Raw genomic sequence first — 72,089 nt, 5'->3', positions numbered from 1 at the left:
TTATCCAAGGAGTTCGAGGAAGTAAAGGCAGAAAGAGCTGACCTAAAAGATAAGTCAAGCAAATCAAGCTGCATGCAGCAAAAAGAGCTTGATGGTCTTAAGGTCAAGCTAAGTCTGCTGGCTACTGAAAACGACACCTTGAAAAGAGTATTCCAAGCTACCTTGATTGAGAATAAAAAACTACTTGAAACCATTAAGGCTTGGAATAAATCTTCGGTAACCATTGACAAGATTCAAGAAATCCAAAGACCGGTACATGATAAAATCGGTCTAGGGTTTGGAACAAATGAACAGTCTATGGAATCCTGTATTCAGTCAAGCCTGGACAAAGGCAATCTTAACAAAATAAGATTTGTCAGGTCCAGCACGATATATGAACACGATAAGTGCAGCTTTGACAAAAATCAGAAAGTATCGAACGAACGAAGCTCTAAGCATAGAGGGCTGGGATATGTGGATCCCCAGACCTCTAATCAAAGAGGAACTTGGATCAAACCAAAACCTAATGAAAGAAGAAAGGGAAACCAATCTAATTTCAAAAGGCCATGGAATGAGTCTAACTACTCTAAGAAAAGATGGTCAAAGGAGAAGCCTTACCAGTACTTTAATTGCAGGCCAGTTCAAAAGAGGTACAGGCTAACTGATGAAAATAAAAAAGGCAAGCAGCACACAGCAACCTCACAAGCACACACATTTACTGCCTATCGACCGCACAGATTTCTGGACACACACACGGGCAAACCTGTAAGGGTGTTCCAGGTGTGGGTCCCGAAAGGGCTAATCCGACCTGGACCCTACTAGATATGGGTACCAAAAGTTCTTCACTCTTTGCAGGTACTAAAAGTCCAAACGGGCGAGAAAACCACTTCTATCAAGGACACTACCTGGTATTTAGATAGCGGTTGCTCACGACACATGACAGGGAATCCAGAACTTCTAACAGAAGTGGTGTTGTGCAAAGGACCAAAGATCAGCTTTGGAGACAACTCCAAAGGTAAAACCGTGGGTAAGGGTAAGATCATCCATGGTAACATCATTATTAAAGATGTGTTACTTGTTGACAAACTATGCTATAATTTGATAAGTATTAGTCAACTATGTGACAATGATCATTCGGTCGAGTTTCACAAACACACTTGCCTCATAAAAAATGACAAAGGTGAGACTCTTATGACCGGTGTACGAGACCTAAACACCTACAAGGTAAACTGGTCTTGCTCACATAGTTCTTCACCTACTTGTCTTACTGCTCATCATGATAAACATTGGTTGTGGCATAAGCGGTTAAATCATCTAAATTTTAAGTCCATTTTTAACTTGAGGAAGCATGATTTGGTTTCTGGTCTGCCCGAAGGAGATTTTATAAAAGACAAAGTTTGTCCTGCTTGTCAACTAGGAAAGCAGGTGAGAGCAACTTTTAAAAATAAAGGGTGTATGTCTTCTTCCAAATGTTTAGACTTACTTCACATGGACCTATTTGGTCCTATACCAGTAAGAAGCATAGGGGGAATGAGATATGCTCTTGTTGTTATAGATGACTTTTCTCGATTTACTTGGGTCATCTTTCTCTCTTCAAAAGATCAAACTGCACCTCACCTGATTAAGCTTTTTAAACGCTTGCAAAATGAACAATCTACTGTGATAGATAGAATCAGGAGTGATAGAGGGACTGAATTTCTAAACACCACTCTTATGACTTATCTAGATGATCAGGGAATCAAGCATGAGTTGTCAGCTGCTAGATCCCCACAGCAAAATGGGGTGGCTGAAAGAAGGAACCGTACTTTAAAAGAAGCAGCCAGAACTATGATTGCTGATTCAAATGTTTCTCAAAGACTTTGGGCAGAAGCAGTTAACACAGCTTGCTATACTCAAAACAGATCTATGATTAATAAACGATTTAACAAAACTCCATATGAGATCTGGAATGGCACAAAACCTGATATTTCTTATTTCAAAATTTTTGGGTGCAAATGCTTTATCCACAACAATGGCAAAAACCATTTGACAGCCTTCGATGCCAAAGCAGACGAAGGAACTTTTATTGGTTACTCAGCCGTTAGCAGAGCTTATCGAGTGTTCAATCAAAGATCACTAACGGTCGAGGAAACCATTCATGTTGTTTTTGATGAATCTACTCTATGTACAGAACAAACTCAAGGGAGCATAAATGATCTGAGTCACAGACTGGAAAACACAAATCTACAGGAAGAGAGTGACAGTGATCTATATCCTCCAAAGAAGGATGATCCAGTTCCCTCTACCGGGTGTGATCAAACAAGGCCAGAAGTGGATCCACCGGTTGATAACAATCCTCCAGCCAATGATGATCCAGTAAACGAGGACGTTCATCAACCAATTGATGACAACCCTTTAGGGAATTATTTTAGGTGGAACAAAGATCATCCACCTGGGTTGGTCATAGGTGACCCTTCTGCTCCTCGAAAAACACGTGGTCAAATGATTAATGAATTCTTGCATGCCGCGTTCATATCTCAGGTAGAGCCCAAGAAAATAGATGAAGCTCTATCAGATGCCAGCTGGATTGAAGCTATGCAAGAAGAGTTGAATCAATTCACCCGCAACAATGTTTGGCATCTAGTTCCTCGACCGAAAAATCAAAATGTGATTGGAACTAGATGGGTGTTTCGTAACAAGCTCGATGAACATGGCACTGTTGTGCGTAACAAAGCTCGACTTGTTGCTCAAGGATTCAGACAAGAAGAAGGCATAGACTTTGAGGAATCTTTCGCGCCAGTTGCAAGACTAGAAGCAATCCGCATCTTTCTTGCTTATGCAGCCTTCAAGAATTTTAAAGTTTATCAAATGGATGTGAAGTCTGCATTCCTCAATGGTCTACTTCAAGAAGAGGTGTACGTTGAACAACCACCAGGTTTTGTCAATCCTACTCATCCTCAATATATCTATAAACTTGACAAAGCTCTCTATGGATTAAAACAAGCACCGCGTGCTTGGTATGACACTTTGCTAAAATTTTTACTGGAACATGATTTCCAAATTGGAACGGTCGATAAGACCCTGTTTAAATTTGTAAAAGGTGATCATGTGTTACTAGTACAAATTTATGTTGATGACATTATATTTGGGTCAACTAACCCCAAGTTGTGCTCAAAGTTCTCTAAACTGATGAAGGAGAAGTTTGAAATGAGCATGATGGGCGAGCTAAACTTCTTTCTTGGACTTCAAGTAAAGCAACTTGAAACTGGAATATTCATCAATCAGTCCAAGTATGCCAAGGAATTGGTAAAGAAGTTTGGAATGGAACAATGCTCAACTGTATCTACCCCCATGAGTACATCAATTAAGCTTGATAAAGATGAAGGGGGAATTCCGGTCGAGGTAACCATGTATCGAGGCCTTATTGGTTCACTGCTCTATTTGACTGCCAGTCGACCGGATATCATGTATTCAGTTTGTTTATGTGCTAGATTTCAAGCCGCACCTAAGCAATCTCATTTCATTGCTACCAAACGAATACTTAAATATATTAAAGGAACTACTAATGTGGGTCTTTGGTATCCCAAAGATTCAAATCTTAATCTTATTGGCTATTCAGATGCAGATTATGCAGGTTGTAGAATTGATCGCAAAAGTACAAGTGGCACATGTCAATTCCTTGGAGATAGACTAATTTCGTGGTCAAGTAAGAAGCAGACATCAATTGCTACCTCGACCGCCGAAGCAGAATACCTTGCTGCTGGCAGCTGTTGTGCTCAAATACTCTGGATTCAACAGCAGCTTAATGATTATGGGATTCGGTCGAGTGAAGCTCCAATCTACTGTGACAATACAAGTGCCATAGCCATCACTCACAATCCAGTGATGCACTCTCGGACAAAGCACATTGATGTCAGGCATCACTTTATCCGAGATCATGTCTTAAAGAAGGAAATCAGGCTGGAATACATCTCTACCGATCAGCAAGCAGCAGACATATTCACCAAGCCTCTACCGGACGCTAAGTTTTCATATTTTCGAAATATTCTTGGCTTAGTAGATTTAAGTTAGTATGCATGTGTTTAGGGGGAATGATTGTCAATATGACATTAATAGATTAGCTGTTACGATTGCCATAAATATTGGCATATCATCCGCCTTTAACTTGTCTCTAACAGGCTTCGTACTAGCAGCTTGGTGCTTTGAACCAAATGACATTAATTGAGGCGCCGTGATTATGCACTTCAAAACTTTTTGAATTTCAAAAATACTTTTCATGACGTCACCCTATGGCCCATAGGTTCCTATATATACTTCTTTACACTCGTATATCAATCTTTCACCTTTGCTAAAAGCTTTCATATTGTATTAAACGCTCCATCGAATTACTCTCAAGCTCTTGCTTACTCTTTGCTCGAGTTCTTATCTACAGATATCATGTCGATCCAGAAGACTTGCCTTGCCATCAACTTTGATTCCGTTGTTAAGGCAAACAACGCAGGAATAACTGAGGTCTTCACCATGCTTGAAGCCTCTGGACTAAAGAAATTTCTGGAATGCAGCGCCATCTGCGATTTGCCTATTTTGAAGGAGTTCTTCGCAACCGCTCAAATCGAGCATGGGACTATCAAATGCTTGATTAAGACAGAGGCCTACTCCTTCAATCAGAAGTTCTTCGCCAGCACATTTGATCTGCCCTCCAGGGGTTTGACAAAATGCACGGATCTTCCAGATGGTAACTGCTCTTATTGGTTGAAGGAGTTCTCAACTACTGATGCTCCGATCAAACTGCCGGCCCAGAAGACATCTCTCAAAGCTCCATTCAGACTACTGACTAATATCGTGGCCAAGAATCTTCTGGCCAAGGCTGGATCTTACGACAAGGTGACGCTGGAGAAATTTCAATACATGGCTTGTATTGCCTCCAAGATCAACATAAACTGGTCAGACATTCTGTTCAATATTCTATGTGAAATGATCAGGGGCAAAGGGCAATCCGAGGGATTTTCTTTGCAAATCTGCCACATCTTGGGCGTCCTTGGAGTGGACTTTTCCAAGACTGAGCCTCTGCATCCCACCAAATGGCTCAACAAGTCTACGATTCTCAAATTCCTGAACAAGAAAGAGACTGCGGTCGACACCTTGCCCTCAACCGCAAAGGTTATTGCTATCCCTCAACCGCTTTCAACGGTTTCGGTCGTGGCCAAACCAGTCCATACCAAAAAGTCTGCCAAGCGTCAACTGATCATCGAATCTGACTCTGAAGATGAATCACGTGAGAATGTTCCACTGATTCAAGCCTTCAGCAAATCATCCCCTTCGGTCTCCAAAGCAGCTGTGTCATCCACGCCTGCAGGCGAGAAGAAGAGGCAGCACAAGAAGCTAAAGTCTCTTTCTGGACTTGCTCCTACCCTGCCAACGGTCGAGACTACCACCGTTGTTGCTTCTACTGCTCCTCGTCCTACAAAAGGTGTGATAATCCGGGAAGGTGCCTCATCAGCTCCTGAGGTCACTCTAGCTGATCCCAAAGACAAAGGGAAAGGTGTGATGATCTACACACCCAAGGCTCAACCAGCAGCTACGATAGAACTCAATATGATCATCTCTCACGTGCTCCGTACTGTCAAGCGTCATCTACAACGTTTTGACAGATGGCATCACTCCCGCACTCACTTGACACTCGCTCAAATATTTCCTAAATGGAAATCTCTAAACGTCATTGAGCAGAAGATGCTTCTTTTTGCTGATACTGAAGACATCGTGGAGGCTCTGGGAAGAAGACATCTCATAGACTTGAAGCTTCGAGGAAGCCTGCTATCACTGCTAATTAATGAGCGTGTCAAGAATTTCAAATCCAAGAGTCCTACCGCTGCCGATGACTTTGTGATTTTGACTGGACTACAGGATAGTCTACGTCAAATCACTCAACTACTTCAGCACTTCCAAGCTCTCAACAATGTCAAAACACCAGCTTCAGCAGCCTGTTTACAAGCTTATGTGCTGGAAGCACAAGTGATGATGAAAACCTTTCTCACTCAAGATCAGGGTGAAGAAGACGTCTATGCTCTCCCTTCTTCAGATGGGATTCTGACCGATCTCATCACTGCTGACCTCTTTCAATCATATTCTCTAAGATCGAGTGTAGCAGCATCTTCATCGGTCGATCCCTCCTCAACCGCAGTCCAAGCAGTTACTCAACCGGAAGCAGTTGTGATTGCTCACTCCTCTCCCGTGACGACCGCTCACACTTCTCCCGGTCATTCACAAGATGTTTTAGAAGTGGTTGCACAAGAGATACCTGTCACCTCTGTGACAGAGGCTCCTTGCAGTAGTGAAGCAACAGTGCCCCCAACGGAGATATCAAGCACTATTGTATCACCTGCATCTCCAGAACAGCAAGTGACTGATGCTGATCCAGCACCTCAACCGTCTCCATCTACTGAAAAGTTTATGGAAGATCTCATTATGGATGAACCAAGTGCTGATCCTGGTACTCCACCAACCATATTGGCTGCAGTCGAAACTATTACATCTCCAACTGTACCATTATTGGAAGGTCCATCGGGCAGCTCTCCAGCAAGTTCACCCGCACCACATCATCGTGAGTCTAGCCCGGTTTCACCAAGAAATGACCCAGAAGGGCAAATGCTTCAGACTGATGATTCTTTAATTGAAGCCATGGCCGCAGCTCTAGATCATACCTTGATAAATCGGCTTCATGAGCTCATGCAAACGGTTAGGTCCTTCTCTCAAGACATAACAAACTCATCCTTATCGGTCGATAATTCACGCCAGACGATGATTCGGCATTTCGAGACCGTGTCTCGAGACCTTGCTCGTCTGTCCACAGAGATCACTAATCATCATCGCACTCAAATCAACACGCTCTCTACCGTCTCCGAACAAGTTATCCGATCCGAAAATCGCCTTCATAAGCAGTTGAATGATCGGATGGACACTATGCAAGCCACTCTACTTGCTCAAATCGATGCAAAAATAGACACTATGCAAGCCTGCATTGGCACTCAACTCACTGAGGTCATCCTTCGGCTCAACCAAGGTGATGCCAAAAAGGGGGAAGAAGAGCAACGTAGAGCAGCAGAGGCAAGAAGACGTGAAGAAGAGTCCAGAAGAAAAGAAGAAGCCGACAGAAGAAGAAGAGAAGGCGATAGGTCAGGAGGAGCCAGTTGGTTCAAAAGATGAACAACTTATCTCTTCTTTACTTATCGCAGCCGCATCTTTTTTTTTTCTGTAGGTGTAATAAAAATGCTTATTGTACTTAATGAAATTCATTCTCTCAATGAAGTTCATTTTAATGCTTTCATATTGTTCTTGGAGCACTTAAGTTTTGTCATCACCAAAAAGGGGGAAATTGTTGAATCCGATATTTTGGTGATAACAAACAGCAACTCATTGTATAGGAATGTGCTGCCAACCATTGTATTTCAGGAATCTACTACAACTTCTACCGGAAGCTTGTCAACCGCCTTTGCTCTCGACCGGCTGAAGTCACAAGCCTATCGACTGGCTATCAAAACCAGCAGAGGATAAATCTATCTACCGGAAGCTTGTCAACCGCCTTTATCTCTCGACCGGTTGAAGTCACAAGCTTATCGACTGGTTATTCAAACCAGCAGAGGACAAATATCTCTACCGGTAGAATGCCAACTGCCTATCTAGATATCTCGAGACAAGTACCTGTGACAAGATATTCTTTGCAGGATCCTTTATTAAAAGCAGAACCGGCGTTTCAGAAGATTTGTTGACTCCTGCAAATCAAGACAACAGGTTGTACCAAAATGGCAAAAACACAGAATGACTGCAGATAAAGCATTCGACCGTTTATTCCAGTTTTGGACCCTGGAAGTTGTCTGCAGTGTACGATCCTCATGCAGAATCATCAATGCATTTATGAGCATTAAATGTGCATTCAATGCAGCATCAGAACGTTCAAAATAAAGACGTTGATGATTGACCTATATAAAGGGAAGATTGCTCAAAAAGAAAAAAAAACGTGAACAACAACAAGTGATACGAGACAACGAAGAGAGACAAGCAACTCAGAAAAATTTCAATCACTTGAATAATATCAGAAGTCCTCATCTGATATACTTGAGCACACTTACAAGATCACTCATCTGCTGCTCAAATAAACCCTCGCCTACAGTTCACATATCTGATCGTCAAGGATCATCCTAGGGTTTTCAAGCCTCTCGACCGCTCTGCAGTCTGAGAAGCTCAACTCAACTATACTCAGTGTTGAAGAGACTTGAAGCTGCTCTGAAAGCTTCCACCAGTCTGATAAGAACTGAGAATCTTATCTGTGTAAATCTAGGAGTTTCGGATTAGGCATTGGATAAGTCCTAAGTCTGAAGTGGGTGTATTACAAGACGTTGTAATAACCAAAGTCTTCTAGTGAATTCCTTCCTAAGTGGAAGAAGGGGAGACGTAGAAGGATTAAGCCTTCGAACTTCCATAAAATCGTGCTTTAGCATTTACTGCCATTTATCTTACATCCTGCTCATACATTGCATTATAAACTTTGCATCACTAAAACCTCTGAACTATTTCCGCACTATTTAAGTTGTTCAAAACGTTTTAGAAGTTGAGAAAACTGATTAAGTGAACTAAACCTCACTTGATCATTTTAAAGAAGAAAAAGAAAAGTTTCAGAGTGTATTCACCCCCCCCTCTACCCTCTGAACCGATCCCAACAACAGCTAGTAAACAAAGAAAGCGAAAGAAACAAACACTAAACAATAATCAAAACAACAACCATATTTAACGTAGTAATTCCAATTTCAAAGAACAAAAATACTATTAAGGATACAAAACAACTATTGACAAGCAAGACAACATACAAGACGGAATTGAGGTCAGGAAAAGTTGACTAATAAGAATTCCAATAGCTTCACAAGATTCTTCGATAAGAATTCCAGATGCAGGCTTATCAAATCTTGGACTAATTTAAAGTTTTTCTTGCATTTAATTTAATCTTAATTGGTTTGAATATATACTTAAACGAACTTTCACTTAAACAACCATTATTCTATGAGAAAATTCACATTAGACAAGATTCAAACTTGTTATAAATAAGATAACATGAAAACAACAAGAAAATAGACAGAAACATAAAGATGAATATACTTGTATCCATAAATAGTATGCAAAAGAACGATACGTGATTTATTCTCGATGATGGATCTACGCAACATCCTCTCATGTTGTATGTCGGAGAAGATACATCTGAAGCAAGTTAAAAATATATAATGAATCCCATATTCTGAAACATATGATAGACAGCATAGTGTTTTTTTCTTTGAGCATAGTGAATTTTCAAACACAATACCTAAAATAAATCCTTTCTAGATTAAATAATTGTAACACCCGGTATTTTAAATACGTAAATCCGCATGCATAATTAGGATATTTAATTATTTAAATTTTAGATTTATGGATTAAATAATTATGTGAATTATTTGTGCATGATTTAATTTATTTTTAAGCATTTAACCCATAATTAGTGATTTTTATGATTTTTAGTATTTTAATTATTTTATCGCGTAGACGGGACCGTGGACGGACGAGATGACAACTTTCTAGCCAATTAATTTCATGAGCCTTTTTAGAGCCCTAAAATATTATTTTGAGTTTTATTATCTCAAAATTTTTAGTATTTAATTTTATATAATTTTAGGAGTCCATTTTTATTCAAAATAAGCCAAAATATTGACTTTTTAGTATTTTTAAAATTCCATTAAATTGATATTTCGAGATTTTAATATATCTAAGATATTTATCAGATTTCTTTTCTTAATTAGATTTTTTAGTTATGTATTTTATATATTAAAATCCTTATTAATATATCTAATTTCCTAAAAACCTATTTTAATTAAATTAAAAACTCTAACCTAATCTACCCCAAACCCATCGACCAAAAGCCATCAGCCGCCTCCCTCCCCTCCATTCATCATCTTCATCGGCTTCCCACAAGAAAATCCCCATAGCCTTGGTTGTTCAAGCTCCAAGTTGGTCGTTCGTCGTCCCGAAAACGTTCTACGTACGTGCTCAATCGATTTCTACGGTGAAAGGCATGTTTCTTTCTCAAAAATTTCGTACTATATCAGTGAGTATTAGTGTGGATGTGTATGCATCAGATTCTTTCAAATAATTCTCAGAAAAACGATTTGATTTTGTGGGTTGAAGCTTATGTATTCGTGGTTCATTCATCTCACGTTTTTATCCCTCTTGGATCGGTATTAGCTGCTGGTCAGGTCCAGTAGGTGGTGTAGAAGAGGTCTAGGCTGGAATGGCTCGAGTGGCTCGAGCCAAACAAGCCTAGAACCTTGGAAGAGCAGTTTGGCCGAGGAAGGTGCAGTCTAGGGTTTCGGGAAAAAGGGCTTCGGGTTCGATGGTCCAGGCTGCATGGGGGCTGGGGCTGGGGCTGGGGCTGGGTCAGGTCAGGTCCGCCCAGACGTGGGCTACGTCTGGGCGGCGGCGCTCCGGCCAGGGGCGGCCGGAGCAGGCCGGCAGCAGCCACGGAGTTCTAGGGTTTCAGTTGTGGTCCGGGTCGGGTCTGTGGTCCGGGTCGGGTCAGTAGGGTAGTGGGTCGGGTTAAGTTGGTCCGGGTCCGGGTTCAATGGGCCGGGCTCGAGTCTTTTTATTTTTAAAATATTTTATGAATTAATGGGTTTTTGGGCCAATTAATTTGAAATAAAATTATTTGGACTTCCAAATAATTTTATTTGGGCTTTTAAAATTTTAATTAAGTTAGTCCATTAATTTTATGGGCTTTGGAGCCCATAAAAGTTATTGGGCCAGTCTTTGGGCTTTTGGGCCCATTGGGCCAGTTTAAGTTGTTATTGGGCCTAGAATGTTTTATGGGCTTTAAATTATTTTAATTGGGCTTAGAACAATTTTATTGGGCTTAAGTATGTTATTGGGCCAGATTTAAGTAATTGGGCTTGAGTGTTAGGGCCAGCAGTCCAGGACCATCCATGAGAAATTTGCATGTGTCCTGATTATATATTTAATTATTTTTATGCATTGAAGTTATTTTAATATTTATATGTTAGTAAGAAATTAAATTAAATATATATGAAGGACACACAATTTTATTTAAGTACATGAATTCATGAAATAATTTTATGCATAATTAAATGTTTAAGGTTGAGCAATAATAAAATATTTTTATGTTGGAAGTTGAAGTAGTGTGACAATTTAAGGGGGATTCGTCCCCATATGTGAACTATTGAAGGGCAGTTTACTGCCAATTTAAGAGGTGATTCGTCACCGCCACGTACGTTGGTTTCCACGCTGATCATTATTTAATGTATGATTTAAGGTTACACTACGGATACAACCATGCGATGTTAGAAAATTACTTTGCTCAACAATGTTATGTATTATGTATGTCTATGTTATTTAAGTTAATTTAAGTTATGTTTATGCCACGATATTTTTAAGCATGATCATTCATGTATATGTTATGTATTAATATTTAATTGTTTTAAATTATTTTAAACCCTTGTTATGTTAGCATGTTGGGCCTCTAGGCTCACTACACTGGTATGGTGCAGGTGAGTTCGTAGAGGAGGATGTAGCTCCTACCGGCGGCGAGGACCTATGAGCGGACATGCAGTGACCCCGTGACCGTGATAGATGTCTGAGTCACATTGCATGTTTTAGTTATGTCAGCATGTTACACTTTTTAATTATTTTTCAGTGGTTGTGGTTTTGAATATTTTCAGTGCATGCAAATTTTACATTATTTTTCTTATGCAGTATTTTTAACTAAATATTTGACTCAGATATTTATTTTATTTAAAGAATGAAATTTTTATTTAAGTTATTTAATTATTTAATTATTTTAAATCTTTTTATTCTGTGCATGTATGTATGGGCATATATGTGCATATTTTATTTAGTAAGTATATAAAAAAAAAAAATTCGCATATTTATTTATTTAATAATTATAGAGTTAGGGTCGTTTCAATAATAGTGAGATGTCATCCATGAATTCGCTGAAATACTGCTTTAAGCTTGTAACCCAAGCTTGACGACCAAGAAAAGACCATAAGTTATTCATTAATGGCTAAACCAATTCCAACATCTAAGCATCCAACATCCAAGCATTCATTAATATAGACCAATTCCAACACATCTAAGCATCCAAATTCGAAAATCTAAATTCAATTATTCTGAAAAGTTGAAATTATGCTCCAACAAATTGTGAAAAATATCAAATACCTTCAATCATCTTCAATATAGTATCTACAACCAATAATAATCACATACAAGCCCAATATAATGTAAATGAATTATTTAACTTACTTTGTCACAAATCCATCGTGAATCCTAACACTGGACTTGACTGAGGAAAAAAAAACAAATAGCATTATCTTCATTAAATTTCACTCACTTCAGACACCATAGACAACAGATTGGAAAATCAGTGACAATACAAATTTTATAATTCTCAAGATTTTAGTAAAAGAAATAGAATACATAATCAAAAACCTTTTAAGATGAAGAGGAACTTTGGCAGCTATCCTGAAACCAAAAGAAAAGAAAATCAACATTACTTTTAACATTGAAGTGCACCCACTATTTACATCTCCATGAAGCACAAACTTTAAATTAAAAAAACCCCATAGTATATCATACTACTTAATTCTATCAAAATAGCTAGCTACTTACCAAAAGAAAGACATCATCCCATGTGTTTCCTTTTGGACATCAACCATCTCATCAATATTCAAATATCGAATATCCTATCAATATCCCAAATATCGAATATTTGACTCTAAAAGTTGAATTACCCCAAATTTTCACATCTGACATTTCCAGAAACTTCTCATATATTCTGAAATTTATATATATCAATTCTAACACATCAAAATATCTAAATAATGGTTCAAACAACTCTAAAATTCGAAATACCTAACTTAATAATTCTGGAATTTCGAAATAATTCTCCAATAATATCTAAAAAATAGTCAATACCTTCAATTGACTCCAATACAGTACCTACATCCAATAATAAATCAAATATCAATTATCGAAAGTCAATTGAATCAAAATTCCCAAAATTTGAAACCCTAGATTCGAATTATACCTCCAAAACTTCGAAACAAGTTCCAAACAACATAAATAACCTTTTTCTAAACTAAAGAGCGGTCGGCGACGGCTGCCGGAATCGAGTTTCGGATGACGTGAGAAAACCTTGCAAAATGGGTATCACTAGCTAGATCTCGTCGCGAGGATTCCAAATCTATATTTATTTTCAAAAACTGACCACAAATGAAGGAGATACGAGAAATTGAAGTGACGGAAAAGAATTTTAAAAAAAGAAGAAGAAAAGAAACGCATGGGTGGATCGGAGGAGATGAGATTGAGGGGAGAGAGTGTGGAGAGAGATAGGATATATATATATATATATATATATATATATATATATATATATATATATATATATATATATATAAGTGCCCACCTACCATGTCCACCAATGATGTGACACTATTCTATTGGATGTGATAAATTGTAGGTCCAATAGAATAGTGTCACATCATTGGTGGGCATGGTGGTGGGTATGATAGGTGGGCACTTGAAAGAAACCCTCTATATATATATATATATGCATATTTTATCATAATATAATAATGACAATATAATTAAATATGTGTATTCAAAATATTTTTTGGCCATTAAAACTTAACCCGATTTAAGTTATTTCAATTTTTGTGTGCTCAATTGATCAAATATATATTTTAATATCGTTTATAAATTGACATTTATTAATATGTATTTTGAACACAAAAATAACTATTTGGCTAAATTCTTTTAATTGTAACACTTTAAAATAATTCATTCAGCCACAATTTTGAAAATTGTGGATGTTATAATAATTTAATCAAAAAAATTTTGATTAATACAAAAATTAATTATTTTTATTTAGTAATTATAAAGTAATTTTTATAGTTTGATGATTATTTATTTCGGAAAAAAACTTTCAATTAATACAAAAAATTGTGTTCCAACTCTTTTTTTTAAAAAAAAATTCGGAAAATTATTGGATTTTATTATTTATTAAATATGTATTAATTATTTTTAATTAATGAAGAGACAATTAATAAACAAAAAAAATAACATTGAAATGATTTTGACACTAATTATATACATCTATCTAATCTAAAATTAATTTCAAAATTATGTTCAAATCTTTATATAAAAAAGATTAAAATATATGCATAATTCTAATATTTCATTTCAATTTTTTTATCAATTGTCTCTTCATTATTTATAAATAATTAATACATTTTTAATAAATAATAAAATCAAATAATTTTTCGATTTTTTTTAAAAAAGATCGCGCTGGAGCACAATTTTTTGTGCTCCAGCGCGATTTATAAAGAAAACTTATTGTCCAGGGCTCGCTCGAGCACAATTTTTTGTGCTCGAGCGCGATTTAATAGGAAAATAGTTGTAATTTAGCCACGGATTTAAAAAAACAGTGGCTAAATTTAGCAACGATTTTTTTAAAACTGTGGCTAAATAACCACGGTTTTTAAAAATTGTCGTAATTTAGCCACGGTTTTAAAAACCGTGGTTAGTTTTTAAAACAATTTTAACCACAGTTTGACAAAAACCGTGGCTAATGTTAGCCACGGTTTTTTAAAATCGTGGCTATTTAACCACGGTTTTTAAAAAATCCGTGGTTAGGAAGCAACGGTTGTTAAAACATCGTGGCTAAATGGCCACGGTTTTAAAAACCGTGGTTAAATAGCCACGGTTTTTCTAAATGGCCACGTATTTCATAAACCGTGGCTAAATAGCCTATTTTCTTATAGTGAATATAATTATATATCTGTACCTAGGGGTGAAAACGAGCCGAGCAGCTCGTGAGTAGCTTGGTCAAAGCTTGATTGGAGCTCGACTCGAGATTTAAATCTATGTGTTCGACTAGCTCGCGAGCTACTCGATAAGAGACATATATATAAAATATAATATAAATATATATATATATATATATAAATATAATATATATAATATTATATTTATTTATATTTTCATATATTTTTATTTATATATATATATATATAATTTTCGAGCTCGAGCTTGAGCTCGAGTAACTCAAACTATGGACGAGCTCGAGCTTGTGTACGAAATTTACTATTGGATCGAGCTCGAGCAGTCAAATACGAGCTCGAGTAGTATACTACTCGGGCTCGGCTCGGCTCGATTGCAACTCTATCTGTACCTATCTATTAAGTAAAAAGATCTTAGAGAAACTAACATGGTCTCTTGGTATGACATCCTAATTTTAAATTTCAAATTATTTGAAAAAAAGAGTGGGAAATAACTAATATCTATTAACTTTTAACTACTCCTAATGATTAATATTTTAACCCATGATTCATTTTTTCCCCCATAAATTTTAGATTTTTTTTCGAAATTAATTTTAATTAAAAAAATCAACTTTTTCGTTATACACAATGGATATGTGCAAATACTCTAGTGTGTGTATATATATATACACCGTGGTTTTTTTAAGTATTTATTTATACATAAAATTTTATCAAAAGACTGTCAAAATTCAAAAAATGATAGTTAATGTGTGTATTTCGTTCTTTTCTTCAGTTCTATCAAACCTTTCCTTCAAGAAAATTTTCGAACTTTTGATGAGTGCTATAGAATAAGACTATATGAGGGGGAAAAAAAAGGTACAGTTTTCCATGATATTCGAAAATATCATTTTTCAAGATCTGAGTGGTTTGGAGCTTAGTAAATTCGCATTCATTCTTTGGGCTATTTGGAAGCAAAATAATTCTAAGTTGTGGGGATAATTGCATAGAGACTCCTCATAGAGTGGTGTTTGAAGCAATGGCCTTGCTATTTGATTGGTTATCTTGTAACGACCCACTATATCAAGACGGGTCTTTTCAGCGTGCTTATTGTTCTCACTCACACGCACCCTGAGACTCTCAGGGGGTCACCCATCCTATAATTGCCCCAAGTTAAGCACGCTTAACTTTGGAGTTCTTATGTGATGAGCTCCCGAAAAGAAGATGCACCTTCTTGATATGAATAGTACATATGAAATCTTTTAAGCTCTCCTCAACTATGCAGTCTCATACCTACACAGTCTCAGAATCTCTCTCATTTCGGCACGGGATCGGTTCATTCATGTTTCCCTCCGCCTAAAAGTCTACCAGGAGCCGCTCATTGTCCGTGCAACCTCTTGGCGTTGGCGATCACTCTTTGGCTCCTCAGCCCCGGGCGTCACATATCTGTTTCAAGTAGGATCGAGATTCCTCAAGTGTTAGAACCTAATGGGGGGGGGGGGGGGGATTTAGGTTCTATTGGCAACTTTAGCAATTTAAAGCGATTATGCAAATACGAAAGCGGAAGACTTAAAGCAATCAAAAATAAATGCGGTAAATAAATGCGTAAAAGAAATAAAGCGATAAATGAGATAGGATATGTTTATGGAAGTTCGACGATAAATCGTCTACGTCTCCCCTTCTTGGTTAAGATCGATTAACCAAGGATTCACTAGCACTTCAACTTCTTGGTCTTGATGGCTCCAATGATAGCCGTAAAACTTGACACGATCACCGCGCCGATACAACTCGATACTATTGGCCTTAAGGGCTCCAAGGATAGCCTCAACACAAACACTTGGTTTCACACTCAAGTGATTACAACGATAGCACAACACACTTGGCTTCACACTCAAGTGTTTACAACAATAGCACAACCAACTCACAAACTATTTTTACAAACACTCTCAAATATATCACACAAACACTTTGATAGTGAGAAATTGCTTGTAAAGGAGAGAAGAGATCAGTTGGGATGTCTCCAAATGAACTTGGATGGCCTCTATTTATAGTTGGCAAAGATTTGAATCTGATTTGAATGCTTGGAGCGTGTGTTAAGAAGTCAAAGAGTGACAAAAAGTGTTCGGCGCCGCTGCCTACTTTTTCCCAGCACTGAGCGGATTTTGTGGAAAAATCATATCTTCCAATCTAACCGTTGGATTGATCTGAAATTTGAACTAAAGCTTTAAAACATCTGGATATTCATTCTGAACGGTCATGCCCAGTATTTTTCGGAAGTCGCTTCATCATGTTTTCGAACTTGTTCTATGCAACAAATTTGAAAAATTCATATCTCTCAATCCATCCGTTGGATTGACCTGAAATTTGGACAGAAGCTTTATAACATCATAAGTCTGTATCTGATCGGTGGAGATTGGATTTAGTTTTTTCAAAAATTCCCAGTTATTTTTTGAATTCGAATCTTCATGGTTTCGTTCCTTGCAGAAGTGGGTACTGTGCATCATATATGAAAAAATTCATATCTCTCATTCTAGCCGTTGGATTGCTCTCAAATTTGAACAGTACATGTAACACTTCTTTATCTAGATTATGACCGGTGAAGATCTGATTTAAAGTCATAGAAAATTTCCAGTAATTTTTGGAAGTTGCTGCTCCATACTTTGGCTTCTTCTTGTCTTTTTCTAAATATCTCTTAACAATGTTCCATGACATCCACATAACATTGTGTCCATTATATGAGCAAATTGAGACTTCATAAATACATTGATAGCTTCAAAATAACTTCCAATAATTTATTTGTCAATAAATCTAATCTGCAAAATCTCACTTTAAATAGTTAGTAACAATTAACCGAGTTTTGTAATCATCAAAACATAATATTATGAGACTTGTTAATGCATTAAAAACATTAATCTCATCACACGAGATTTGTATGCGTTTAAGGCGTAACATCAAGCCCCGAAAGTCGTGAACCATACCAGCATCTGGTCTCCTCGCCCCCTTCCTCTCCAGGTGGTCTAAAATGCAATGTCGATGTTGCCTTTTTGGAGGATATCAACTCTGCTGGTGTTGGGATGTGCATGATGAAGAAGGAAAATTCGTAATGGCTAGATCATCGTTGATGAAAGGGCTTAGCAGTGTAAAGGAAGGAGAAGCACTTGGCCTTTTGGAAGCTTTCTCGTGGATTCGTGGCTTAGATCTCCAAAATGTCATGTTCGAGGTGGATGCGCAACAGGTTTATCATGGGTGAAAGATAATGACCCCCGATCTTTCGGAGTTTGGTAGCATCATCAGTCATTGTAAGAATTTATTAGCTTTAAACTCAAGTCTCTCGGTTCACTTTGTTCGTAGACAAGCTAATGACATTGTCCATGTGTTAGCTAGGCACTATCGTTGTTATGCTAGTCCTTGTATTTGGGCAGATACACCAACTTTTTTTGGTGATCTTCTAGGTTTGTAGTACTCTTCTTCCGGTTGAATCAAAAGTTGTTTGTGGTTTCAAAAAAAAAATATAATAATGTTATTATAAAACAAATAATATTAATAAAAATTAATATATATACACACACAAACACAAATATTTTTGTATTGCTATCACATACGCAACACACGTGCTTTGTTGCTAGTATATAATTATCTACAATGTTCATTTAAACATATGCACGTACTTGCACAGTTTGATGGATTATACATACTAGTGTATTGATGCACGCGTTGCATCTTTGTATAATATTTTTGTAATTAATTTGATTTATATTCAAATAAGAGTAATATCATAGTTGTAAAAGTTATAGAGGGTCTAACTTGTATTGAAATGTCAAAATTTAAAAAACAAAACAAAAACAAAAGAAAAAAAAGTGTAATATCTATATCAAATAAAGATAATTTTGATATATATATATATATATATAAAAGATGGATATAAAAATCTTGCTACAGATTTCCTTTTAAAGAGCAAGAAGAGAGAAATAAAATTAAATTCAGGGTGATTACAGTTAAATTTAGATTTTATCCGTTTAAATATACCGCTATCGTTTTTTCTTACTAACATTTCAACTATATGGTTTTCATTTCATTTTTATGTTAGTGGACAATATTTTTGCATTAAAAAGAGAAAAAAAAAAAAAAAAAACATGCTTTTGTTAATGTAACTTATTTGTCTTTTTCATTTTTTTATCATGTTGTCGATCAGTTTCATTTATAGTTAATTAATTTGCACTTTTTTCAATTTAGTCATTTTTCATCACAGTGCAAACGTGACACTGAAAAATAGAGACATAACGACGAATATTGATGATATATCCAATGTCACGTCAATACTCTAACAAAAAAATGACTAAAATAAGAAAGAAAAAAATTACAAATTAGTGGACTAAGACCATAACTAACCAATAAGAAGATCAAAACTGACAAGCGTATAAAGTGCGACGGTTGCACCTAGCTAGCGACTGGCCAAATTCAAAGAGAATACAACACACTTAACTAGCTAGCATCGTTTATCGCAGGACAATGAAATTAATGAAAAGTGAAGAGTAAACAAGTCTGCAGTGTAGGGAATAAATCTAAGAAGACATTTAATGAAGAAGCACCTCCATTCTGGTTGAACCCTTTAAACTTTTAGTCAAAACTTCACACCCTTTGGCTTTCTTACAAGTTCCTAGCTTATTATTATTGTTGCACATTTCTCCCTACTTTTCGGTGGGTAGTTGGCCAGCAGAAAATGTCATAATGAATTCAAAACAAAATCATGATATTTTTCAAATTATTGTCAACGTACGTACCCCATTTTAAAATTTTGATTCACACCATTAGTCCATTCGTCAAATTTTGTAAATAGAGATGAATATATATCGAATTAATTATGAAAAATATATATAAGAATTATCCAATGTTCGATTTTAAAAAATTAACTGAAATTTATAGAACGAAACAGTGTTGTAAGAATTAATGAGTTATTTACACTCAAACCTTCATGAAAATTAAATGGGCGACTTAGGCCCTTGATTTTTTTAAAAAAATTTTGGACGATTTACACTTGTTAATGTGATTTTTTTGAACATGCATCCATGTTGCGGTTAAAAAATCAACATTTGAAGAATGTTATGTTAAATGTACAAAAATAGTCTTTTATTGATATATGATATTTTTCAGATCCACACAGCAAGGTTGAACAAAAAACAACGTTTTTTTTTAGTAAGATACGATGAAATCTTCGAACTAGATTCCAAGGTTTCTTGTATGAGAAATATCAATTCAATATTGAACTTCATGTTGGTTTCTAGTCGTAATACAATCACGTGTTAAGAAATTAATTGTGTTAGTAAAGATAGATCGCGTAAATTTTTATAAAATATTAGTGAAAAATGTATAATGCAAATGTATATGCGCGCTTTGCATGTGTAATTAAAATAGAGGTTTTTTAACATGTAAATTTTTTTTTAAAGCAAAAAATGGGGTGAGTGGGAGGTTTAGTGAGATAGTGGATAAGAAGGGGTAATTACGGAATAAAAATTTTGGTGTTCTCAAATCACCCTTGTAAAAATTATAGTAACCAAATAAATATTTCCTTTTCAAGATTCATTTGTATACATGAAAATAAAGTCTATATGTATTTATTTCTCCAACGTTATTTGTTAATAGGCTTGAAAATTACCCCAAATACACGGAACCAGAAAGAAATTAAATGAGACCCCAAGTCATTAAACAAGGAGGAGCTCTAAAAATTTTTGGCGCACAAAAAGAAATTAAAGTGCCCATTCACATGAACAAAATCGAACTAACTTTAGCCACACTTAAAGGCAATTAAATCCCCGAACGAATGCAGCTCAACAGTACTCACATTAATTACCACCACCGAGATATATATGCCCTCAACTTGCTATATATATAAATTCAAATAAAAACAACAAGAAACTAGAGAAATTAAACTAAACGTAATGGGACCAAACATACTAGTGTCACTATGGTTACTGCTCTTACTAGCCAAGAAGAGCACCAGTGCCAATATCCCGGCGATTATCGTGTTCGGAGACTCATCGGTCGATGCCGGTAACAATAACCAGCTCCCGACGATTGCTCGTAGCAATTTCGAACCGTACGGGCGCGATTTCACGGGTGGACGACCCACCGGAAGGTTCTCGAATGGCCGGATTCCGACTGATTTCATATCCGAGGCGATCGGCCTAAAGACGCTTGTCCCTGCATACCTGGATCCTGCATATAATATCACCGATTTCGCCGTCGGTGTCACATTTGCTTCGGCGGGGACTGGATATGACACTGCTACTTCTGATGTGTTGGTAAGTACATATAATTTTTTCTCACTTCATTGAGATATATACTTTAGAATATCGATCTTGTCCATATTTAGAGGGATAATCAATATTTTTGACATAAAAAATAGGGTAATGCTACATGTTCACTGAGGGTTACACGTTGGGTTACACATTGCACTTGAAATTACATAATTATCCCTACACTTTATTTGGAAAAAATCTTTCAAAAATGCATATAGGATAATTATGTAATTTCAAGTGTAATGTGTAACCCAACGTGTAACCCTCAATGTACATGTAGCATTACCCTAAAAAATATACTTTCACGGGTCAGATCAAATAAGAGATCTGTCTCAATTCTCATACGAGTTTTTGTACGTGCCAACATTGTCATCCTAGAACGTACACTTGATTAAATTTTCAGGGTGTGATACCATTGTGGAAGGAATTGGAATACTACAAAGAATACCAAACGAAACTAAAAGCCTATCTCGGAGACGAGAAAGCCAACCAAACCATCGGCGAGGCATTGTACATTATGAGCATAGGCACCAACGATTTCTTGGAAAATTACTACGCATTTCCGCCTAGAAGACGGACGCAGTTCACCGTCGATCAATACCAACAATTTCTCGTCGGGATCGCCAAGAATTTCACCACCAACCTTTACAACCTGGGAGCTCGTAAGATCTCCCTCGGAGGCCTTCCCCCAATGGGTTGCATGCCGTTGGAACGAGCGCGGAATTTCGCGAACACGAACGAATGTGTCGAGTCCTACAACATAGTAGCCATGAGTTTCAATGACAAGATGAGAGATGTGGTGTCGAACCTGACCCAGGAGCTAGTTGGGGTGGAGCTTGTCTTCTCCAATCCCTATTACATTCTTCTACAAATGGTTAAAAGACCTTCCTTGTATGGTATGTTACTAGTCGACTCTGCAGGTCGATTTGATTTATATTTATTTTGTAAGTTTAGTCGTTATATAGTTGATATATGTACGTGCAGGATTCGATGTATCTGGAGTGGGATGTTGCGCGACGGGGATGTTCGAGATGGGGTATGCATGTAACCAACGCAATCCTTTCACATGTAGAGATGCAAATAAATACGTGTTTTGGGATGCATTTCATCCAAGCGAGAGAGCTAACCAAATAGTATCCGATCATGTGGTCAAGACAGCTTTGTACAAGTTCTTAGTTTGATATCATTTTTCTTTTTATTATTATTATTAGACACAAAAAATGTTTTGTTAATTAGTTGACCAGAGAGTTTTGGTCAGATATTATAATATATATGATATGTACGTAGTTTAATAAGTTTGTGATTGATATATAATTATAACAGGATTTGTGTAGATTTTTTTTATTTGAATTTTTGTTATTTGGGGTTGTTGGAATATTGTACATACGTATATATATGTTAATCCATCTAAAATTATAAGGGGCCGGCCGGGTGAGTTTATTAGTGTTGGATTATTATAAATTACATGTGCATGCATGTGATGTGTTTTTATGAAAAATACATTTGATATATTGCTTGATCCTGTGGTATTCAAAGCATTTAAATGATTAAATCCATGGAGTACGAATCTTAAAATAAATATCAAGTAAACAAGCTAATAGGATATAGGATCTCTCAAACAGAAAGTTTCATTAGCAATCTCACGAACACGATGATCATACATAAAGTAATGGACTCAGATTCCTAGCTCGGATTCATCCTCAAATTCTCGAACTTGCTGGTCAAAATCATCATCCTGGTTCGTTTCACACTTTCAGAATCATCACATTGTTATTGCAGAGTCTCCCATGCTTCTTTGGCAGACATATATACAATTAGCAATGAGACTGAACATCATGGTATCCACTGTTGAGAATATGACATTTAAGACTTTGGCGTTAAAGTTCGAGATTTGAACTTCATCGGTGGTCCAAGAGGTTTCTGCCTTGATCATGCTAGGTATCACCATCTCCATACATTGTCTTAGGAGGAGTCCAACCATTTAATATTTATAATACTCTGTCGAGGTCTTTCTTCAATATATTTGATACATATATAGTGCATAGTTCGTTCCATCTAAGATTGGAGGCTTTAAGGCTGTATTTAATAGAGGCTCTTCCAGAAAAGAAAACCAGAATCGATTCTTGGTGTCGTCAAGAGAAGTCTCTGATATCAAATGAAAGGTATCGACATGGCATAACGCACAAACTTGAGACAATTATTTAAACAGTGGTGTTGTCTTATGGTGTTGGTAACACTAGAGACAACATCACTAATACTTAATAAGTTCGAATTAAAACAATTAGGCACAATTAATTAATTACGTAGCGGAAATAGATATTAAAATAATAAACAATTAACACATTATCAGGGGCGGCTCCACATAGGGGCAAGGGAGTGCCCCCTTGAATTTGTTTTTATAAAATTACTAATATAGTCTTATGGTTTAAAAATTATAATTTATGAACATAAATTAGGAACCAAACATGTAAATACAAAAAGGGCCAAAAAACTTAAATTAATCTTAATCGTTTAATATATGTATGTAAAGTGACCCGAAAATTTGTGGTTCATATATAGTCTTTACAAAATTGTAGCTCAATCACTAAGTTTTTAAACCTAAACACAAATAAGTTTTAATTTTTTTAAACCTAAAAACAAATTATTCAAGCAAGAACTGTTAGCTTACAAGCTTATGAGTTTGACTTCTAATTCACGAGTCGCAACAACTGCAATGTAGAAAAAATTTTTGCTAAGAAAATTACTGAAATATATATATATATATTAGTTTGTCTATTGAAGTCTAAAAATATTATTTAAATAAAAGTACTATATTTAACTTTTGTTATGTGATGATTATAATATATATATATATATGATATTTTATTCTGTCTGGCTGCCCTTCCTTGATAAAATTTCTAGATCCGCTCTTGCACATGATTAATATGCACAAGGGCAAGCACAATTGTGCAATGTCTTATGACAAAAACGATCACTAGAAAAATGTAATATTCTACGAAATCAATATTAGTAATTTCTATGAAAATTTGGAATATTTTTCAACACGTTGAGAATTCAAACTACACTCTAAAATCAATACTAGATTGAAAAGAACTACCAAAGAGTGTAAAACAAGAATTAAATATCTCTTTGAGATATTAAAACCACACCTTAAAAACTATAATTTGAGTATAGAAAAACCAAGGGATGTAGAAACATAACAATTTCACTGGATAAGTGGCCAGGTGTTATATATCTTCCAGTGTTGTGCGACACCATAGACAACACCAAAAAACGGCAAGAATTCTTCAATCTGGAACTTGAGATCTTCGATCACCTTGGCTCAGAATTCTTCTCTTAGTTTCTGCATTTTCTGCTCATCTCCTCTTCTTAAATAGATATGAATGTTTCCTTTTGATAGAGTCCTACAAGATGAAAACAAATCTTTAATTCAAAAGCGACTCTTGAAAAATAAGAGACGATAGTATAAGATATGAATGATCGACTCAAATATTATTATCACTTAATAAAAAATAGTAATATTTATAATTAATGATAATAAAAAGAGTTTAAGAAAGACAAAATATATAAAAACAAATTAATTAAAAAAATAATTGAAGATAATTTAGTCTTGCAAGCCAAGACATATTTTCTTTTCAGCCTCATTGTCATGTATCCAAAAATTTTGATATATTGTAATATATATATATATATATATATATAAGAGAGAGAGAGCTGATCATTTGGACCCTAGGTTGCAGGATTTTTCGTTTGAGACTACTAAAACCTGGTATCGGGTTTTAGTGGTCGCACACAAAAAACCCTGCACCCTAGAGTGCAGGTGATCATTTATATATATATATATATATATATATATATATATATATATATTAAATAACATATGCATACTCAACACTCATTTATTTACGATAAAAAAACACTCACTTATTTATAATGTATAAAGCCGCAATCTTTTTGGTAAAGCAAAATTTTGCAATTGTAAGACCATTTCCAGTAGCACACTAAAATAGTGTGCTGCTAGAAATTAAAGTGGAAATTTTCTCCAACAGCTTTCTGTATTTTTGTGGCATTTTTGTGATGTGAACAGTGCAACGGTATTTTTGGGTTTCTTTTTTCATTATTTTCGTGATTTTTTTTTGCTTTTTTATTATAGTATTAGATTTTTTTTCATTTAAAAATCTTTAAACGTAGTTACACTTTCATAGAATTAATGTTGGGAGGTTGCTTTTTTTTTTTTTTTTTGAAGAAATTGATATATTATTTGTATTTCAAAAAACGTTAATAATATTTTACTTCAATTAATTTATTTCAGTAGTTAAAATTATACCTAATATATAAATTATTAAATATCACTCTTTTTGCTTATCAATTAAATTTATTATCGAATTGAATTGAATTTATAAAATTATTAATATTTTATAACAAAATTACATAGTAAAACGAAATTACAAATTTAAAATACCGAAAATACAGTAATGCAAATTACATTTAAAACCACAACTAGAATCAAATGTACATTAAATTATCTAGTATTCCGGAAGACCAATGTCGGAACCTCCAAAATCGCCAAAATATTGTTCAAACATGTCGATGTTATTATTAGATCTTGATTGTTGTTGTTCTTCCCTTTTCTGCATAATTTTTTCCAGTTCTTTGCGAATAAACTCCCGGCGACGGGGATCAGAGATAGAGTCGACATCCATCATTAACATTTTATTTTTTCCAATCCATTGAGACAATTCAACTTTTCTCTTTTGCACATGAATAGTTTCTTCTTTTTTTGTGGCTGCATTAGCTAATAAATCTCACAGTTTTTTTATTTTCTTCTTGGATTGTACTGACCAATTTAGACATATCTTCATCTTTCTTTCTCTTCAGTTTGGATTTTTTTTCACCCCCTCTGATCGGTTTGATGATGAGTTACCACCAACATTTTCATCACTTATATTGATAGAAAATGAAGATAACTCGGGATTATCAGAAGAGATGGGTGACTTCAGCACTGTATCAGAATGGGAAGGTGTCCTTTGCGTTCCTTGAGAGAAGTTGGAAAACTTCTCCAAATCTTTTAGAAGGGGCAAAACATGGTCAAACGTGAACTCTTTCTTATATTTAAGATCTAGCTTCATTAATTGTTTTGCACGATCAATCTGCATAAATTATAATACAAAAAAATTAAAAGATATAAATATAGAAATAATAAAGCATTCAAACTACTATTCACGGTATCTTAATCAGAGGCACCACTTGGGTCATGTATTCAACTTGTTGTACGCATCCAATTAATTTTCAAACTGCACTATTCATAGCATTCGAGTTTGTAATGACCTTTGGCTTCGATCGGGCATTAAGTTTGTTTTTCTTGAGTTGTATGTTTCTGCCACACGAGACCAAAGTTGATTTTTGTTTTGGTTTCGTCCAATAATTGGATCCTGCGAGATTTCTATATAGACACGACAAAGAAGTTTATCTTCATCAATTGCATAATTCTCACCACGAGAGGATGTCATTTGAGAGAAAAGAAATTAAAAGAAAGGATATTTTGAAAGAATAATTTTGCACTCCAAGATAACTTATATTTATAGGTTGCGTTTACTTGGCTTGATAAACCTAGGATGAGTTTATTAATCAAATCTTATCTCTTGTTTACTTACAAAAAAATCAATTCTCCACAAATCTAAAAGTCTGTCATTCAACTCTCATTTCATGTGATATCTCATCCTTCATTTCTCAAGGTAATACTCATCATGATCTATATTTGTGGGAAAAAAAATCCACATAAAACCTAATCTACCCTCCCTTAATTTGTTATTTTCATGCTTCTTTCTATATCTATCTTTGGATTTTGTTTATGGATATCAATAACATATTATGTTTATTTTTATCCATATGATATTCATGCTTATAGAAGTTTTTAATTGTTAAATTAAAATTTTTTTATGAAATTTTAAGTTTCAAAATTAATTACAACCTTAATGTATTTATGGCTAGAAAGTTAGTTTTGTTTCTTGCATAACATAGTTTATCGTATTATGATGCATGTGTTAAATGTTTTAAATTGTATTTGATGTATCATATATCATCTTACTTTCCTCGTTCATGAGAGGAATATTTTTTTCTTTCAATTTATCAATTTTATGTAACTATCAAAAATACATATTTTTATACCCAATAATTTTGTTAAATGAAAATGTCTCACATGTGAATCAATAATCAATAATAATTTAAAATATTCAATAATAATCCAATCCAAATTTTATGAATACAAAAATAAACATAAGATTATTTATCATAGGTGGAGGGTAAAAATGTAATTCGTCCATCAATCATTATTTTAATCTCAAAATTAATAACTCAAAGTAAACATGTTACTGTTTATCTATTATTATTCAACATCTTTTGAAGTCATTTTAATAGTTCTAGTATGATTTATCCATATGTAATCTCATCCCACTAAGTAAACGCAGCCATAACAAAAAGATTTTTGGATAAGATGACAATCCTATGGTATTGATTAAAAGAGAATTTGATGGACAATCTAGATTATAGGATTAGATTTGCTGGATAAGATTATAATTCGACGGTTTAGATTAAAAAAAATAGATGGAAGATATAGATAGTATGATTGGATGTTTTGGATAGGATAACAATCTGATGATGTAGATTAAAAGAAAATCTGATGGACGACCTAGATTGTAGGATTAGAATTCCTAAATAAGATAATAATCCATCGATTTAGATTAAAAGAAAAATATGATGGATGGTCTAGATTGTATTATTGGATTTCCTGGATAAACTAAAATCCTCATATATAATGAGCATCTACAATAATCATTTATCCAATATCCACGAAAATGAATTTTAATGTTTTCAGCTCTTCATTTCCATATTATTCTTCTAGCTCATCTAATGGTGATTTTGATGATCTCATAGATATTTCTGACAAAGAAAAGCAATTGATAGCTCAACAAATTCACAATAACAATCTTATCATATCTGAAATTGTAAGAAATCAAAATTCCAATATTACTCATGGTGGCTCAGTTCATGGTCGTAGAACAATCTATCGTGAAAATGTTGCTCAAAGCCTCTTCAACGACTACTTTGCTGAAAATCCAACATATAATGAAGACATGTTTCGTCGACGATTTCGAATGTCTCGAACTTTATTTCTTTGTATTGTGGATGCTGTTCAAAATCATGATAGTATTTTGTGCAACGAAGAAATGCAGCCGGGAAACTAGGCTTGACTACACTTCAAAAATTCACGGCCGCATTCTGGATACTAGCATATGCATTACCAGCAGATGCAACTAATGAGTATATAATATGTATCAAAATTGGTGAGTCTACTGCAATTGAATGTGTAAAAAGATTTTTTCGTGCTATTGTGAAGATATTTAAAGGGAAATATTTAAGATCGCCTACTGCTAATAATATTGTTAGACTACTTCATATTGGGGAGCAACGTGGCTTCCCAAAAATGTTAGGTATCCTAGATTGTATGCATTGGAGGTGAAAAAATTGTCCAACAGCTTGGGATGGACAATATACAGGTCGTAGTAGATCTCCAACAATAATTCTTGAAGTGTAGCGGACTATGATCTTTGAATTTAGCATGCATATTTTAGTATGCCCGGATCTAACAATGATAACAATGTGTTAGAGACATCTAATCTTTTTTCTGACCTTACTAGAGGTATTGCTCCTCTGGTGCATTATGTTCTTCAAGGAAAATAATACAATATGGGGTATTATTTATCTAATTATATATACCCAAAGTGGTCAACGCATGTACAAACAATTCATGATCCACGTGCTCCAAAAAAAAATTATTTTGCAAAAAAAACAAGAAGCATGTAGAAAAGATGTTGAACGTGCATTCGGAGTTTTTCAAAGTCGTTTTGCAATTGTGGCAAATCCAGCACGTTTTTGGAGCAAAAGTCATGATTTGCATGATATAATGACTGCTGCATAATATGGTAGTTGAGGATGAACGAATCTTGATGCACCGATCGAAGATGTGAAAGAAGTACCAACTCCGGATATTGAAATAGAAGAGAATGAAACTTGTTGATTTCAGGAATTTATTGGTAATTATTCCAAAATTAGAAATGCGGAAGCTCATATTACCCTTCGAAATGCATTGATTGATCCTTTACGAAAACATTTTCTAATGCAAAAAATTAATGACATTGAATATGTAACTGTGTGTTTATTGAATAATTGTGCAATGCAATATTATATTTTAATTTTGTTGTTATTTCATTCAACTTCGAAATTTTTATTTAATATAATAAAATATATACAAATTCATAAAATTTTTAATTAAATTTACTATAAAATATATACAAATTCATAAAATTTTTAATTAAATTTACTAAATTAATTTATATAATAAAAATAAATGATAAATAAATTTACTAAATTAATTTATATGTAAAAATTAAAGAATATTATGTAATATTCTTTTGGTGTAGAAATTTGATGAAAAACTGCCGGAGATGAAATATTATTTGCACTAAATTTAACACAAATATAATGTAAATAATGCATTATTTTAGTGCAAACTGCTGGAGATGGTCTAACATTAATGAATATTTTATAGAAAAAATCGAGAGTGTTGTTCTGTATGTTTGATTATTTATGATTTGGTCAATTGTGTTATCGAATTTCAATCTCAGTAATGATTTTTTAAAATTATTTTTCATAAAAAATGTTGACGTGACAATACATACGTCAGATTCATCTCCAAAAAAATGATTAAAATTGTCCAAAATTTCGAAGATAACTACCTAACAATGAAATTTGACAATATAAATTATAAGCGATCAAAATTATAAAAAGAATCTAACATACACGAAAAAAAATCAATTTTCTCTATTTTATAATGTATATCAAACAGATTACAATTGCTTAAAATCCATGAGAAACTTTTTTTTTTTTTTGTAAAAAAAAAAACAGATTATACAAATACGCAACACATACAATAAAATATAAATGGAATCGGTTGAAAAATGAGAACTAAATTGGTGAAAAATTAGATAATTAATTGTTGACCATTTTTATTCTAAATTTTAAACAAGTTTAAATATTTGTGATAATATTTCAAAAAAATTTCCAATAAAAATTATTAACAGTTTTTTCTAAAAATCACTTGTAAAATAAACTTATTTCATTTTTTAAATCATTTTTTCATGTAAATTAAACATCCGATAAGAATTTTTTTCCCTTTTCATTTTTAAAATAACAATTTTTTGTTAATTTTAAAATATTTCACAACTTCAAATTAGAATGCATTTCAATTTATTTATTTTTTGATGGAAAATGCATTTCAATTTATTTATTTTTCATGGAAAATGCATTTCATTTGGTTTATTCGGGCTGTAATGGGCTTATCGTTTGGTTTACCTTTCTATTATCCAGACCGGTCCTTTTTTTCCCCAAAACACGCCGGCGGGCGGTGGACACCTCCCTTCATTCGCGACCGGCGGCGGTGGACGGCTGAAGGAGACGTTAGTTTCATGTGAAATTTGTTGAACGTAAAAGTTGTAGCCTTGCACGCAGTTGATACAGTTGTACTCTCCTGATGGATGTTCTGTACAACACCATCGATGTCCGTGATCTTTTGTCATCATCGGACTCCCCAAATTCACCGATTTCGGCGCCTGATCTCCGCCTCCTCATCTCCCGACTCGATGCCCACTCGCTCAGAATCAAATCCACTGTTCAATCTTACCTCCTCTCTCACCAGGCCGACTTCGCCTCACTCTTCTCCCAGTGCTCAGACGTCGTTTCGAAGTCCGAGAATCTCTCTTCTCAAGTGATTGCACTGCTCAGTCTTATATCTGATCAGCCAATTGAGTCCGATGTGAGGAAGATTATCGGAGAGATAGTGGAGAAGAGGCGAGAATTGTTGGAAAAGCGGGAAATTTTGGAGCTTGTTGGGATTGTTTTGGATTTGGACAGAAAGTTCGGTGTTTTTAGGAAGAATGTCGAAAGTGGGAGGGTGGTTGAGGCTGCGGAGGGTTTAAGGGAGTTGAAACTGTTGCTCGGGGTTAGTAGAAACGATGTAGTTGAAGGTGAGCCCTTCGTGTATGGGATTCTCAGGAAGCACTGGACTGACTGTTTTGAAGAGGTAAAATTTTATTTCTTTTTCTTGTAATAATAAAATTGATTTTACTAAGAATGAACTGAAGCCTTAGGACCGCTACTACAAATACTTCCATTAAAATTTGAACCAATTCATTGAATATGTGGACTTTGTTAAGTCCGTCCGAATTAGATATTGAGAGAGTCTTATGTGATTGTTGGCTTTATATTTTAGACCGGATTTCGGACTTGATTGTGATTCTATTACTACTCAATGGATTGAGTGTTGTACTTAATGATGTAGGTGTTTTACTTGTTTTTCCACATTTACTTGTTCTATAATTTGATGGAATTCTAGTTCTACACATTGGGACTATTCTGAATAAAACAGTGTAATTATTGAATTATATAGATTGTTTTTTAAGGGAATTGATTTGAATGTAGATTCAAGATCTGCTTTTGAGGTTTGTGGAGGCTGCTGTGAGATTTGAGCAGGAAGGTAACACATTTCATATTAAGAATCAGGCATCTGTGAATGGGATTGATGGCCTCGAGCTTTATACTATATTGAAGGCGATGGATGTGAGTTTACTTAAATAGTGTCCTAATTGGAACCTAGATTAGATTCTGGAAGCATCCTCAGTTTCCATTCTAATTGATATGTAATTAGAGATTTGTCAGCATGCGAGTTGTTTTTGTAGGCTGCTGGCATTCTGGATTATGGCCTCGCAAAAGTTGCAGATTTGATTATCAAACATATTATCACTCCTGTAGTGAGTGCCAGAGCTACTCCTTCATTTGTAGAAGATACAGATCAAGACTTGGACCGAGTACCTGAGGCAGTACTGAAAATGGTCCCTTCTTTTAATACTGAGGTACGTTCACTACTTTTATAGTCATGATTAATGTATACACTATACAGATATTATGGAAATCTATGCTACTGGCATACTTCATTAAAAGGAACATTTGCTAATAGTTTCGAAACTCACTTTTGTTTTGTGCGTCCATACAATCTTCATTCAGTCACAGAGAAGCAAGGTGGATGGTGAAGCTATGTACTCTAACATTGTCCAAATCCTCAAATTCATCAACAAATTCTTATGCTTTCAAAATGGTTTTTGGATGAGCTGTTTTGGAAGATTGACCTGGCCAAGGATGTCTGATCAGATAATTTCAAATTTCCTTTCCAAGGTTTGTTATAAATATTCTGGGTATTTTTGTTTTGTAGAAGTTAGTTGTTTGGAGGAATTATGAAGGGCGGGGAGGGGCGGGGCAAAACTGAAGATCTCTTTATCCTTGTTTTGGAAGTGCCATGGCAAGCTTAAGTCAAGGAAGAATGAACTTTCTAAAAACTGAAGATCTCTTTATCCTTTTTTTGGAAGTGCCAATGACAATCTTAAGTCAAGGAAGAATGAACTTTCTAAATTTTAAAACACTCATTAGATCAGAGGGCTAGCAAATAATTCCGTATTGGCCAGATTGGTGTGTGTTGCGTAAGCATGTGGTGTGTGTTGTGTAAGCATGAGGATGAGACTCAGGACCATTTGCTTATTCATTGCCCTTTACAAATTCAATTTGGTTCTCAGTTTTAAAGGAATTTGGGTTTATGCTGGGTGATACCAAAATCTACAAAGGATCTATATGCAGCAGATATCAAAGGTTTGTTGGGTAAAAAGGGTAAAGTATTTTGGGAAGCCATTGTGCATTGTGTGTGCTGGTCGTGTGACTTGAAAGAAATAGAGAAATAGAAGGATTTTTGAAGACGAAGAAGAGTCAATGGAAGATCTATGGGACAAGATAAAGTTCAGAGCCCCTACTTGGGTGCATAAGATTATAGATTTTCAATCTTTTACGGTTTCAAATTTGTTTAGGGAATGGAGATTAGTCTTGGGTTAACTTACATGGTGGCTTTTCTTCTAGTTTATTTGCGTGGACCCGGGTCCGCCTTTTGTATTGATCACACCCTTTATTTATACTAGCGTATTTGCACATCCGTTGTGTGTGACAAAAAAATTGATTTTTTTTAAAATTTACTTTTGAAAAAAAATCTAATAAATTTATGGGAACAAAAAATAAATATTTCTTGGGTTAAATATTAGTAATAAGTCTATGAGGAGTAGTTAAAAGATCATGAATTATATATTTATTTTAGTTATTTCCCATCATTTTTTTCAAATAATTTGAAACTCAAATTAATGTCATACCAAGAAACCAAGTTGGTTTCTCTAAGGCCATCACACTTAATAAATAGGTATAGATAATATTATCGTTTCTGATAAAAAAAATCAGAAAAAAAATCACTTGAACTTCTAAAATGCTTAGACCCTTCAAGCGGTGGCTCTCTCTACTCAGACATTGTGTTGAGGACAAAAGGCAAGATAATTGTTTCTAAACATCATGGCAGTTTTAGTGCGAGAAGTTATGAAGATGATACCTGTTCCTGAATGGCGAGAGCTTCATTTATTTTTCCAAGCTGTAATAGAATTTGCTTTTATTTAGGAATTAAATGCCATTTAATCACCATTACTAGTGGATAATGGTGTATACTTGTTTGTATCTGACCTTGTTATCCTTTTTGTAACATAATCTATTTACTGGAAAATAGTTTGAGGATCATATTCTAAGTGATAGAATAGTTGTGAAGGTCGCAATGTTCAAGTATAAGAAGTTTTTAGGTTGATATTTTTTGCTGGACAGCCAAGGAGCCAATTATTTATTTCGCCAAGTTATTTTATTTACTTTCTTTGTGTATTTCATTTTCTTTTCATGTACTAGGAATGAGATTTCTCTTTAATTGTCATTACCTGTACTATGCACTGGTTTGTGATGCCATTATTTTCAGTTTCATATCATTCTCAATCTTTGCATGGATTATCTGCTTCACAATCAGCCAACCTTTGAATTGTAATGTCGATGTGGTTCTCTACACACTGATACTTCATGTTTATGTCTCCTGGATTGTCTGCTTCATAACCGACCACCATTAGAATTATACCACCGATGTGATTATCTACTCATTGCAATAAGACACATTGAATGAATCAGCATAGACTAAAGATGGTCTTAAGTTGTCGACCAGAAGTGATTGCTATCTTCTAGGAAAGAGACGTGCAAACATGTTCTTATTTCATCACAATTTAGCTTAATTTAACTGTGTTCCTTCGCCACTACTGTGATGTATGTTGGAGCTGCTAAAATTAATCTATCCATGCTAGACTAGTAAAGTTTGAATCTGTTTATGCTGATGTAATTTCCTTTCATCTAAATAAGACAAACATTTTCTCTTTGAATGCTGTTAATTTCAGACAGACTATAATCATGGTTCCTTTCAACATTTCTCGAGTTCAGGTTGTACCAGATGACCCCTCCAATCTGGGCGAGTTTCAAGAGATTATGAAATTTACAACTGGTTTTGAGACAGCTTTAAAGGTACTTCTGTTCATATCTCCATCTGATGTCAAAGACGAGAAGCTGAGCAAATTTACGAACAATATTGAGGTTCACTTTGCATCAAGGAAAAAAGTTCAGATTTTGGCCAAGGCTAGAAACATGCTTTTGCAATCTAATTTCAGCCTTTCTCAAGTGAGTTCACAATTGAAATCTTCCCTTCCTTTCATCTTGTCTCCTCACTCAGATGCTTATTTTCATACAGGACTATATAACAAGAATTTCAGGGTTGAATAAGGAAGAAATTGCTGGGGATCTCAGTAATCATGTTGTGCTGCTGTTCTCATCTGAGAAATGTGTGGTGTCTGAAGCAGCTAAAGAACTAATGGATCTTGTGCACCAAACACTTGAGGTCAGTTGGGTTCTATAAAATATAAGATCTCCTCAGCTTGTACTTTTGTGCGTGTGTGTGTGTCTGGGTGTGGTTTCTTTTCTCACTTGGGTCCCGACCCGGCAGATTCTCACATGCGTTAGCTGAATATGTGATTTTAATTAGATTCGTTATGCAGAATGTTTCCTTATTACCTCCAAAAGTGGGTTTGGAATTCTATCAGACTGCTAGAAATGCTCTGGTTCTGTATGAAGCCATTGTTCCAGTGAAGGTAGTGTGGAAAGCATTTTTGTATTTCTGGTTTGCTAGATTTTTTTATTTTGTGCTATTCCATTAACAACTACAATGGAAGCCCTTTGATCATAATCTAAAATGTTTTACAAAAATTCTATAATAATAACAGCATTGTTTTTTTTTTCTTTGGTCGGATTTCTGAAGCTCGAAAGGCAGCTTGATTCCATAAACCAGGCTGCTGTTCTCATTCACAATGACTGTCTTTACCTCTCTCAGGAGATTCTTGGCCTTGCTTTCGAGGTATGCATCAATGTTCTTCTGTAATTATGTTTATTTAATATTACTTCTGTGCTTAACCAAACATCAGAATGCTGAATAGTGTAAATAACTGGTTGGCTCTATTCAGTCTTTAAATTTATTGTGGTATCAGAGATGAAATGCGTTATGTTATAGCTGATTGTTAAAGGCACGCAAGGTGCAAACCTGCAGCATTTTTAGGATAGGTGTTAGAAACCACAATTTAGTGTTGAAAAGTATATTGCAAATTCAATATCTCAGAGGCAAGCTCTGTAACCTGAGCAGAAATGCTAGTATCTCCCTAGCCAAAGCTAGTTACAAAATACAGAACAATAACCGAATGCTTAACACTCCCTTCTTCACATTCTTATTTGTTTCTTCTTTCTAGAGGTTTCTAAGGCCTATTTACTCTTGGGCCCACTTGGATCTAGGCCCAATAATAATTGGGTCCATAACAATATTGTGTCATAGCCTTGGCTGCTTCTTGTACCTGGTTCAACAAAATTTTTGTTATTGTAAGATCTCCAATTGAAATAAAGGGTGCAATAAGTTATTCCAAACATTAGCACTTCTCTTTCACTTACCAGTTATTTGTCTTTGTTTTTATAGTAACATAAACTGTCGTCATGTTTTGAGATGCCTTGGCAGGCAAATTGCATTTAGCACCCTTGTGACAACTAACATAAAACCTGGATTGTAAGATCATGGTCCTGCGGACCTTGTTCTTAAAAATCAAACGCGAAACTACTGGAAAATGGGGCAAATTTGACTGATTTAAAAAAATGTAAAGTTTTAAAATATCATTAATTTTTTTTCCGTAATAAAATATCATTGATTTTATACAAGTGGTTATGGGGTCTTTCAGGTTTTCATGGGGGTTCCATTTTCTGGAAGTTGGAATTACATGTATCGGAAATACGATAAGATTTCATGCTTGCTGTACATTAATTTGCAAGGAGTTTCGCTGTGATCTTTTTTGTTGGTGCTGCCGAAACTTAGTTTCCAAGTTCTATTCCTTAATCAAATACCTTTTATTTGGTGTATGATAAAAAATTAAAATAGTTGGTTATTGCTGAAGATAAATTGAGTTGAATGGGGTGGCATCGGGATTCTTTATTATTTTCGGTTAGCGTTTTATATTTTTGTAATATACAGTCACCCCTTGTCTACTCTAATTATGCAGTATCGTCCATACTTTCCTAGTCCTGTGAAGGAAGTTGCTGTATTTGTTGATTTGGCTCCAAAATTTCAAATCATGGCAGAAGATGTTTTACAGCGACAAATTCAACTTGTTATGTATAACTTAAAGCAGGTCAGTTATCAAAAAAATTAAAACTTGCATTGCTTTTTGTTTATTAGCTCAGTTGTGTGCATCTCTTTTTATTTATTTATTTTATTTTATTTATGTGCTTAGTCTGCCACTTCTGCGTGTTCTAGGCCATCGATGGAGCTAATGGATTTCATAATACACACCAGATAAAACAATTTGAATCTGCCAAATTCTGTATTGACCAGGTATAATCAAGCGTTGATGGTGCTTATACCCCCTGGTTATCTTTCTTCTGTTTTTTGCTTCCTGTTTAAAGTTACATGGATGGGATGTGTGATATTTTATCAGGTTTCTTTCATAATTGAGAAAGTACACATCATCTGGGAACCTCTGATGCTTCCTTCAGTTTATGAAAAAAGTATGACTATGATTCTAAGGGCAGTTTTTTTGAGGATTTCTAAAGAAATACTGCTTTTAGATGATATGGCAGCAGAAGAAACATTGCAGGTGCAGAAAATAATACTTTGTGGAAACTTCAGTTGCCAGGTGTTATAAGTTAATGTTTCTTCTCTTCTTTTACACAGCTTAAGGGATTGATCCATTTGCTGTTTGAGCATCTTTCATCTTTGCTCGAGTCCCTATTGGCTGTTGACCAAAGAGGGAAGTCACTTGAGTCCCAAAGAGACAATCTTGATGATTTTGTACTATCTGTGCAGAAGTTGCGGAAATTGGCCGGTATCATTTTGCTTTCTTAATCTTTTACTCTTGGGAATAGTTGATATCTATTTCGTGGGGATCTTATTTGTATGTTATATCATATTTCATTAGAACTTTTGGACTTGCCTTTGAAGTCAATTACCACGGCTTGGGAGAGTGGTGAACTAGCTGACTGCGATTTTACATTATCAGAGGTATGAAAAATATACTGCGTATGTAAATATCTTTCTGATTTCCCAAATACGGCCATTTTGAGAAATAGAAATTTCCACCATGAAGAAATTAGAGGTTTTACAAATTACAAGCAGCAAAATGTGACAACGACATGACCCGGGATTTCTTTAAAGAAGCGTTGTCTCCTTTTCCTATGTGAAGAATCATGTTGACAATTAATTGTTATGACCAGTTCTTCTCAATTGCAGGTCGAAGGTTTCATTAGAGCCATCTTTACAGATTCACCATTGAGGAAAGAATGTTTATTCCGGATAGAAAATTCAAATGTGAGAGTATAGGAACACAATAGAAAAAGGCTCTGTAGATGTATACCTAGCTCTACCAAACGAATATATGAGTTTTACCAGGCTTCGTACAGCAGTTGATTCTGAGTACTAATTAGCGTGAGTCGTCTTCTCTCTTTTGCTCAAGTACAACCCAATATGTTAAATGAGTTACTATTAATTTATTCTTTTGACAATGTGAGGCGCATTAAAAATATGATCCATTTTTTAGGAAGTTTTAGACCTATTTTTTTCCTAAGATATAATAATTGTTAGGGTGGGATTAGGGGTTGAAAGGGGTATGAGATGGCTGGCTGAGAAAGAGCTGATTGACTAATCTAACCTCTAATAGTTGTGGGCTTAGCTTAATGTTTTGTTAATTGTTGTAATTAATGGTCAAACTTTCCTAATTGGACCTTGAACTTGAAGTGGTGAAGTGCGTGGATAAACCCTCGACTTCTTGGTTGCATAGCATGGAATGTTGGATGGAATGAGGCTGATGATATGCATTACTTAGTTCAATCTTAATAATACGAAGAAAAATTGCATCTGATCTCTGAAAATAGGTCTAGATTACACGACCCTCCCAAAGCTATACTTGATATGTATTTGCTGAACAAAGTGAGACTTAATCTTTGATTAAGCAGAGTATACCCTGTTTGTGTGCGTGTCTACATATATTTGTGGACAAGCCAAGTTGATATGTGGTCGAATTGCTTTGGAAGGGAGTCGAGGAACCTTTCGTTTTGTAGAGGAAAAAGTGATCCATAACTAAAGCTCGACAAGTTTTCAATGGCAATTGGCAGACTGACTCACAGTAAGTGCAATACATTCCATCACATCACCAAGCGGGTTTTTATCAAAATCGTACTTTCCCGGTATGCAGTGAGCACTGTATTTAATCTTCCGTTCCCATCAGTTCTTCCAGGGAGAATTCATCTTCTTCAATTACTTCCCCATCTTTGCCATCCCATGCTTCAGTCTTCACAATTGTCGGGTCACCTTGCATAGGCAGATTGCCCTTTCCACCACGCCCAGCTTCTTTGATAAACTCTCTGAGAAAAAGAATGAAAATAAACCCAGTTCACAGGAGCGAGAAAATAGAGAGGAGAGAGGATTCAGATTCTCACATAATATGGTCACGCTCAAATGCACTTTTCAGTGGAGCATATGCTTTCTTCTTTAGATTCAGGGCTACCATAGCTGGATATCCATAGCCACCAACTCCAACATGCTTCTCAAGATCTGACTGCTTACCTGAAGCAGCCCAAACGTAACTGCAGCATCGGTAAAAACTTGGTTAAGTTTACCATAAGCTACAAGTTTAGATATACTTTTGATGGTGTTCTTCGATAAAAGCATATAAGCTATTCTTTCTTGCCTGTAAGGGCTCTTTCTAAATTTCTCCGCGACTGATAGCAAAAGCTCAAGGTACTTATTTCTACCCTCAGCTTTGGAATCCAGTATGTCAGGGAGGAAGGCAACAAAGCAGATGGCAGCCGAGCCACATTTCTCCTCCATAACATCCTATGTAGATAATATCCAAGTTTTTTTAAGTAAAATGAACAGCGAAAAAGCGTGAAAGGAAAATGTCTAGGGACAGATATATAACCGGACTAATCAATTCAGTCACTTCAGGAGGTGTGGCATTTGCTTCTAGATGCTCCAAGGCAAATGATTCAATTGCTGGGGCTGATCTTGCACCTTCATATGGGATGGGGCTGTCTTTGTCAGCACCAAACACCAAGATTGTTGGAAATCCTTGTACATTATATCTGCTCATCAAAGACTGAAAACTCTTGCGGGTTAGAGATGCACGGCTTGGTGGCTTGTAACATTAGTTTGCAAATCTAAATTGAGTTCTCTTTACCACAGTCCTTGTATTACTGCAAGGATCTTAACAATGTATTTTACAGGCACGTGCAATGTTTGATGCTGCTTAAATGTATCTGGGAACTAATTTCAAATGCTATAAATTGAGTGAATACAATTTCATTTTCTACTTATTAATTTGATTGCACATGCTTGTCGTGTTCAATGATTTATGCTTCTAGCCTTTAATTGCTGCTTGTAGTAATTTGAAAATAGATATAAATCTTGAATTACTACAGAAATTACGAGCACCCCTGCGAAAACTGACCAAGTTTACCTTCCAAAATCCAAATCTTTAGTTAGATAATCGACTAATCACAAATTTTCCAGATTTTGAAAAAGTAAAACCTAGATATATTCAACGGCCAACTTAGGGATTGTAATCAACAACATTGTGAGGATCTTTAACATAATTATGAAAAATAAAACGAGGCAAACAATATCACAATTGAGTAGGTTTTGAAATTTACCTTCTCTGCATCACAGTCCACATGACCCAATTTCGCCTGGCCCTTGAGATTACTGGCTGCTTTCATCCACTCAGGAGCAAGCTTCTTGCAGTGTCCGCACCTTCATAATAAGAGATGGACCACAAACCAAAAAGTTTTAACTCAAAATATTCATACTAGAATAGTAATTAACTTCACGCACAAGGATGAGAAACGGCAGTATAAAAACAACTGATTCCAAAAACCTAGCCATAGCAATATGGTTTATTGCCCAGTCAAGCGTGTATTATAAGGGCAGGCATTCAGCATAGCTAATCAAACCACCAACTTAAACAGCTTGACTTACCAAGGGGCAAAGAACTCCACAATCCATAGTTCTTTGCTTTTAAGTACCAATTCGTCAAAATTACGTGAATTCAGTTCCACTGACGCACTGGGTTCTGACTTCTGACTTGATCCCCCTGTCGTCTTGCCGTTCAAGCGTTCCTTCAGAAGCGCTTTGACCTGTATTAAAAAAGAATATCATTAAAATACAACCTTGACTCCTGAAAATTATATTATCATCTTGCAAGTTTAGTTCGGCTAGCAGGTGGCAGTGGAGGAGAAAAAATGATGAATGATATTTTCCCTATTGGATTCTTCCACGGCATTATACAGAGTAAAAGGGAAAAATGGAAGTATCAACCAAATACAAAAATCAATAATAAAATCATAAGTAGTGGCAAGAGTCAAGTTTACCTGCTGCAGTGCAAATTCTGCAATGGGCTTGACATCCCGAGCTCCTTGGTAATCTACAGGGGGTTTCCCCGGGACAAAGACCTTTATGGTTGGAAAACCTCTAATTCCATATTCCTTCAGAACACAAGGAGGATGAAAGATCACAACATCAGAGAAAAACAAGCTAATGTATTTTGCTTTAGGGAGATCAAAATATAATAATCAGCAATCGAGGATGAAAATTAATGCAGTTATCAGAAAATTATTCAGGAAAAGACCTAGAGAAACAAAACATAAGAAGTTTCATCTTATACTGAAAATCGTGTAGCTTATTCAGCCAGAATGGTCAATGAGTCAGGTAGCAAGTTGAAAAGTAAGAAAATTTGGTCTCATTTGCTTCATAGCCTAGCATGGTTTGAAAGTAGCATGGCATACTTTACCCAGCCTACATATTGGCATGCTCCTCATTGACAGAATGCTAAATTTGTTCTATTTTTAAAAATTAACCTTTACCGACAAGGAGAAATATAGTTCCTCATTAGATGAATATCTTTAAATTAACTACTAGCATAAAGACCATCATACTCAACAAGAAGGCACCTGAGCAAGTGACTTGTGAGCATCAGCATCTAGAGCGGCCACAGTTGCTACGCCTTTTAAGACACTAGCTGCCTTCTCCCAAGTTGGTGTCAACGCTTGACAATGACCACACCAAGGTGCGAAGAACTCAACCAAGACAACACCATTTGAATTTACAACCTGCATTGCATTTATACCACGAAATCATGAAAGTTTAAAACACAAGGTCACTGATTGAGACTCCATTTAATATAAAACCGGAATAGAACAAAAGATCGAATTTGTGAAACGTCTGAGAGAAAACCAACAACAAGGCGTAAATGAAAATGAAAAATGACAAGCAGTTGACTGATCAAATTGTATGCTAGTCAACCTACGGTTCTGAAACGGTAAAAATGTTCAAAGTAAATTGATACAGTTGGAATTTAAATCCTTCAATTTTCTTATATGATCCGTCATTTTAATCACATTTTGTCGATGAGAACCGCAAATGAAGAAAGCCAAAATTCATCACAAAACCCTTCACTCTAAAGTTCAAACTCCTCAATTCCACAGACATAAACGAAATCACAACGAAGTTCCCCTAGAATCTAGAAATCGATCAAGCAATCGTATCATCGATTTATCACAAACACACGATTCCGGACACACCAAAGCAGGGGGAAATCAGAGGATACTCTATACCTTGGAATTGAAATTGTTAGGGTTCAACTGAAGAACGGGGGAGGATGGCCCATACAATCCATAAACGCCATTTGCGATCAGCCCCACTACAGAAAACAGCAACAGTTGAATCAAAATCGATTTATGCATTGTTGGCCTCTGTATTGCTTCAGTTGATAGCTCGCGAATGAGATGGGGACATGATTCTGGGCTGTGTTATTCTGTTCTCTTGCTACGTGTGTCGAGCCAATGGGGAAAAGCCACGTCAGCTCCCAAGTTTGATCATATTTGGGAGGTCAAATTAGTATTTTGACCATATTATTCGATTTATATATATATATATATATATATATAATTGATCAAACTCAATATTTTCTTCAAGTTCAATTCGGAACATAAAAAAAAAAAAAAATCGGAACATTTAAATTTTAAATAATATAAAGGGATTTAGGTTTTTATTAAATTGGGAGAAGGTAAAGAATGAGCTTTTTAACTAGCTTTATGAGGTTTTGTATGTAGCTCAATAATTTTTTGGTTATGACGGAAGTTCAAACATTTATGATGATAAGTTGTGTTCACAGTTGATTATCATGAGATGTCGTTTAACAAATGAAAAAATAATAATAATTGAAATCTAAAAGTTTGGAATCTTATAATGAATGTTTGGAATCACTTAAAAATTGATTATTACATTTTGATTTTAAATAATCATTCTTATGTGTTCCTTAAATCCAAATTAAAAGTGTTAGTTTATGGTTAACATAATTGAAATCTAAGAGCATGATTGATAGGAAAAAATGAGGTAGGAATGAAATTAGCATTTTCATTTCATTCCCTACAACTATGTTTGATTTGGATTTGGAATGGAAATGTACATTCCCATTGGAATGTCTATTTCCATATTCTTTCCTTATTTAGTTTAATAAAATACCTAAAATAATAATCATAATCATAATGATATTATCAAATTAATTTACTACCATTTATATATATAGAATTATTAATGAATAATGATAATAATCTTAATAACTAAATACATAAAACAATCACTTAATAATAATGTATATTATAAAATATATAACTATCATAATATTTATTAAAAAATAATTATTTTTTAATAAATAAAATACTAATAATAATAATAATAATTACTAAATTAAAATTAATAGTTATATTAGTTTACTATAAAGATAATTTTATAATGATTAATAGGCTATAAATTAATAGTTATAATTTTTTTTATTGTTTTTAAATAATTATTATAATAAATATTTTTTTAACTATAATAAATATTTTTGAATAGCTACTATTTTGGATTTTAATGAAAACATTATTTGATAATTAAAAGTAATCTGATTCCATTTCGATTTTATTTTTTCGTTACCAATCATTTGAATGGAATAAAATTATCATTCAATTCATATTCTTATTCTATTACAAAGTTGATTCCATTCCAACTCTATTTCATTCAACCATACCAATCATGCCCTAAAAGTTAATTATATGATAATTTTGACTCTCCAAGAATGATTTCGATAAATAAATTTAATTGTAATCACTTATTTTCTTTACTTTTTGATGATCTATAAATTTAATTATTTCTACAAAAATATAATATAAAAAAATCAAACACTTATGTTTATAAGAATAAGAATTTGTTGACTACACAATAACAGTTGTATTGACATAAAAAACTTTCCAAAATTAGAGTTAAATCAATAATATGTTCAATCACCAATGTCACATAATAGACTCAATGAGCTAGTTATGTTAAACATTGTATATTGATAAATAAATTGATCGATAATCGGATTGTATGGATTGATAAAATATTTTAACCTCTAAAACAGCTAGATTAATATTTATATAATTATTTTAAATATTTGGTTTTTTATTGATGCAATACATTATTTCTATTGTATTTATGGATTATTTATCTAAACTGAACTTTAAAGTTAATTTTCATAAAGATTTTATTGTATATAGGTACGACACCCGATGTTGAGTTCATGCTTAGTACCTTAATACAACATTTAAGAGATTGAAAATTGACTATTTTTTTCCATTAACTAATCTATTTTTTTGTTTTGATCTATTAATCTTACAAAATTTGCTGATGTGTAGAACTTTTCTACGAGATAGTGTTTTTTCAACTCTCTCAAAATAGTGCTGCATTCTTTTGATTGGCTGTAACTACTTACGATAGAATGCGTCTTGCGTATCTTGATGAAACGGGATGAAATGATTTTGGTATGTTAATTTTTAATTTTCGAATATTTTTTTTGTCTAATTGCTCACATGGCAATTTAACACGTCAACATTTTTCATCGTTATATTAGTAATTATTAGACCAAAATAACCGAGAATTAAAATTTAATATAGCAAAATAAAAAAAATAACAAGGCAATGAAAAAAAAAACATTTTCCTTTAAAAAATTCGGTTATATACTTATATTCTACCACATTCTTTATTATTTTTATTTTTTAACCTTTTTTTCAATTTTTAGATATCTTTCGAGGCTCATATTATTTTGATTCTCCAGCATCTTTAAAATAAACAAATAAAGTCTCTTTATTATATTTTTTCAGAATAGAGTAAACAAATATAATTTTTTTCCCCTTTTGACATGAGACGAGAGACGAGAAGAAGATGAAAATGTGGGGAGAGTTTATGCTGGCAGATGGGTAGTATTTGTCTGCAAGATCTAACGGTCCAATTTCATCTGATTTGATCTGCAGATGAAATTGGGCCGTCCGATCCCCATCCAGGCACTGCCCAAATAAGATAGCATAAACTCTCCCAAAATTGTGATTCAATGTATCCACAAGTGCTAACTAATTTTAGTATAATGGTATATTCTTTTTATTTAATGCTAAATATTTGTTAAATGGAGTATAAGAAAGTAAGCTACTAAATAGAAATGTCTCCAACAGTAATAATCAAATAACCACCCCAAGAAAGTAAACTACGTGTGTCGAGCCAATGAGGAAAAGCCACGTCAGCTCCTCAGTTTGATAATATTTGAGGGTCAAATTAGTATTTTGACCATATTATTCGATTTTTAAAATTTTGCATTTATATCTTTGTTATTATTTTGAGTAAATGTGATATTGTTGTTTAAAAAAAAAAAAAGAGTAAATGTGATATTGTCCGAGTCCGAAGGCCGTACGGGTGGAATAGGGTCAGGACCCGTCCCGTAAATCCTCTACCCAACTCCCGTCCCGAAAAGAATCGGGAAACTTTTTTTCCACCGATCCCGTATCCGAAACATTTCGGGACCCGACTGTTCGAAATCTCGAATGTTTGGGATCCCGTCGGGTAGGGAGAAAAAATCCCGATTTTTTTTTTCATATTCAAGATTTCGTTCAAAAAATATGATAATTTTATTAAATATATTATTTAGAAAACTTATATTTATAAATAAAAATAAATATTCAAATTAAAACATATAATATTAAAATATTTCGGATAATGTTTCAAAGTTTTATTAAGAGAAAAAATGTATCGAATAATTATTAATAAAATGTTCGGATACAATTGCTAAATAAATTTTGTTAAATAGATTGTCAAATTAATCTTTTGAGTCTTGTTCTACATATTTGTTCTAATTAGATAATTATAAATATGAATTAATTAAATTATTAATTTATTTTTAAAAAAATACACAAAAATAAAATGACATTTCGTGATTTTACAATTTGATCGTTCCAACAATAAAATTTATGCGAATTAAATCCACAATTAAGTGTTATATGAGCTGAAACCTAATAATATTTAACTTATTATATTAATAAAGTTATTAATAAAATATATTATTATATTATTTCGGGACGGGTCGGGTCGGGAATCCCGTCGGGATAAGGTTTTATTCCGGATCCCGCTTCCGATATTAATCGGGATGGGAAAGATTCCGAAAGTTCGGGTCGGGAAAATTTCGGGTTGAGATTTTTTCGGAACGGGAATGGGATGAGATTCGGGAAGGGTCGGGATTTCGGAAATTTTTGCAACCCCCAAACTAAAGGAGTTTGTCGCCTCATGGTCCGGTTCAGTGGGAATAATCAATCAATGTGATTTTATTTTTGTTTGTTTGTTTGTTTTTTTTAATTGATCAAACTCAATCTTTTTTTAAAGTTCAATTCGGAACGTTTTTTTAAAAAAATAAAATTGGAAAATTTAAATTTTAATAATATAAAGGGAATTATGAGTTTTTATTAAATTGGAAGAAGGTCATGAATGAGTTTTTAACTAGCTTTATAAGATTTTGTATGGAGCTCAATAATTTTTTGGTTATGAGTCTTATGACTGAAGTTCAGACATTTATGGTGATGAGTTGTGTACTTGTGTCATGTGTGCAGAGTTAATTATCATGAGATGTTATTTAACAGATGAAAAAAAAAATTGAAATATCAAAGTTTGGAATCTTATAAGGAATGTTTAGAATCACTTAAAAATTGATTATTATATTTTGGCTTTAAAAAATTATTATTCTGTGTTTTTTAAATCCAAATTATGTATTAGCTTCTGCTTAATTTAATTGAAATCTAAAAGCTAGTTATATAGTGATTTTGACTGTTCAAAAGTGATTTCAATAAAAAAAAATTTAATGTTAATTATTTATTTATCAAATACTACACAACTTTGATTTTAACCTTTTCACTTGTGTTCTCAAAAACCACACTTTTGATTTTTTTGACTGTTTTATGATCTATAAATTTAATCATTTTTACAAAAACATATTTTTTTTCAAACACTCTCTTATATTGCTTTTATGCTTTAAGAATAAGAATTTGTTGACTAACAGTAACAATTGCATCGGAAAATAAAAACAAAACAAAACAAAACATCTCAAAGTTGAAGTAACGTGGGCTAATCTCGCCCCACAAATTAATGTGATAAATCTTGTTCAGAGTAATTATCATGAGATGTTATTTAACAAACGAAAAAAAACACGCAATTTATCTACAATGTTTGGCAAAAATTAATGATTTATTACCGCTTAAAGAATGTTTGGAATCATTTAAAAATTGTTTATTATATTTTGGCTTTAAGAAATCATTCTTTTGTGTTTTTTAAACTCAAATTATGTGTTAACTTCTGTTTAATTTAATTGAAATCTAAAATCTAGTTATATGATGATTTTGATTCTGCAAAAGTGATTCCAGTAAAAAAAAAATTAATGTTAGTCAATAATCACTTATTTATCAAACACCACACAATTTTGATTTTAAGCTTTTCACTTTTGTTTTCAAACACCACACATTTCTGATTTTTCTTCACTTTTTGATTATTTATAAAGTTAATCACTTCTACAAAAATATAAATTTTTTTTCAAACACTCTCTTATATTGCTTTTATGCTTATAAGAATTTGTTAACTATACAGTAACAGTTGTATCGGCAGAAAAAAAAAAAAATAAATTCTCAAAGTTAAAGTTAATTAAATCAATAATATCTTCAATCAACAATGTCACATGATAGACTAAATGAGCTAACTATGTTAAACATTGTATATTCATAAAGACATTGCTTGATAACTAGATTGTATAGATTGATAAAATATTTTCGCCTCTAAAACAATTAGATTTATTTATATAATTATTTAAATATTTTCTTATTTGTTATTAATGTTATATATTATTTCTAGTGTATTTATGCATTATTTATCATATTTTTTATTTACAAATTGAACTTTAAGATTAATTATCATGAAGTCTTATCGTACACAGGAATGATGCTCGATATTGAGTTCGTGCTTACTGCTCGGATACAACATTTAAGATATGGAAAAATGATCTTTTTTCCATTAACTAATATATTTTTTGTTTAGGTACATTAATTTTACAAAATTTGCATGTGTAGAACCTTTCAACAAGATCGTGCATTTTCAACTCTTTCAAAATAGAGTTGACTTTTTTTCTTGATTGGAACGACTTACGATAGAATGTGTTTTGTGTATCTTGACGAAATGGGTGGAATGATTTTGGTATATTAACATTTAATTTTTGACTAATTTTTGTTCAATTGCTAGCGTGGTAATTTGACGCCTCACATTTTCCATCGTCACATCACTAATTAAACCAAAATAACCGAAAACTATAATTTAATATATCAAAATAAATAAAATAACAAGTCAATGAAAAAAAACATTTTCCTTTGAAATTAAACATTCGGTTATATACTTATATTCTACCACATTTTACTTTTTTTATTTACTTTTTTTCAAAGTTTAGATATCTTTCGAAGCGCATATTATTCTAATTTTTCTTCATTTTTTATGATTTATAAATTTAATCAATTTTACAAAAATATAATTTTTTTTTCAAACACTCTCTTATATTGCTTTTATGCTTATAGTACTACGAATTTGTTGTAGTGTAGTAACAGTTGTATCGATAGAAAAAAAAACTTCTCAAAGTTAAAGTTAAAGTTAAATAAATAATATCTTCAATCAGCAACGTCACGTGATAGACTAAATGAGCTAGTTATGTTAAACGTTGTATATTGATAAATAAATTACTCAATAACTAGATTGTATAGATCGATAAAATATTTTCACCCTAAAACAACTAGATTAATATTTATATAATTATTTTAAATATTGGTTATTTTTTTATTGATGTAATATACTATTCCTAGTGTATTTATGGATTATTTATCACATTTGTTATTACAAAACTGAACTCTAAGGTTAATTTTCATTTAGGAATGGCAACGGGGCGGGTTCGGATCGGGTTTGGGCAAACCCAAGACCCGCCCCGCCAATCCGTGGACCCGCTCCGCCCCGTCCCGTGGATCCGCCAAATTAAATATATTTAAATTTTATTAAATAAAAAATTAAATAAATTAAAAAATTAACAAATCATCATTAAATTTATTTTTTAAATTTATATTAATAATATTTAGGATAAAAAAATATTCCTACAAGTTAAAATATATCATTTTTTTATTTAATTAATAATTAATAACAAAAGAAAAATCATAATAATATATTTTCATATTAAAAATATCATAATATATAAAAATTATTTAAATTCAAAAATATTATAAACTCAAATTAGGGATAAAATATTGATTATGTAATATAAATAATATAATTATATATTATTAATATATATACATATATATTTTATATTTATATTAAAGTATATTTAATATATATATTTTTGGCGGGGCGGGTTCGGCCAAACCCGGGACCCGCCCCAAACCCGCATGTGGACCCGCTTGGCTGGGTCTAAACCCGTCCCGCTGGGTCGGGTTCAATGCGGGGCTGGGTCTATGGTCATCCCTAATCATGAATGTCTTATTGTATACAAGTACGACGTCCGATGTTGATTCCATTCTTAGTACCCTAGTACGACACTTAAAAGATTGAAAAATGATCTTTTTTTCATTAACTTAGCTATCTTTTGATTTTAGTCCATTATCTTTTCAAAATTTATAGATGTGTAGAACCTTAAAACGAGACAGTGTCTTTTCAACTCTCTCAAAATTGTGTATCCTGATGAAATGGGTAAAATGATTTTGATATGCTAACTTTTGATTTTTGACTATTTTTTTTGTCCAATTGCTAACGTGACAATTTAGCACGTCAACATTTTCCATAATTGATTAGACCAAAATAACCGCAAACTAAAATTTTATATACCAAAATAAAAATAATAATAAGTCAATGGGGAAAAAAACATTTTCCTTTAAAAACCAGTGTTCGAAAATGCGGCCTAGGCGGCCGCCTAAGCGCTAGGCAGCCCCTGGTCGCACCGAAAAAGTGATAATTGGCTGCCCTAGGCGTCGGCGGCAGTAGGCGGCGCCTAATCGGGTTGTGCGTCCTAGGCGGCTAGGCATTGGGGAAGGGAAGATGCACGTTTAGGTTTTTTTTTGGGCTTTTAGGTTTTTTTTTTGGCTTTTAAGTTTTTTTTTTTGGGATTTTAATTAAAAGCCCAATAAAAAATGAAAGCCAATGAGGCCTCAAACTAAAGTCCAACAAGCCAAAATCACTTGTTGGCTTGCCCTAACCATCTTCATCTAACGAAGCGGCCAGAGTCAGAGAAAATAGAAAAGGTTTCTGCCCAGACCAAACTTCATCTTCATTTGATGTACTTCTGATTTATGAACAAAGAAAAGAAGCTATATACTTGAAATCATTTTTGAATTTGATGTTTTTTTTGTGTTGGAGTTATATAATGTGATTTTTTTTGTTATACCGCGGAATCCGCCTAGCGGCACCTAGTCCCCGCCTAGGCGCTAGGCGCTGGTCGGGCGCCCGACTAGCGCCTAGCGAATTTTAGAACCTTGTTAAAAACATTCGGTTATATACTAAGACTGTGTTTGATACAAATATTATTAATCTCGGTATAACTTATCTTATCCAATCTCGCATTTTTTTTTTGTGAAGTGAGAACCCGCAACCGCTACCTTCGGTGCGCACTGGGTAAACCCTCGGACTAATGCAATAGCCTGCAAACTACGTTAGTTAGGTAAACCACACTAGGCAAGATCTGTGTGACAGGCTAGTCCAAGAAAGTGTTGGTAGGGAAAATCGAACTCTTGACCTCAGGCCAAGAGTTCACCTACTCCACCAACTTGGACACCCCTTTAAGGACATCTCGCGTTCTTCTTGACATATTATTTATCCATATCTTAATTATTTATTTTACATCAATCAAATCATTAATTATTTATCTTATATCAATCAAATTATTGAATTCAAATTACTATATTACCCCTTATAAATAATATTATTCATTATTTATTTATTATTTTTATGTAAAATTTAATCAATCAAATCAATAAACTATAATTTATCAATCAAATCAAATAATATATTAACTATCATTTCTTATTTATTTTTTTATTACATTACATTACATTACATTACTTAGCTATATATTATCAATCTTATCACTCGAACTAAAATGAACCTTATATTCTACCACATTCTACTTTTTTTTTTTTTTTTTTTTTTTTATTTTTGGATATCTTTCGAGCATCATATTATGTTGATTGAACATCCAGCATCTTTAAAATAAACAAATAAAGTCTCTTTATTATATTTTTCAGAATAGAGTAAAACAATTATAAATTTATTTATTTTTCCTTTTGACATGAGACGAGAGACGAGAAAAAGATGAAAATGTGATTCAATATATCCATATCCATACCATATTAGCAAGTGCTAACTAATTTTAGTATCATCATATATTCTTTTTATTTAATGCTAAATATTTGTTAAATACTAGAAAAATGTACGTGCGTTGCACGTAATAACAATTTTATTTGATTGAGATCGGAGTTATCAAATTTTGAATTTTTAGTTTTATTAAAATCAAGTATTATATTTTTTACGGGTACCAGTTCAAACTTCAGTAACTATGATTCAATATCTAATTAGCTACTGAAGTGATCATATGACTTATTTAACTTTCTTTTTTGTTAAATTTTTGTTTCTGATAGACTTTTTTTTAGTGATATTATATTTTTATTCATTAAGTTTTATTTTTTTAAGCTAACAACTTTAAAGCAATAACATATGTTATATATTTATTGAAAAACGTAAAATATTTATATTGTTACAAATTGTAGGATCAAGATATTTGTGTTTTACTAAAAGCTATAGTTGGTGGTAATCGTGTAACACAAATCTTTTAGATCGTATCGTAGTTCAAACAAATACATATTTCAGTTGTTCAACCCAAGAGGACAATTATTGCACTCAAACAATCACCTTATCAACAATTGTATTTTCAATCAATGTGAATCGAAACTATGGTCTCGAATCTGATATTAATTGTATGACCGAATACGTATCGCTTTACCAAAATTTATAATTGATGGTAACAATAAGACTCAAATATCTTAAATATTACAAAATCTCAAGCATCATGTTTCGATTGCTCTTAGAGACTATTATTGCATCTCAGCTTAAAAAATTTATGTTAAATGATAATTTTACTTATATTAATTTTTAAGAAAAAAACAGTAATTTCTTTCAGAGAATGATTTTTTGATTCATTAACTCGTCCAAATTTGAGTTTTAGTCCATTGAGTTGTCAAATTTGGTTATGGTGCACTCGCATTTACTTTCAATTATTGTTTGTCCAATTTCTGACCTGATATTTGACAATTCAACAATGTTCGATCTCACTTCATAATTTTTACGTCATGTCAATATTTTTTTTAATTATAAGTCAGTATTTTCCAATGGGCCTCTGACCCAATTAGACCTAAAATAATTAGCGTATAAAAAATAAACTTTGTAAACTTAGTGGACCAAATCATAATATTAAATAAGTTAGTGAACAAAAAAAACTATTTTTTCTTTATTTAAAAGCTTTTATTTAGATATGAAAGTTGATCTTCTATTGATAAAGTAAATAAAAATCACGTATTATTTTTTCTCTGGTAAACCATGTTAATCATAAGACAATTGTTGTAGCTTAACTCTACATTAATTTTTTTCAGATAAGTGATTTTTTTATTCATTAACTTATCTAAATTTGAGTTTTAGTCCATTGAGTTGTCAAATTTGGTTTTGGTGCACTAACATTTAATTTTCGACTATTGTTAGTTCAATAAGGGTAAAATTAGAAATTCCTTTATAAAATTTATTTTTTCAAACACTTTCTTAATATATATGTGAAAATACACACAAGCCTAAACAAGTAGAAAGAAATGTGTATATTTTTTTACCTTGGACAAGAAAATATTGATATTGTTGATTACATTTGTAGTCCCTAAAATTTTCATAAATATTAAAAAAAATATTAATTATTAAATAAAAAATGATAATAACTAAAGTGTCACTTTTATATATATATATACATATATATATATATATATAGATATAGACACATAAATAAATTAAGACATATTTCAATTAATATAATAATTCTTTAGTTTAAGAAATGAATTAAATTTAACAATTAATCTATTTTGAATAATAAATCAATGGACACAAAATGAAGATAAATTTCAATTAATAAATCATTGGAAATGACAAAAATAGTTAATTAATAGTATGTAAGATAAATAAGGGCAAATTAGAAAATTCACAATTGGAACTCATATATTTATAAGAGTAATAGATAACTTATCTAAATTTGAGTTTTAGTCCATTGAGTTGTCAAATTTGGTTTTGGTGCACTAACATTTAATTTTCGACTATTGTTAGTTCAATAAGAGTAAAATTAGAAATTCCTTTATAAAATTTATTTTTTCAAACACTTTCTTAATATATATGTGAAAATACACACAAGCCTAAACAAGTGGAAAAAAAATGTGTATATTTTTTTATCTTGGACAAGAAAATATTGATATTGTTGATTACATTTGTAGTCCCTAAAATTTTCATAAATATTAAAAAAAATATTAATTATTAAATGAAAATGATAATAACTAAAATGTCACTTTTATATATATATATATATATATATAGATATAGACACATAAATAAATTAAGACATATTTCAATTAATATAATAATTCTTTAGTTTAAGAAATGAATTAAATTTAACAATTAATCTACTTTGAATAATAAATCAATGGACACAAAATGAAGATAAATTTCAATTAATAAATCATTGGAAATGACAAAAATAGTTAATTAATAGTATGTAAGATAAATAAGGGCAAATTAAAAAATTCACAATTGGAACTCATATATTTATAAGAGTAATAAATTGGACAAGAAAATATTGATATTGTTGATTACATTTGTAGTCCCTAAAATTTTCATAAATATTAAAAAAAAATATTAATTATTAAATGAAAAATGATAAAAACTAAAGTGTCACTTTTATAGATATATAGATATAGATATAGACACATAAATAAATTAAGACATATTTCAATTAATATAATAATTCTTTAGTTTAAGAAATGAATTAAATTTAACAATTAATATACTTTGAATAATAAATCAATGGACACAAAATGAAGATAAATTTCAATTAATAAATCATTGGAAATGACAAAAATAGTTAATTAATAATATGTAAGATAAATAAGGGCAAATTAAAAAATTCACAATTGAAACTCATATATTTATAAGAGTAATAGATAATAGATAATAGATAAGAAAGTAGGCTACTAAATAGAAATGTCTCCAACAGTAATAATCAAATAACACACCCCAAGACATATACATTTACTCAGAATAATTAATAGCATCCATCTATACAAGTACAAGAGTCCTATATAGAAATGTCTCCAACAGTAATATCGCAAATATATATATACACGTGACAATGAACACAATACGAGAGGGATGAAGAGAGAAAGCCTAAAGGTATTATGAAATTTCTATACCCGGTTGCCGCCGCGGCCAAGGATTGAGAAGTTACCTGATGAAATGAAAAAGTTATTGCATTTCTGTAATCTACAACACATTCATCGCCAACCGACTGCAGATCTCTGGGGAGCAGCCTCTCATATATACAGATGATATTATTAGCCGGTGTAAATGTCTGTCTATACCTTTAAAACCTTTGTGTTAGTCAAATTAAACTATTTGGCCTTCATTTTGTGCTGAGTAGCTATCCAACCTCTAGGCTGTAAAAAAGAGAAGCACAGGTGAAAATTAACTTGTCGGATAGAAAAAAGTCTAATAGGTCATTCAAATGTGGATAGGTGTGACAAAAAAATATTTGGAGGAGCATCGTCCATCGGATAAAAATCCAGTAGGGTGGTGCTTGCAAGCCGACATAAAAGTTTTTGGTGGGGGGTGTGCTTTCTCGCAAACCCCTCCAATGATTTTTTCTTTTTTTTTTAAATTTTAAAATGATGGCATTTCACAAAACGACTTACACTCGTTTGAGCTTCGGAAGTCCATTGGTTGGAACCTTTTCCTTCAAACCGTGCTCTTTTGGAAGCGCGTGACAATTTTTGGATGAACTCCATGCTATGATTATAGATGCTGTTATAAAATCCATTTGAGAAAAGTTTAGAATGAGGTTATCAAAGAGAAGAAATAAATCCAGGAATGGAAAAGGTACACAATGTATCCGCATAAAGAGAAATAACAAATAAGCTGTAAGGTATCCTAAAATCTTGAGCTATTTCGACTCAACATAGCTATAAAAATAATGAAACACCAACAAAAAAGAAGTTATTACTCATTATAGTACCACAGATTGATACGTCGTATCACGAACAAACTTTCTCCACGTGACTTTAAGATGATATATGACCTTTATCATGATAACTTCTTCCTTAAGTTGAACAACATTGCACTAAAAAACAGAAGTATAAGACAGATCTATTCGACTGCATCATTTAGGTGTCTAAAGCGGAAAGCTAAGTCAACCTTTCAAGGTGATCTACACCCCACCCACGTATGGCTAGAATGCCTAGTACATGATACTTGTAGGCTCTTTCGTGGAATACTTTCTTTATTTTAACCTTCTCCCCCACATCCCCTATAATCTCAACGGTGTTTTAGCTTTTTCTTTCACCAAGATGAGCCATGAGAACGAACCACTCTCCACATTAGGCATTCATCGCATCACCCCTTGGCACAAAAGTTAGGACGACGACTTAGTATATGTGACCATCATCATTATCAACAGTTGTTGCTGTCCTTGAATGGACTATTATGGGATCTAAAAACCTGTAAGTGTATCCACCTTCCATGACATTCATAATTTTCAGAAAGCCATTAAGGTACTGTCTACAAACTGCGCAACAAACATGTCTATAACTGAAAATTGCTGATAATCCATCACTGAAATCATACCTTAGGCGATGTCTGTTGCATGCAGTGAAGAAGGCCACTAAACCGTTAAGGACACTTCGCAGAGCACGAAAAATCTGTATTGAAAAAATAAGAGTAAGCAAACATACAGGTGACCGTAATTAGCTGGTGAAATTTACAATGAATAACCTGGGAGAAAAGGTCATTCCAGAGAGAACGGAACATTGAAACCTCATACGAGCTAACTGTTGACTCAACACCTCTGCTAAACTGAAAGATGCTGCTCACAAACAGCCATATATCACCAACCATTTCGTACATACATGTACATAACATCATTAAAAGGCTACAGAATCCAAGAACCAGCCGAAATGGAGCATAAAGAATTTCCCCCAAAATCCAGAAGATAGGGTATAGAATAGATGTTGCTGCAATGAATACGATAAAAAAGTAAGATTTCAGGTAATCGAAAACTGCATCCACAAGGAGTATATACGACGTGTTTGTTCAAAAGTCAAGCTGATCAGTTCACTTACCAACAGTCCATAGAGCCACCATGAGATACCATACTGGCAACAGTAGAATCTCTATAACATCGCCTATCATTGTGAAAGAAGACTCAACAACCATCCAAGTTACGGCGAAGGTACTCTCCGCCAGTTCTACAAACATACTCCAGAGAGGAAGGAATACATCCAAGAACTCAAGAAAAGGTCCAGTCATTGGTTCTGTAAAAACAGAAAGAAATGACCGTATAGCTCGCATAACCATGAGAAACCACTTAACGGCCTTTTGAAAATTATGAAAAAATAACATTGTTCCCAAATACTTAATTCTTGAAATCATTTCCCATGTTTCAATCCAATCAAAAAGGGGTCCAAACAAATGAGATGCTGTTGATTTTAGCAGAGGCACATTTTTGTACAAATCATAGAATCCAATTAGGACGGTCACAACTGAAATCAGCACATAAAAAGCTCTGGCCAAAGGGCACATCCACGGGCGATAAAGATGGCAAAATACTGGGTACGACTGAAGAAAGAGTACCCAAGATGGAAGCCCTGATTCAAGTAGAGTAAGTAACCGTAAATCCAACATAATTATCTCCTTAAGCTTGAAAGGGAGATCATGATCATTGAACCGAAGCAAAATCAACACATCCCTGTAAATGGTAGACCCATTAATCTCTTCATGATCACTTTCATCAGATGTCTGGGAAAATATCTCCCCAGTTTCAGCGTCTGCTTCTTCAGAATATATATTGTACCCAGTGTCGAAAAGTATGGACTTCATTACTTTCCTTCGTTTGTAAGGGCCATCAGGAGGAGGGGGTGTATGAAATATGTTCGTGCTATTGTCTGTTGTTTCTGGATAAACACTGAAACTGTTACTTGAACTGCAGGGAGATTCATCCCCAGCACACCTAATATCACCGATACTGTCATCAATATCAGACTTGGTATTCCTTGGAAAACTTTCTCGAGCATCATGGAAAACCTCCCCTGCAACAATCCTGAATTCAGTAAAACCTAAAAAGATACTGTGCAATCCAGAAAAAAAGATATGTGAATTACAAAGCCATAACTGAACAGGAAATCACAATATACAATCTATAATCATACAGAAGCCAACGCAAGATCTTTGCCTGCTTACTGTGATATTGCGCAGGTAGCTCACATGAAGTTTTCTGCATTAAGAATAAAAGTGAACAAGGAAAATGAAAATTCCGCAATAAGAAAAGCTCACCTGATGCAGCATCCAGATAATCATTCAACAGAATCTGTTCACTCATTGTTCCCTGGAACCACAAAGATATGCACCTCGCAGCTTGTGTTACACTGTCAAATTCCCATCTTCTCATCACTTTAGCCTCTATAGCAAGTGATGTGTCGGTCTGAACAAAACATGCCGGAATATTCAAAGTCAAAATCTATACTGCAAGGCAAACACTACACATGTGAATAACTGCAATCACCAGTACCTGTAGCTCATTCAAATAATTTATACCACGTACATCACTCCATGAAATCTCAAATACAATAAAGCCATACAAGGTTCTATGCAACTTGCTGTTCGCTATCAAAGAGTTCCTCAGGTTCTTTACAGGTAACATAGCTCTCTTCTGCGATTGTGTCACGGTATTAACCAATGAGAACCATTTTTTGAAGTTCCGCGACTTTCCTGTGTTCGACACTGAAGTAGGTGACTCTAAAAGTTCCCCGGTCATTTTTCTCTCCTTCCTCCCTCTAGTGTTTGCAAAGGGTGACAATCTCGACTGAACAATATCCAAACAAACTACTTCTCAAAACCTGTATATAAAATAAGTATAATGATATTTTTTTTTCTCAAAACAGAAATGTTTCAGAAACCTTGGTGACCATTAACTGCCACAAATGTGTTGGCTTCGAAGCAAGGTCTTTCAACCAAGGTCGGTTGTCCACCAAAATATACAGTTTTCTGCTTTCAGGGGCCAGAAATAAGCTGAGATGTGAAAGGTAGGACTGCAAATCCCTGAGAAAAAGTTGTAGTTGGCAATCAAACTTAAAATCCAACATAAGAATAATTATCTCTAGGTTGCTTGAAGACGTGAGAATAATTCAGAAGAAAACTAAAGAGGATTTATATGGCCATATATAATTAAACAATTTAATAAACAAAACAATATTCCAGCATGCTGAATTATACAGAACTGAGCACATGCATGGAAAGCAGAGAAAATATACTCAGCATGAAATTCAGAGAGTGCACACGTTATCCCTTGAACTTGGAATTGGATCTAAGATGCCAATCTGTCCCAGGGAAAAAACCAGATGACAGTTATCAGACGTCCATAACGGCATAACCTCCTGGCACTTTTCAGACTTCCATAACCTCCTGATACTTTATTTTTCCTAATTCAAGTTCAGTATCAACTTTAGCATCGAGGGCAGATTGTCTTCAAGAAATGGAAAATCTTACCCCCGATAACATGATTCCAGAAACTGTCTTATAGCATATGAACCCCTGACCCATGTGGCCCCTGTAAAGTGACCCAATTTCCCAAAATTTTTGTTGCTCTTAAACAGATAGATATTAAAGGTTTCATCCAAGCAATTGCTCCGAACACTGACAAAGATCTTAGATTGAGTAGCATAGAAAAAATTGCCTTCTTATCTCTTCTCGTGATTTCACTCATTTACTTGTTAACAATGCAGACGGTTTCATTTAAAAACTATCTCAAAGTAAGTCATATCGGAAAAGGAAAAACTCCAGGTGAGTTTTAAAATTTTCCCATTTCGAAATCATTTGTTGCGATAGATATGACTTTAAAAGGATGAAACCGAACAGGCTCCTTCGCTTGTCTGTTTTGCATGTTTTGCTGACAGTAAGCAAAATCTATAATCCATAAAACTTCATGATTTAATATTTGAGGATCAGTTAAAATCAGAGCAATTGATTGTAGTAAAATGTAATTTCTAAAACCGACTTCAATCTCGATATTTAATTCTCTTTCTTTGCTGAGAGGGGAAGAGAGAATGCTAAATCCTATCTGCAAGCATGTAGAATCCTCAGGACCTCTGCAAATGACTCTTTCAACAAGTATCACCAAACAACAAACAAAGTTAAGCATCAAATCGTTCCACCTACCTCAACTTAAGCATCACGGAAACACAATCTCATAAACAAGGACCGGTGTTCGCACCGACAATACAGATAATTTTGCATGTTTCACCGTCAACGAAGAAGCAAAGACGTTGACAATTGAAGCTTCCAACACCAAAGAAAGCACAAAATAAACGAGAATCCTACCCAATTTGTAGATTCGTCAAGGGAAAGATGCAGCGGCCGTTACCGTCCTTCTCCATCAAAACGACACCTGAATCCCAGCTTCTCTCTCAAATTTCCTGCAGCCACTGTTCCATCAAGTGAATTACATTCCGAACAAAATCAACATTAAGTAAAGATATTCCAACCAAAGAATAAAAAAAAAACAAAAATCACATCAAATGCATGAACGAATACCCGAGGAGACGCGCGAGAATCGAAACTCATCAGCAGAATTCCATGAAAATTGCAGGATGCAACATTCGGAATAACAAAAACCACCGCCAAACTTCATTAAACGGAATCAAAAATTGAAGAAAACGAGAGCACGCTTATCGATCAGAGCGGGCATTAATAATCAGATAAGGGAAAATAAATACAAATACAGGCAAAGGATGGAGTATATATTTGTATGTATATCACCAATCATGGACACGCCCACTGTGTGAGATTGTGTGTGTGGGTTATCGTGATGGTGACGTGTTCGCTTCCACGATTGGGATTGGTATATATATAATATATATAGACTTGACTTTGGGGGCAGCATCAAACATTGGAATTCTTACAAATTAGCACACGGATATGTACCTGTTCTTAATTTTTACTGAAAAAAAATAAAATAGATGTTAAAATGAAATAATAATAATTATTTAGAGATGACAAAATGTATATGTTTATAATTAATTTAAAATATTGATTTAGATCGATTCTACGATGAATTTCATCGTGAATAAAAAGATGAATAAAGTCGTTAAAGAAAATAACAAGAATAAAAGTTTGGCAAGAAACAAGAAAAACGTATGTTTGTCCGAAACATGTTTTTCCGAAACATATACCGACCAACACGGATTATTCTATGAATTTTTTTTTTCATGATGTGGTCAAATATCAATCATTGGATTATTAACATATATGTTAATTTTTATAAAAATTTAGGAGTCCCACGTGATCTAATGATTTTGAAATAAGGAGAGAAACACTCACGGTATAGCATAGACTAACCCAACCAACACATCATCGACATTTTTGTTGGTCTTGAAAACACTCCAATTTTGCCTTCCAAAACCATGAATTTTATTTAGATACGATAAATAAAATAAAGAAATGTATTTTCGGCTGAATAAACTTTTTTGGTCCCCATGATGAAATATCCATTCCTCCGACAAGATTTATATCATAGTCAAACACGGATTATTCTATGCTATATCTGGAGTACTTCTCTTCCTATGATGTGGTCAAATATCAACCATTGGATCATCAAGACATATGTCAATTTTCATAAAAATATATGGGTCCCACGTGATCTAATGGTATTGAAATAGGGGGAGAAACACTCCCGGTGTAGTATAGACTAACCCGTCAAGCACCGTCTACCTTTTTGTGCATTTTATAAAATTATTATTATTATTATTATTATTATTATTATTATTATTATTTTGAAAGAATTATTATTGTTATTATTATTATTATTGTTGTTGTTGTTGTTGTTGTTGTTGTTGTTGTTGTTGTTGTTGAAAATATATTAACATTTGAATGTTGACAATCATTAGAGTTGAATATTGAATATTAGTGTGTGATGATGTAAGTGATAATATATTTATTTTTTTTGAACTAATCTCAAATAAAAATATATAAATCGGACCCAAAATTTGTGATGAAAAATACAATTGAGAGAATAAATTTTATAAAATGCGGCGTTTGATATATTTTGATTATTTTGAGATTTTACCTTTTTACCATAATTTTTTACTTTTTCACAACACGTTATCAGCACGGTCGCTCAAAAGTTCTCTGTAATTTTCAAAGCTCCAAAACACAATTAAAAAACAAAAATATTAATTAAGAATATTTATTTTATTGTTTATATATTTTTACTATATATATATATATATATATATACTTAATATATAATTTCATGTTATTATATAAAAAGGTGTCTATGACACCACATTATAATAACGTAATATGATTATATTATATATTACTACTTATATATTTTTATTGTGTATATATACTAACTATTTTTGTATAATTTTATATTATTATATAAAAATATGTATATGACACCACATTATAATAACGTGATATGATTACATTATATATTACTGATTATATATTTTTATTTTGTATATATACTAACTATATTTGTATAACTTCATGTTATTATATAAAAGAATGTCTATGACACCACATTATAATAATGTATATGATTACATTTTATATTATTGCTTATATATTTTTATTGTGTATATATACTAATTATATTTGTATAATTTTACACTATTATATATATGTAAGGAGTTTATGATATTTCATTATAATAATGTGATGCGATATATATTATTATTTAACCATGTTTAACATTATATTCATAATATTATTACCGTAAAATCATGCAAATACATACATTTATTTTTAGTCAAGTTTTTAAAATTTTTATATTTGAACTAACGGCCAAAAACGGTAATAAAACGGCTAGTTTTTGCCCTATAAATATGATCAATCATACACATTCAATCACAACAAACTTACTTTTTCTCTCAAAAATTATTTCTCCTCGTTTTTTCGAAGAAAAAGAAGAAGAAGATGACATTTCAAGGCAATTTTTTATAACTATTATGATCATCACATTCACGAGTCTTGTATTTATCGATGATTATCTATCACACATTTTTTCTATATTTTTAAGTATACTTGTACTCATAGTTTATCCGTTATTTTGTATTGTCACCTTAATGAAACTTAATTAATAAAATGCATTGTTATTTTTCTAGTATCACCATATCAAATTTGGCGAAACTTGAATTCGTTGCGCTCGATATCACGAGAAAAAATTATATGTCATGGACTCTAGATGTAAAAAAATGCATCTTGAATCATCGAGTCTAAATGATACTATTAAAGAACACAATATATCATCCTCACAAGATAAAGCAAATGCTATGATTTTATTACGTCGACATCTTGATGAAAGATTGAAATGTGAGTATCTCATAGAAAAAGACTCAATGGTTTTATGGAAATGGTTAAAGGAAAGATTTCATCATATAAGGGAAGTTATACTCCCTACCGCCCGTGATGAATGAAATACTTTAATATTCCAAAAAATTGAAAAAATCAGTGATTATAACTCTGCGATGTATCGAGTAGTCTCGCAATTTAAATTATGTGGACATGATATTACTGAAATAGAAATGCTTGAGAAATTATTTTTCACTTTTCATGCATCAAATATAACTCTACAACAACAATATAGAGTGCATGAATTTTTAAGATATTCTGAACTCATCGCATGTCTTCTTATGGCGGAAAAGAACAACGAACTATTAATGAGAAATCATCAAACCCGACCCAATGAATAGATGGCATTTCCAGAAGCAAATGTCGTAAGTAAAAATGAAAACCAAAATCAAAGTCATATACAAGATTTTGGTAGTGGTCAAGGTCGGGGATGTGGACGTAAAAATGACCGCGATCATGGTCGCGACCGTGGTTTTGAAAACAATCGAGATAGTTACTTCTATATCTCATCTCAAAAAGCGTCACGAATCACCCACCAAAAAACATCAAAAGAACACGAGTGTTAATGAAAATCACTCAAAACGGTTTGAAAATTCTTGTTTTAGATGCAGTACTCCAGGACATTGGTCTCGTATTTGCCGTGTCTCTGAGCATATTTGTTAACTCTATAAAGAATCAAAGAGAAAATAAAAGGAGACCAATTTCACTTAACACAGTGGCCGATTGAGTGATTCAACTCATTTTGATACCTCATATTTTCTAAATGATTTCTCGGAAATTTATTAAATTGGTGAAACATGAACGTAACATATTGTATTTTTCATGTATTTTTATGTTATTGTTTTATTGTATAATTATGAAATATGTTATATTTTGCATATTTATTGTCATTAAATTTTTTTTGCTACATATTATTTTGAAGTTCGATATGAAAAATACTATGAGTAAAGCTAAACAAGAAAATAATCTCATGTAAGTTTGCATATCTGATAGTGGTACGACGCACACTATTCTCCAAGATAAAATATATTTATTGTAACTAAAACCAACAAAAACAATGATGAATACAATATCAGGTCCTATAGAATTTGATTGTTGTGGTAAAACACAATTTTTGTAACTCAATGGTACAAAATTTCTGATAAATTGTGCTTTATATTCACCACATTCAAAAAAGAATTTAATGAGTTTTAATGACATATATTCTCATGGGTATAATACTGAGACAATAATTGAAGGAAATCAGAAATATATGTGTCTTATCACATTTAAACCAAGAAAGAAATATGTAGTTGAAAAACTATCGATGCTCCCTACTGGATTGCATTATACGCGTATAAGTCCAATTGAATCAAACATGGTGGTTAATAATTCTTCAATATTAAATAATTGGCATGGTCTATTGAGACATTCTGGTTCAATAATGATTAGAAGAATTATAAAAAATACACATGATCATCCACTGAAAGACCAAGAGATATTTCAAAATAATAAGTTTCAATGTAAAACACGTTCTCTTGAAAAACTTATTATAAAACCATCACTAGTTTAAATCCAAACTGAATCACCCATGTAGAGAAACTTATTATAAAACCATCACTAGTTTAAATCCAAACTGAATCACCCATGTTTCTTGAACATATTCAAGGTGATATCTGTGAGCCAATTCATTCATCGTGTAGACCATTTCGATACTTTATGGTATTGATCGATGCATCCAACAGATGGCCACATGTATGTTTATTGTCAACTCAAAATATGACATTTGCAAGATTAATAGCTCAAATAATAAAATTGTGAAATCAATTTTCCAATTATATAATCAATAAAATTATACTTGATAATGCTGAAAATTTTACTTCTCAGACTTTCAATGATTTTTGTATGTCAATGGGAATCACTGATGAACATCCAGTTGCTCATGCACACACAAAAAATGGATTGGCTGAATCATTAATTAAATGTTTACAACTGATTGCTAGACCAATAATTATGAAAACAAAACTCTCTATTTATATATGGGGATATGCAATCTTACATGCCGCTGCACTAATTTGTATCAAATCAAGTGCATATCATAAATACTCCCCATTGCAGCTTGCATTTGGTAAAGAACCAAATATTTTTCATCTGAAAATTTTTGGATGTATGGTATATGTATGTGTATTGCACCACCTTAAAGAACAAAAATGAGACCTCAAAGGAAGATCGGTATTTATATCTGTTATGATAGTCATTCATTTATTTGATATCTTGAGCCTCAGATAGACGATGTGTTTACATAAAGTTTTACTGATTGTAATTTTAATGACGAAATCTTTCCAATGTTAAGGGAGAAAAGAAACGCATCAAAAAATAAATTACATGGTATGTACCATCATTGTTACATTTGGATCCAACTAAAAAATGTGAAATGGATGTACAACAAATTGTACAATTGCAAAGAATAGCAAATCAAATACCAGATGCATTTACAGACACAAAAGGGATAACTAAATCATATATACCTCTGGTAAATGTCCCTGCTCAAATTAAAATTCCAAAGAAACAAATTAAAGACACTCATGATGTCATAAAAAACTTGAAGCGTGGAAGACCAGTCGGTTCCAAGGATAAAAATCCTTGGAAAAGAAAATTTATAGAGAAACATGATGATCACAAAATATATAATGATATTTCAACATAAACAAATGATAAAGAAAATACTTTGTTAGAACCACATACTGACGAAAATCATGAAATCTCTATCAATTATATTAATAATAAAAAAAAAAGATTTAAAAGAAATTGATGAGATATTTTCTCATAATGTGACATTTGTCATCATAAATGGGAATGAAGATCATGAACCAAAATCTTTTGGTGAATGTAAGATTCGGCAGGATAGGGAAAAATGGAAAGAAGCCATAATGGTTGAGTTGTATTCGCTAAATAAATGTAACATTTTTGGATCTATAGTCCTTACACCTGAAGATGTAAAACCTGTAGGATACATACGAGTTTTTGTTCGAAAACAAAATGAAAAAACTGAAATAGTAAGATATAAAGCTTGACTTGTTTCAGGTTTTTTTCAAAGGCCTGGAATTGATTATGAAGAAACGTATTCTCCCATTATGGATGCAATTATGTTTCGATATTTGATTAGTTTGGCATTGTCTGAAAATTTAAAAATGCGTTTTATGGACGTTGTACAGCTTACTTATACGGATCACTTGATAGTAATATATACATGAAAATCCCTTAAGGATTTAAGATGCCCGAAGCACAAAGTTCAAAACCCAAAAAATTTTATTCTGTGAAATTTCAAAGATCATTATATAATAAAAATCAATCCGACCGAATGTGGTATAATCGGCTAAGTGAACACTTGATGAAAAAATGATATGTAAATGATCCAATATATACTCGTGTTTTCATCAAGAAAACAACATCTGGATACGTAATTATTGTTGTATGTGTTGATAATTTAAACACCATTGGAATGAATAAAAAAAATTATAGCAGTTACGTTGTACTTGAAGGAAGAATTTTAAACAAAGGACCTTGGAAAAACCAAGTATTGTCTGGGTTTGCAAATTGAACAAAAAAATTGTGAAATATTTGTTCACCAGTCAAATTATACAGAAAAGGTTCTTAAACTTTTTAATATGGATAAATCAAATCCTTTAAGTACTCCAATAGTTGTTAGATCATTAAACATGGAAAAAGATTCATTTCGTACATGTGCAAATGATGAAGTTATTCTTGATGCAGAAGTACCATATCTAAGTATCATTTGTGCCCTTATGTATCTTGTAAATTATACTAGACCTGATATATTTTTTGCTATAAATTTATTGGCAATATTCAGCTCATATCCAACAAAGAAACACTGGAACGAAATTAAACATATATTCTGTTATCTATGAGGAACGACATATTTGAGACTTTTGTACTCAAAAGATACCAATCAAAGTATAATTGATTATGTTGATGCTGGATACTTATGTGATCTACATAAAGCACGTTCTCAAACTGGATATGTATTTAATCACGGAGGCACTGCAATTTTTTGGCGTTTACAAAAACAAACACTCGTAACAACTTCATTAAATCACCCCGAGATTATTGTATTACATGAAGCAGGCTGTGAATGTGTATGACTAAAATCAATGACCCAACATCTCCAAACCTCGTATGGATTATCAATAGACAAAAAACCTGTGACACTATACGAAGATAATGCTGCATGTATTGCTCAAATTAAAGAAGGATACATCAAAAGTGATGTAAGGACCCGATTTTACTCTATTAATTAATTTGTGTGTTAAAATATATGTTAATAAATATCGGTTTATAGACGATATTAAAATGCATATTTTATTTATAGAGCACACATGAGTTGAAATAACTCAAACCGGGTCAAGTTATAACCCCGAATGAATAAAATAAGACACACATTAAATCAATGTATATCTCATAACATGGATATATATACAATATATTATATATTATCGTTTCTCTCTCCTCAAAGTTTCCGTCATCCCCGTTCCCTATGTTTTGAGTTTTTCAAAATTTTTCTATCGCTTCAAATCTCCGTATCTTTGCCGTCGGTAATCGATTTTCGAAAATAAATATAGTTCCGGACTCCTCGCGACGTAAGCTTTCTTTTGATACCCATTTTGTAAGTTTTCGTCGCCATATTAAGAACTCGATTCCGACCAGCCGCCGCCTTTTCCGCCGTTCGCCGCCGCCGTGCGTCGCCTGCGTGTAGGTGAAGGTTGTTCTGATTATTTGGAGCTTTATTTCTTAGCTTTGAGGTAAATTTCGTGATTAGGGCTTCAATTTTGGGAATTTTGATTCAATTGATGTCCGATAATTGATATTTGATTTATTATTGGTTGTAGGTATTATACCGGACTCGATTGGAGGTATTAGCTATTTTTCAGAAATTATTGGGGCATTATTTCGAATTTCCAGATTATTTGAATTGGGATTTTCGAAGTTTAGGGCTATTTAAATCACTGTTTGGATATCTAGATGTGCTAGAATTGATATATATAAATTTCAGAATTTTTGGGAATTTTCTGGAAAAATTCAGATTGTTATACTTTTGGTATTTCGACTTTTAGAGTCGTAAATTCGATATTTGGTTATTGATAGGATGTTTTGATATAAGATATGAATTTGTAGAAATGTTAGTTTTCTTTTTAGACTTAATTCCGATAATTCTCAGATTTGTACAAGGGAATAGGAATTAATATGAAATAAATGGTTTTTCACAGGATTGGAGTATTCGAATAATACTTGAGCTATTTCTGTAGTACTTAAGTGTTGGTTGATGTACGTATAAGCTGTTTATATTACGACGCCTATAATGGCATGTAATGATATTAAGTATTTTGTAATGAGTGATAACGTGCTTTATGTGCTTATGTGGATTATCTGATTGCATTCACTCATTTATAATTTTTCATAGCACGTTGAGCCTTGACTCCTTTGATTGCTATTGATATTGATCTCTTGAGATGTATTGAGTCATCATGGAGCGAGTGACATTGTTTTAGTGCACTCCTGAGATAGCATGAGGCACGGACAGGTAGCTCCTGTTGCCCTCCGATGCTACGTACGACACTCCTGATGGCAGCATGAGGCTGGACGGGTCGCTCCTGTCACCCTCCGATGCTACGTGTATGGATTAGCAGTGATGATTCGAGGTCTGCTGCGTTCCTGGCACGGGTGGCCACTGAGTTTATTGTGATACGATTATTTGGACTCCTTTTGGTATCCTTTATTTCATTGATACCTGTCACGTATTACATTGCATTTTATTGCATTGTACTTGATTTTATTCATGTCAGTTATATTTGTCGTAATTTTTCTAGTTCGTCGTACTGGGGTCCGACCCCTGTTTTCTTTTTATGCTGTGGTTGTTTGTGATTCCATAGCAGGTTATCCAGGGGGATTTGACGCATCTGGTGTAGCGTCATCTAGTGGTACCCAGTGAGGCGAGTGTGGAGTCGAGTTCCCAGATATATGTATATATATCAGTTTAGCGAGTTTTATATTTGCCGGGGTGATGCCCTGTGTATCTGTATAAATAGTTTTGGACCTTGTTTTGAATTGTTATTTGTGTGATCGAGCCTTGTCGGCTCTGCATGTGTTTAGTCCTGGCCAGTGTGGCTATAGGTTTGTAAATTGGAGTTGTGACTCTATTTTCGAGTATATATTGCTGGATGTGTTGTACAGGTTTTTGGGATGTCCTATTTACGAATAGGTCATGCCGAAATTTCTGTAGGCCCAAACGCAAATTTTTAACTCGTTTTCGCTGTTTACATTAATTAATCCTGGTTGTTTGATCATTAAATATTAAATCAGGACACGGGCCCTTTCAAGTGACCAAACCAAATATATCCTCCCTAAGTTCTTTGCCTTCACCCAAGAGATTGAGAATAATAAAGATATTGATATCTGTTACATTCAATCAAGTGAGAACTCATAAAGATCTCTTCGCAAAGGCACTTCCTACGACGATATCAGAAAGCATATATATATATATATATATTGGAATGCGCAATCTACGAAATATGTGAAGAATCGTTCGTGTTAACATGATGGGGAGTTTACGTGGATACACTGTTTTTTCCTTAATATTGTTTTTATCTTGATGAGTTTTTCTAGTAATGTTTTTAACGATGCAGTATAAAAACACGTAATGAAGACAATCATTGTATCACGATCATCATCACAAGGAGAAGTGTTGAAAATATATTATTAGAATTGAATGTTGAAAATTATTAAAGTTGAATGTTGAATATTAGTGTGTGATGATGTATTTATTTTTTTTACTAATATCAAATGAGGATCTATAAATAGGCCTCAACATTTGTAATAAAAAAATACAATTGAGAGAAGAAATTTTATAAAGTGTGAAGTTTGATATATTTTGAGTTTTCGAGGTTTTACCTTTTTATTATAAATTTTTAATTTTTCACAACAACGACAATTATTATTATTATTATTATTATTATTATTATTATTATTATTATTATTATTATTATTATTATTATTATTATAATTTGTTTTTCTCCTATGAACCGAACCCATTTTCTCATCTTTTTGTAGGTCCGTTCTTGATATTGTATTATCGTTATTATTGTTGATGAGTTGAGGTTGTTATAACTGTGTTGAAGACAATATATCATTTAAATTTTGGGCCATTATAGATGAACAACAAAATATCAGCAGACCAATTAAATCATTGGTAAAATTTATTTTGGTACACGAATTATTGATAAAATATCAGATTGATACATAAACTATTAAAAATTATTTAATTGATATATGATCAAACTCAAAAGTCGATTTTGTTATTTACTTAAATTGTTTTTAAGTGCAATATTGTGTTATTAGATTCAACTAGATACATATTTAACTTTTTAAATTATTTTATCGTTTAAAATGGTAAAATTAAATTCATATTTATCATACTATAAAATAAAATTGTATATCATGTATCCCCAAAAAAATTCAACATGAATTTTGTATATCATAAATGAAAATACACATATATACCATTGGAAAAAATGGTAGCATATCTTACAGAGATCGGAGTAACAACATAAAATCATATGGATCTTGCTTATTATCTCGATTTGCACGATTATTATTATCGAAAATTTTTGTATTTGGTTTAGAAATTTCTAACAAATTACATGATTTTTAATTGTATTTTTAATTGAATATTTAAATATAAAAAATATTTATTTAATAATATTTTTATAAATATAATAAATTATATTTTAGTTTCGCATGTGATGGGATCGTGTTTGGGGGTGATCGGTTGGGTAAGTCACTGTAGCAGTTGAACCCCTTAATCTTCAAGATAGAGTTCAGTTGGGATTGATCATCTGAATTTTTTTCTTCACGCGTGTCTATGTTAACCAATCAACTTGAAAAGTGCAGAATGAGATGGACTAACATATTAGAACATAGATCAAATGGAATCGTGAGTGGGTGAGAATGATAGACTGAAAGTAAGAAACAAAAGAGTTTGTTTATGAATGTTCAGAGATTTTAAAGATTCCTATGTCACCCATTTTTTCACCTCGGAAAGATTCACTCCAGAAGATTTTGACTATTACGATCAAATTGCAACAACCTACTCCAAAACTTGGACTTACACACAGTTGCTTATCTCAAAACTCCTAGACACTCAAAAACTCAGCTCTCGACTGATTCTTATTACAATGAGGTTTGTAGTATCTCAACTGATAAACTACAGATACAACACTTGTTACAACTCAACACATAACAACAAATGACCCTCACTGATCTGATATACTTGAAGCGTATGCTTGTGTTCTTCGACTACATTTCTCTACAAGATTTCACCCACAAACTGATGGTCAAACCGAGCGGATAAATGCCTTGTTGGAATGCTACTTGAGGCACTTTGTGAGTGCCAACCAACGAAACTTGGCAAAGCTCATGGATGTGACACAATTCTCTTACAACTTACAACAAAATGAGGCCACTGGGAAGAGTCCATTCGAGCTAGTCATGGGGCAACAACCGACTATTCAGAATATCTTTTAGAAAGGGACAAAGCCCTGCCGCGACAAAGATGACCAAGTCTTGGAACGAGCACATGGACTTGGCTCGAGTGCACTTAGAGAAAGTACAATGACACATGAAGAAATAAGTCGATGCAAAAAAAGGCAACAAGAGTACTCCATCGGAGATGAAGTGCTCATCAAGCTCTTGCCACATTGTTAGAACCTAATGGGGGGGGGGATTTAGGTTCTATTGGCAACTTTAGCAATTTAAAGCAATTATGCAAATACGCAAGCGGAAGACTTAAAGCAATAAAAAATAAATACGGTAAATAAATGCGTAAAAGAAATAAAGCGATAAATGAGATAGGATATGTTTATGGAAGTTCGACGATAAATCATCTACGTCTCCCCTTCTTGGTTAAGATCGATTAACCAAGGATTCACTAGCACTTCAACTTCTTGGCCTTGATGGCTCCAAGGATAGCCGTAAAACTTGACACGATCACCGCGCCGATACAACTCGATACTCTTGGCCTTAAGGGCTCCAAGGATAGCCTCAACACAAACACTTGGCTTCACACTCAAGTGCTTACAACGATAGCACAACACACTTGGCTTCACACTCAAGTGTTCACAACAATAGCACAACCAACTCACAAACTATTTTTACAAACACTCTCAAATATATCACACAAACACTTTGATAGTGAGAAGATAGCTTGCAAATGAGAGAAGAAATGAGTTGGGATTTTTCCAAATGAACTTGGATGGC

The 72,089-nt window shown here is 33.2% G+C and overlaps 4 protein-coding genes across 5 annotated transcripts; 2 read left to right on the top strand and 2 right to left on the bottom strand.

Annotated features, from left to right (window-relative positions):
- The first annotated feature begins 20,726 nt into the window (after positions 1–20,726).
- On the top strand, positions 20,727–22,418 carry LOC140891440 (GDSL esterase/lipase At2g04570). The gene is made up of 3 exons (XM_073299926.1): positions 20,727–21,103; positions 21,504–21,996; positions 22,085–22,418. The coding sequence occupies exons 1-3, from the start codon at positions 20,741–20,743 to the stop codon at positions 22,279–22,281; spliced, it is 1,053 nt and encodes a 350-aa protein (XP_073156027.1). The 5' UTR covers positions 20,727–20,740; the 3' UTR covers positions 22,282–22,418.
- Positions 22,419–30,498: 8,080 nt separating this feature from the next.
- Positions 30,499–38,377, top strand: LOC140887643 (centromere/kinetochore protein zw10 homolog). Its single transcript, XM_073295038.1, has 14 exons — positions 30,499–31,238; positions 31,637–31,774; positions 31,894–32,067; positions 32,219–32,386; positions 34,544–34,777; positions 34,848–34,994; positions 35,152–35,244; positions 35,412–35,507; positions 36,688–36,816; positions 36,942–37,019; positions 37,123–37,281; positions 37,359–37,509; positions 37,603–37,685; positions 37,914–38,377. The coding sequence occupies exons 1-14, from the start codon at positions 30,690–30,692 to the stop codon at positions 38,001–38,003; spliced, it is 2,289 nt and encodes a 762-aa protein (XP_073151139.1). The 5' UTR covers positions 30,499–30,689; the 3' UTR covers positions 38,004–38,377.
- A 379-nt stretch (positions 38,378–38,756) lies between these two features.
- On the bottom strand, positions 38,757–42,467 carry LOC140887644 (protein disulfide isomerase-like 2-3). Its single transcript, XM_073295039.1, has 9 exons — positions 42,290–42,467; positions 41,627–41,785; positions 41,048–41,161; positions 40,656–40,813; positions 40,331–40,430; positions 39,601–39,777; positions 39,370–39,515; positions 39,119–39,265; positions 38,757–39,043 (listed from the first exon to the last, which is right to left on the bottom strand). The coding sequence occupies exons 1-9, from the start codon at positions 42,416–42,418 to the stop codon at positions 38,887–38,889; spliced, it is 1,287 nt and encodes a 428-aa protein (XP_073151140.1). The 5' UTR covers positions 42,419–42,467; the 3' UTR covers positions 38,757–38,886.
- Positions 42,468–54,369: 11,902 nt separating this feature from the next.
- Positions 54,370–60,211, bottom strand: LOC140887444 (uncharacterized). 2 transcript variants are annotated; one of them, XM_073294691.1, is made up of 10 exons: positions 59,958–60,211; positions 59,745–59,848; positions 58,325–58,466; positions 57,937–58,230; positions 57,702–57,849; positions 56,492–57,457; positions 56,145–56,383; positions 55,998–56,071; positions 55,070–55,178; positions 54,370–54,814 (listed from the first exon to the last, which is right to left on the bottom strand). In XM_073294691.1, exons 2-10 carry the CDS (start codon positions 59,798–59,800, stop codon positions 54,770–54,772), a joined length of 2,073 nt encoding a protein of 690 aa, XP_073150792.1. In that variant the 5' UTR covers positions 59,801–59,848; positions 59,958–60,211; the 3' UTR covers positions 54,370–54,769. The 2 variants fall into 2 exon arrangements, with proteins under 2 accessions (XP_073150792.1, XP_073150793.1); XM_073294692.1 differs by having other exon boundaries at positions 59,745–59,839.
- Positions 60,212–72,089: the final 11,878 nt, after the last annotated feature.

This window comes from Henckelia pumila, chromosome 3, assembly GCF_033568475.1.
Source record: "Henckelia pumila isolate YLH828 chromosome 3, ASM3356847v2, whole genome shotgun sequence".
NCBI classification, from domain to species: domain Eukaryota; kingdom Viridiplantae; phylum Streptophyta; class Magnoliopsida; order Lamiales; family Gesneriaceae; genus Henckelia; species Henckelia pumila.
Note: the sequence above shows the minus strand (reverse complement) of the source record. Positions and strands in the feature narration are given on the sequence as shown.

Coding starts and splice junctions, on each gene's coding strand:
- LOC140891440 (XM_073299926.1), top strand. CDS start 20,741: ATGGGACCAAACATACTAGTGTCACTATGGTTACTGCTCTTACTAGCC. Junction 21,104..21,503: donor CTGCTACTTCTGATGTGTTG/GTAAGTACATAT, acceptor TTAAATTTTCAG/GGTGTGATACCATTGTGGAA. Junction 21,997..22,084: donor TAAAAGACCTTCCTTGTATG/GTATGTTACTAG, acceptor ATGTACGTGCAG/GATTCGATGTATCTGGAGTG.
- LOC140887643 (XM_073295038.1), top strand. CDS start 30,690: ATGGATGTTCTGTACAACACCATCGATGTCCGTGATCTTTTGTCATCA. Junction 32,068..32,218: donor TCCCTTCTTTTAATACTGAG/GTACGTTCACTA, acceptor ATCTTCATTCAG/TCACAGAGAAGCAAGGTGGA. Junction 37,686..37,913: donor GCGATTTTACATTATCAGAG/GTATGAAAAATA, acceptor TCTCAATTGCAG/GTCGAAGGTTTCATTAGAGC.
- LOC140887644 (XM_073295039.1), bottom strand. CDS start 42,418: ATGCATAAATCGATTTTGATTCAACTGTTGCTGTTTTCTGTAGTGGGG. Junction 41,162..41,626: donor CTCACAAGTCACTTGCTCAG/GTGCCTTCTTGT, acceptor TGTGTTCTGAAG/GAATATGGAATTAGAGGTTT. Junction 39,516..39,600: donor TGACTGAATTGATTAGTCCG/GTTATATATCTG, acceptor TTATCTACATAG/GATGTTATGGAGGAGAAATG.
- LOC140887444 (XM_073294691.1), bottom strand. CDS start 59,800: ATGGAGAAGGACGGTAACGGCCGCTGCATCTTTCCCTTGACGAATCTA. Junction 56,384..56,491: donor GGTGGCTCTATGGACTGTTG/GTAAGTGAACTG, acceptor TATTCATTGCAG/CAACATCTATTCTATACCCT. Junction 55,179..55,997: donor TGCAACAGACATCGCCTAAG/GTATGATTTCAG, acceptor ATTTTATAACAG/CATCTATAATCATAGCATGG.